The 70,975-nt window shown below is 50.6% G+C and overlaps 1 protein-coding gene across 1 annotated transcript; it reads left to right on the top strand.

The window, feature by feature from the left end:
• Positions 1–28,309: 28,309 nt before the first annotated feature.
• On the top strand, positions 28,310–69,818 carry LOC130477106 (C-C motif chemokine 19-like). The gene is made up of 6 exons (XM_056849098.1): positions 28,310–28,370; positions 31,666–31,789; positions 34,559–34,649; positions 68,656–68,727; positions 68,811–68,873; positions 69,732–69,818. Exons 1-6 carry the CDS (start codon positions 28,310–28,312, stop codon positions 69,816–69,818), a joined length of 498 nt encoding a protein of 165 aa, XP_056705076.1.
• The last annotated feature ends 1,157 nt before the right edge of the window (positions 69,819–70,975 follow it).

Here is a 70,975-nt window from a genome sequence, read left to right as displayed (position 1 = left end):
TTCGGCCTTGTTCCCGCATAAAAATGTCTACTTGGACCATAAAAAAGGTCAACTGGTCTCCCGACCCGTCATACGTGACTTTCAGGTCCCGACGGGCCGGGGGGGCAGGGGTTGCGGGCGGAACTACCGGCGCCCCGTCTGGGGGAGCACCGGCTGGAGGTTGCAACTTCAGCGCATCTAGGGTCGTGGCCATCTCACCCATTACGCGTTGCATGATCTCCATCTGCTCCTGCATAGTCCGGCGGTCTTCCTGCCACTGCTTTCGTTCTTCCTCCATGAGGGCCTCTTTGCGGGCCGGGTCCCCTTCGAGTCCCGTGCTGGGGAAGGCCAACCGGCGATCCTTCGCCGCAGTCCGCGAGAGCGACCAGCCCTTGGGAGAGTCCAGCCAATAAGTAAGCCCCCGGGGACGTCCGTCCCGATCTTGGTCGGGTGCGCGACCCTTCGGTTCCTTTGGCTTGGCTCCCTCCTCCTTCGGGTCCGGCTTCTCCGGCTCGTCCGGTTCCTTGGGGGCATCGGGGTTAGGGGTGGTGTCCTCGTCGGCTGACATTCTGTCCAAAGCGGTACAGCTGTAGTCCGAGAGGCAAGGACTTGCAACTTAATGTGAGAGATCCCCCTCTCTGAGTTTGCTTCTCCAAATCAGTTGCTCAGACGTTGATACAGAAACAATAGATTTATTGAAGCCTTCAGGAGATGAGACAGGCACAGGTAGAAAGTTGCAAGTGAGGGGCTATACGGGTTTACAGAATATATTGACTCCAGGGCACTGGGGCACTGGGGTTCACACTTATTGTTATGGGAAGTTACAAGCTTGGCATAATACAAAACATCAGACGGATCCCAGGAAGTCTGGTGTGGCTATCACACTTCCAAGGCCGCACCGGCCTGAGGGAGTACCGGCAGGAAGAACAGCGGGGGGGAAGATACATGGGCCATCAGGCCTGGCGCCTGAGACCAGAAGGTGTGAACTGCTTTTACGAGTTCACTGATAACACCGCAGGTGATGGAAAGCAGAGACACAAAGACAGAGACCCTCACACTCTGATCTGTGGGTCAGGATGCCACCCCAGTCAGTCTCTTGCTCCAAAAGGGCTCCTGAGACGGTTTGGGGGAGGGGGCATCCTCGTCTCCATCTTGGCACACAGCGGTCTGCCAGCCAGGCAGGGTGGAAGGCACTACCAGAACTTGAGAACCACACCTGCTTCCTTCTGCTAAGGTGCCCACAGGCAAGGATCTTTGCCCTTGGAGCATGGGTGCCCCACCCACAATCTTGACCCCTGCAAGACAGTGGGCTTGGCTCTTGCCAGGAAGCTCCAGGGATCTCAACGTGATGGGCTGGCAGGTGGCCCACAGGCCCTGGATCTTGGCTGAGATGTGGAGCACTTCTCAAAGCCCCGCTGCTGGCAGCTGTCGTGTGAACTGCAAATTGTTTGGATCTTGGCCACCAATTCCCGATTGCAGTAAAGACTGTCTTGAGTTTGGAAATTCCCACTTCTTGGCTTTCAACACCCGCAAACATTTCTTCCCCCCTTTTCTGGAACTCCCAAGTACGGACTGAGTTCACTGGATCAGAGAGTGGATCTGCTTTCTATTCTATTCAGCAGTTTCGTTTTAGCAACCTTACAAGACTCACAAAGAGGAGAAACAAAACTGAAGGTTAGTGTGGGTAAATTAGGGTTAGGATCTCCAGGCTGCAGAGATCAGTGTCAGGCACCAGCCTGAGAACGAAATGCTGTGGCTGAGCCAGATGCCAGCCAAGGCCAACGTATTGTCCCTCTTCCTGGTGTTTAGACTTTCCTCTGTGGGAACCTCTGAGAACCACTGACCGCTCCTGGGAGGGGGGTTGCCATGGTACCCCGAGCTATCTGTCTTTTGATTATCTATATATGCCTTGCAATGTACAATAGAACCCCACTAATATCCTCTTGCTTCCTGGCTTCTGTTACCTGTTGAATTTTCTTAATAAATCAGCTTTCGTAGGACTCCCTGCCTGCTGAGTCTGTTTATGGGATTATCACGGGACTAAAGCTCACAATCAGTTCCCCCAGAGGAAACAGAGACTCCTGGGAGAGCTCCCTCCCTCTCCAAACTCTGCCCTCCCCAAGCACGGTCCCCAAATCTCCAGAAATGTCCCAAACTGGAACTGGCAACCCTAGAAGGGACCCCCCCACACATAGAGAGATGTTGGGCTTACCTACACCTGAAACCAGAGGGGAGGGAGTCTTTAATTTCCTCCTTGCCCCTCCCTGATGATGAAATAGTCCTTGTTGAGATGGTTATACCAGCGCAAATACGCCAGTAATTCTAGTTTTTAGATACATGTTCCTAAAAATGTCAAGTGCAGGTGGGGTTGCCAAGCTCCAGGTGGTGGCTGGAGATCTCCCACTATTGCAGTTGTTCTCCCACTATTACAACTGATCTCCCCTGGAGAAAATGGCCACTTTGGCAATTGTACTCTCTGGCATTATACCTAGGGCTTCACCACTAGCAGGAGGTTTTTGGGGTGGAGCCTGAGGAGGGCGGGGTTAGGGGAGGGACTTCATTGTCATAGAGTCTAATTGCCAAGCGGCCGTTTTCTCCAGGTGAACTGATCTCTATTGATGGAGATCAGTTGTAATAGCAGGAGATCTCCAGCTGGTACCTGGAGGTTGGCAACCCTAATTATACCCCATTGAAGTCCCTCCCCTCCCCAAATCCCACCCTCCTCAGGCTCCACCCCCAAAAGCTCCAGGTATTTCCCAACCTGGAGCTGGCAACCCTACGTGTAGGGCTCCATCTTAGCTAGGACAGCCCTACAGCTCAGCGGGAGAGTTTACTGTATGCTTCACTTGCAGTTCCTGGTGTTCCTGGTGTGTCTCTGGGTGGCAGGGTGGAGACTCTGCACCAAGGCAGAGCAGGCAGCTGGGGGTGAGGTGGAGCAACAGCCTGATATGAAATGTATGTTCAGGCGGGACGAGCCCCTGGCCTGTCTGAGGCAGAGCAACTGCCTGGATGGCTCAATGGCCCATTCCGGGCTCAGTGGATCAATGGCCTGACCCCCTCTAAGGCATGCCAAGGAGACCAAGGAAATGCTTGTGATAGCAACACCCTTCGGGTCCCTGGGAACAGGGTTGCCAGCTCCAGGCTGGGAAATACCTAAAGATTTGGGGGGGGGGTGGAGCCCAGGGGGAGCAGGGTTTGGGGAGGGGAGGAACTGCCATAGAGTCCACCTTCCAAAGTGGCCATATTCTCCAGGTGAACTGATCTCTGTCTTCTGGAGATCAGTTGTAATAGCGGTAGATCTCCAGCCACCCCCTGGAGGTTGGCAACCCTACCTGGGAAGTAACAAGTGGTTTGTGAGGCACCCACCCTGTTACTTCTGCAGCTTTTGCGGGGAGTGGGGTGAGAGGGGGCAAAGAAGGAGGACGGGAGCCACAAGCACCGTGACATCCCAAAATAAGAAAAGCCAGTATGTTCTCAAAAGCTTCAAGTCAGAGGCAGCGAATTTGTACTGAAAGAGGGAACGGTTGTCTGCACTCACCGCAAACTCACAGGTCCCGAGAACAGCTAAGTCTTCTGAGAAGAATTCATCCCTGGAAGAAGAGCTTTGCATCAAAGGCCATCAGCCTCATTTCAGGTTGTGTGATGTGACAGGGGGAGCAGGAGAACTAAATTTGATGTAACACAAATGAACAATCTGGCGAAGTTCTGAAATTCAATATTAAATGCCAGTTATGAAATTTTGCTTTGAGGATGCTTTAGAAAACTGCCACCTAAGTCCCATAGATGGGGCTTTCGGTATGAATGTATTTATGCATTAACTTGCAAATTCAGTTGTCTACTTTTTCCTCTAAATCTCCTTAATCCAGCTGCGTTCATGACTGGGAATGCTAGGGAAAAAACCATTTGAATGAGAACTGGTTTTGGGAATTGTATTTCCCCAAACGTGCTCTGTTATTCATTTACTCACTGTGTGCATTACTGGCTTTCCAGACAGAAGCTCTCCCCGAAGCCTTACATCATTATTTTTTGATGGGGGAAAACCTTGGTCTCATCCTGACCGGCGGTAACATTTTGTTTCTTTGAACTGAGTTGTGTTGTACTTTTTGATATGGGCTAAGTAAATTCATTTCAATTGAACAGAACTGATCTGACATCCCTCCAGGATGATCTGCCCTCTTGCTCTAGCAAGCAAATGGCCTCCTCAGATAGCTGACAAATTTCAGTTCTGCAGTTTATTTCAGAGGAAGTTGGAGGCCTTTTTGGTAAAAGACAGAGATGGATTGGCACGCCTTCCAGGCTGTGTCAAGTCTGGCCTGCAAGCACTGAGAGAGTTGGTCTGCTAAGCAAAGTTGTCCTGGATTGATTTGAGCTCTCAGTGGCTCAGTGGTTTTGGATCTGCCTCCAATTGCAACTTCTACCCCTGCTATCAAATTTCCCTCTGAACTGCAGCGATTGTTGGTTAGGCTGTTGCAGACTGGAAGCTAAACTAAGACTGCACCAGCACACCCAAGAGTGCAGTTAAAGACTTTTGGGGGAGTTATACCTGGACATATTAGAAGAAACATTATTCTGTTTACAAATTCGTGCAGGAGAATTAGTGGAAGATGACACTATCCCTGCAAATATAAGATGGAGGTAAATTATAGACAGTTATCTTCTGCCTGCGTTGCATGTAGCTTGAGGAGCAGGTAGAATAGCTACTGCAGAAGAGTGACTTGCGACACTAGAAATTGCATATAGCAATATTGTCCCTGTTTCTGAATTGACAGTAAAGTTTTATGAGACTTAGCTGAACCACCAGCACCCCAATAGTAGAAAAAGGCAGCCAGAGGCACTTTCCCCCCAACACTTCCTTTTAGACCGAGGGAACAGATGCCTAAAAGCCGGGGAAGACGTATCAAGGATAGGGTTACCAATTCCAAGTTGAAAATTACTGGGAATTTTGGAGGTGGAGTCTGGGGAGGGCAGGGTTTGGTCAGGGGAGGGACCTCAGCAGAGCAAAATGCCATAGAGTCAACCCTCCGAAGCAGCCATTTTCTACAGGGAAACCGATCAATGTCCTCTGGAGACCAGTTCTAGTTCTGGGAGATGTTCAGGTCCCATCCTTATGTTAGCAACCCTCAACACTGATCAAACTCTGAGTCTCACAAAGAAATATTTGGTTGGGTAAATTTCATTTAAATGTAAAGCAAAGCACACTTTTGCAACAACGTTCATTGTAAAAACAAGCATCTTGATTAGCTGAGATCATTTCAGATTCCAGCCACAAGAAATGGTCCGTGTTTGTGACAGCAAAGTACAAATGTTGCAGAAGACATCAAGGGGTTTTCTTAAGGCAAGTGCCAAAAGAGCAATTTAGTCTCTTTCCTGCGTGAATCATCAGGACAAAACCTCATCTCCGGAGCAGCAACCCATCTGGAAGCAAATGTCCATCCTTTGTGTTATCATGTCATGGCCCGTTGTTGACACAAACAAACACCAAGCAAGGAAATAATTTATGTGAAGCAGGAAACTAGCAGATAAAGTTAATTCAGTTCAAAATTGTAATGGGAATCCCCTAAAAAAGGAGGAATTTTAGGTATATAGGGTATATGAAATGGGTTCAGTTTTGCCTCCAAACTGACCCCCACTGCCAGTTCAGCATCACAACAACGAGTGTGATTTAATACCTCTCTTTCTCTTTTCTTGACTCTCTCTCTCTGCCACTGCATTCAATGCACAAGGTTTCTGCCATCTTTCTGCAAATACTCGGTCTAGGTCAGATTCAGTTTCAGCTTGTTCTGTCTTAGCCATTAGCCACAACCTCAGAACACTGGTTCGGCGCCAAGATAGACAACTGGAGCCTTCAGTAATGAAATGCAGAGCTGAGTATCCTCTGTATACTGATGGCATCTAACCCCCAAGCTTCAGACAGCCTCAGCAGTTGAAGTTCTGAACCCTAGCTTGATCCCTGCAGCTGCCCTGACAACACATGCTCCATCACTTCACATTCATCCCTCTTGAGATTTATTTTATTAATACTGGCCGGGTGTCCCAGCCAGTTGAGATGATTTTTGAATCCTGGCTCGGTCTTCCTCAACGTTGATTATCCCTCCCAGCTTCGTGTGGTCTGCAAATTTGAGACGCAATCCCTCTGCGACCTCATTCAGGTCATTAACAAAAATGCTGAAGAACACGGGACCTAGGAGAGAGGCCAGAAGCACCCCACGCAAGACCTAACTCCGGGCTGACACCTGACCACTCATGAACAATGGCGTACTTATTTCTTTTCTTTTAATTTTTTTTTATATATTAGGGATTAAAAAAGGTAAAGGTCCCCTGTGCAAGTACCGGGTCATTCCTGACCCATGGGGTGACTTCACATCCCGACGTTTTCTAGGCAGACTTTGTTTATGGGCTGGTTTGCCAGTGCCTTTCCCAGTCATCTTCCCTTTACCCCCAGCAAGCTGGGTACTCATTTTACTGACCTCGGAAGGATGGAAGGCTGAGTCAACCTTGAGCCGACTACCTGAAACCAACTTCCATTGGGATCGAACTCAGGTTGTGAGCAGAGCTTGGACTGCAGAACTGCAGTTTTACCACTCTGCGCCATTACATAGTTTGTGTTTAAAAGGAAAAATGAGAATATTATCAGAAATTCTATCCTTGATCCTTAACCCTAGAACATCTCAGAACTCTATCAAACATCTAGACATACCTACACTTTATATATCACTGCAGATTCTCTACTAAATTGCTTTCTAATATAATAGATAATTTATTTGGCATTTAAGTAATAATTGTAAAAAGGCTTACTTATTTCTTTATTTAGGACCTTTCATGTCACCTCTCCAGAATCCTGCTGGAGGCATTAAAAGACATTATGGTGGGCACCAGGTCAGCCTCAAGGGGAAGGGCATTCCACAGATGAGGTGCCACAACTGAGGTGCCCATTCTGTTGTTGCCACCCACCTCACCTCTGAAGCTGGGGGCACAGGATCAAGCTGCGGTCAAGTAAGAGGAGAACCACTAAAGCACAGAACGCCCCCCCCCCCACTCCCAAACAAGCCAGCCTATTGATAAGGGCACCATGGGTGATAGTATCAAAAGCTGCCAAGAGGTCTAGGACAATCAACAGGGATGCACTAACCCTGTAGTTTTCCTGGCAAAGGTCGTCAGTCACAGCAACCAAGGCCATTTCCATTCCAAACCCGGGCCTGAATCTGGATTGAAATGGGTCCAGATAAGCCATCTCATCCAAGGCTGCTCGAAGCTGTGTAGACGGAGGACCTTGACCAAGAATGGAACGTTAGCCACCAAGTGGTAGCTATTTAGGTCATCAGAGTATGATAGTTTAACCTATTATGATTCCACCTAAGGGTAGTATATACAGCCCACATTTAACCATCTTTTCCATGGGAGAGGTTGTCAGATGCTTTGCTGAACTCAAGATACGCTATGTCCACCACGTCCCCTGGTCTACCAAACTAGTTGCCTTATAAGAAAAGGAGAGAAGGTTGGTCTGGCATGACTTATTCTGGATAAAGTTATGCTATAGTAATTGACACATTCTTTTCTAGATGCCCACAGGCTAACTGCATAATTATCTACTCTCAAATTTTGCCAAATATTGATGCTAAGCTGTAGTTTCCTGGATCCACCTTTTTGACAATTTTCCCATTCTCCTTTTGTGTTCTCCATATTCCAGAGCTTCCCATGTTTAGAAGTGCTGTTTTAGACAAATTGAGACAAAACACTGTATAATTTGGAAGTAATCAAAAGAGAAAATAACAAACAGCTCCTCTCCTTGCCAAATATCAAAAACAGCTGTAGTTTTACTAGGCATTTGAGCAAGGAGAACTTTCCCATCATCCCTTGTTTGCTATTCTTGTTTAGATAACGGAAATTCAAGCAAGCATATATTTCTGGGAATCATTCTGGCAAAACTCACCCACTCCCTATCATTTTGCATCTTGTTTTGGGCCACGAGAGTGCGACGGTGGTGCCAACTGGAGAGCTGATGTTTGGCAAAAAGCCACGACCTGCCAAGTTCTGCACCCCTGGATTTGAGGGTCTAGGGAGCCGGTTCAGAGACCCCCTGACCACCCAACATGCCTTTTGATGTGGCTATGTTGATTTCCAATATTCGGGAGGAAATGATGTAGGATAGGGATAAAAAGGCAAGGTTTTCTGACCAGCTTTTGGAGTGAAAAAATAGACTGGGAAGTGTCTGCATGAGTAAGCTCTGATAACCGATGGGGCGTAGTGGTTAAGAGTGCCAGACTAGTATCTGGAAGACCCAGGTTCAAATCCCCACTTGTGCTATGGAAGCTCTCTGGGTGACCTTGGGCCAGTCACGCTCTCTCAGCCTAACCCACCTCACAGGGTTGTTGTGAGAATAAAATGGAGGAAAGGAGGAGGATGTAAGCCACGTTGGGACCCCATTGGGAGAAAGTTGAGATATCAGTGAATTAAATGAAAAAATAAGTAGGTGAAACAAGATAAGGGGCTAATAAGCATGGGCAAATGTTAGTACCCTGGGCTTGTTTTATTAAATAGAATTATACTTGCAAAAACCTGGAGAGGGAGATTACAGAGAAGTGCAAGTCCTGTTCATAGACGAGCATGGGACTGCCCATGTTCCCCACCCCCATAAATTGGCTCTGCGCACACAGCACACGCTGGGAGTTTGATGGTTTCTGGATTTTGCTGAGACAGCCTGTCAATCTGCACTTTGTATGTGTGTAGGCTGTGCACAAAGATAGAACTGATGAACATGCAGAGGTCAGGGTGAACATAGCAGGTACAATTCAGCTCCAACTCCACACATATATTATACAGGGTTTCTGACCACGCAAACAGGACTATGGACCTAGGAGATGGTGACTCCTCAGCACAGTCAGTGAAGGATACAGTTTGGCCACAGCATCATCTTTGGCCACAGATCAGTTCCCCTGGAGAAAATGTCTGCTTTGGAGGGTGGCCTCTATGGTATTATGCCCGGTTGAGGCCCCTCCCCTCCCCAAACCCTGCCCTCCCCAGGCTCCACCACCAAAATCTCCAGGTATTTCCCAACCCAGACCTGGCAACCCTAGGCGGGAGGGCAAAATTCAGTGGGATTTGGCTGCCCTGGACATAAGAGCCATTGTAGTTTAGGGATTAAATTCTCAGACTAAGATCTAGGACACCCAGGTTCAAATCCCCACTCTACCATGAGGCTTGCTGGGTAATCTTGAGCCAGTCACACACTCTCAGCCCAACCTATGTGAGCAAAACATGGGGAAATGCAGGGGGAGAGTGAGGCCATCTCTGACGGCCGGAAACAGCGTGCACAATCCCAACAAAGACCTGAAGTTGCCAGCAGGGAGACTGTGAGGGAAACAGCCATGCATAAAAAGGCAGAGGGTCCAAGAAACTAGGATGCTTACGAAGGACAGACTCCAGCACAGAATCACAAATGCCAGGCCAAAAGGATATCTGAATACTGGACACACACGATCCCCTGTTTGACTAAACCTCTGAGGCTGATCTTGCACAAGGCAACGGGTTTTGGAACAACAGGGGACTTCAGTTACCACGATCAGACTGACTGGGTTGATGGGTGTGCAGGTCATGAACGAGAGCCAGCCTACTTGAGTTTTCCACCAAGCCCCACTGCCGGGTGTGCTGGGCTCTCCCCTCCTGGGCTGGCTCCTCCTCTGGCCCCTATCCCTTCCTCTGGTTACAGGTACACCCCACAGAAGGGACTGGCTTTCTCTGAGGGCTCCTCCTGTACATCTCCCCCTGCAACCTGGGTGGATGGGCATGTAGGAATGGGTGCGTGCGTATGGACACTAGAGGGGCCCACTCTCCCGCCATAGTGGGACTCCTCCTGTCCTCTGCTCCTCATTCCAAGTCACCACTTCAAAGGCCAGCAGGGGGGAAATGCAACCATCTACTCTGCATTGTGCCTATGCACAACATCACTTCCTGCACAAAACCATAAGTGAAGGCATCAAGTTGGGGTGGTGTTATAGGGTTCACCCCAAAGCCTATGCTTTCCCCACAGAGGTTTGGGTGAATCCTAGAGCAGAGCCCTTAACGCACCGATGCCACTTCTGGCTTTGTGCCAGAAGTGACATCCCATGACATCGAGGTCACCCCAGCCCCCAACTTCCCCTGCTGAGGTGTCAGCAATAGCTGGCAAGCCTAAGAGTCACAGAGGTCGCTGCTCTTCTACCGCCTGCTGCCTGGCTGACTCCGCCGACTCTGATCCCCCCTCCCCCATTGTGTGTCTCACCATGGGTCCTTCTCATGCAAACATCTACATGAGAAGGAGGGTCAGTAAGGGCCAGTGAAGGGATGCCAGGAAAACCTTCCTTTCCCCCATGGGCAGAAGGCCATGACAGAGGGGGCCATCATGATCCCAGGCCTGAGTAGTTGAGGAGTGGCCTGGCTGCCCATTGCCACGCAGGTCTACACCGCCTGCTCTGGGGCTGAAGGGGGCAGGAGGGAAGGGGTGGTGTGTGGGGCCCCATACTCCATAGGAGTTTGACCTTTCCCATGATAGAGTGAGACAAACAAATCTCCTTGGGGAGGGAATACCATAATTTTGGAGTCACAACCAAGGAGGCCCTTTCTCCAGTTGCCAGATGACAGGGGAGCCTAAAGCAGGAGTGGCGCAGTTGGCCAGAGCCATATGGGAACAGGTGGCCCTAAAAGCATGCTGGTCCCAAGCTTCAAAGGACAGTATTGGCATTTTATGCAGGGACGTTTCCCCACGGTCACCCCTGCCAGCTGCTTTGGGGCTTCCTTTGGATTCTGCATGCTTTTCTCCATGGTAGCCTCGCTCTCTTTGGATGTTTTGCCCACATTTTCCAGATTCTGGCTCAAACAGCTAGCCCAAACTCATCAGATCTTGGAGCTAAGCAGGGCCGGCCCTGGATAGTCCTTGGATGGGAGACCTCCAAGGAGTACCAGGGTCGTGACCAGGAGGCAGGTTGTGGCGGCAAACCACCTCTGAGCGTCTCTTGCTTTGAAAACCCCACACATTTATGCACAGGAGGTTTTGCCTTGGATTTGCCCCTCTCTAGAGGCACATTTCCCCCATCCGAATTCTCAACACTCAAAAATAAGCCCCCCATCCGAATGGGGAAAAGGTGCGCCTAGAGAGCGGCAAATCCAAGGCCAAACCTCTACAGCAAGGCCTGGGGGCTGGGCCCCCGGAGCAGAGGGGCCCGGCGGAGCGGGGCCCTGCAGACTCGGGGCGAACTCGGTGCCGGCCCTGCCTGCAGGGAGGACCGGGGAGGGGCGTCCCAGCAAAGGCAGGTGCGCGGGGGGAGGGGGCAGGGGGATCTGCTGGGCGCCAGCCAGGGCGCTTGCAGGAATCTGCCGCTGGAAGGCCGGGAAGGGAACCGCCCGGCTCGGGGTCCCGGGCCGCGCCGGAGGAGGAGGAGGAGGAGGAGGAGGCGAGTGCCTGGAAGCGGCGGGGCGGGCGGGCTGCCAGCCGGGGGCGGCGCCCCGAAAGCGAAAGCCCGCCCGGGGGGCTATAAAGGGGCCCGGGGCGCAGGGACCCTCCAGCCAGCCGCTCCCAGCCGCCGCCCGCTCGTCCGCCCCGATGGCTCTTGTGCGCCCCAGGCTCGCCCTCGCCCTCCTGGCCGTGGCGCTCTGCCTCCTGGCCGCCCAAGGTAGGGGGTGCGGGGTGCGGGGTGCGGGGTGCGGGCGCAGCTCCCTCTCCCCCCCCCCGGAGCCTCCCCAGCAGGAGGAGGCGGCAGCGCTGTGCTGCTGCGCCGATCCTCCACGCGACCCGGGCCAACGCGCTCTCCGCCCGGCGTCTCCTTGCGAGCGCGCCTTGGCAGGGGCGGCGGGCGGCGCAGGCTGCCGGAGAGGCCGAGCCCCAGGGGAGCGCGCCTTCGCCTCGCCTGGCCGGCCAACAGTGCGCTCCGAAGGAGACTTACTCCAGCCTAAGCCCACTCATTTCAATGGGCTCAGACTGGAGTAACTCTCCTTAGGACCTGCCCTAGAGCAGCCGGATCCTGCAGGATTCAAACTGAGCAAGTGGGCATCGTTTCCTTTCCTTTGTAAACTTTCCTTTATTTTTGTTTTTTTTTGGAGGAGGGACATGTGGAACTCACTGCCACAAGATGCAGTGATGGCCACCGGTTTAGATGGGTTGGGAGAGAGGGCAGGGGCACGGGGTGGTGGGAGGCTGCTGTCCATGGTAGCCATGTGGGACCAACAGGGTCAGAGGCAGGAGAGCCCTGATCACCAGGGGTTGGGGCACAGTGGGGAAGGGCTGTTGTCCGTGGCCCCCTGCCCTTGGGGCATCCCTTGGGGCATCTGACAGGTCCCCACAGGAAGCGGGGCGCTGGACCAAATGAGCTGACCTTTGGTCTGATCCAGCAGGGCTGCCCCGAGGTCCTTCAGGCAACCCACCAGGCTTCAGCAGGTCTTGTCCCTGCAATCGCAAGCATCTTTTCACAGCCTTAAAGTGAGGGGGGCAGGGGGGGATTGGTCCTGACTTCGACCTTAAAGGGGACTCAAATTGACTTCGACCTTAAAGGGGGACTCAAACACCTGATTGGTGTTTTTTGCAGGGTGGGGGAGACAGACCTTTTGTTAAGTTTTGTGACTTGTCTCACATTTTGGATGCCTTATTTTGTTTTTGTGTGTTATTTTCATTTTTATTGCGGCTCAAGTCAGGCCTCTCGGGTCTTGGATCGAAATTGGGGTGGGGGGCAGAGATTAAATGAGAGCTGACATTCTCAGGAAGCCGGATTTTGTGCCCAGCGCTACACTCTGGGTTCATTCCGTCCTCCTGCAGAATTCCAATACATACATATACAAAGTCCCAAATTATACCCATTTTGCAGATGAGGAAACTAAGGCCGAAACGGAACATTCCCAAGGCCACCCATTGTGTTCAAAGCTAAGTAGCAATTTGAATGACCTGAATATCAATTTGAACTCAGGTCTCCAGGACCACTGAATAGCAGCTTACGGGCCAGTTCTATACCTGGAAAAAACAGGAGTCTAGATGAAGTTTTTACAGACTAGGGGCCACTTTGTATTTAAGGGGCCACAAGATTCCAGTCAATACTCGTAGCAACAGGCCAACATGGCTTCCCCTCTGCAATGATCGTGTAGCTGGAGCAATCTACCTGCCCGACCTCTGCACCAAGGGACTGGCAGCTGAGCACGAAGACCCTTCAAGTCACCTGAAGACCCCTCTCTTTTCCGTTTCAGGGAACGCAAACTCCACCCCAGACTGCTGCCTCCGGGTTCCTCCCCAGCCCCAGCCTTTTTCTCGGAAAATGCAGAAGCAGCTGGACTCCTACCGCAACCAGGGGCCCTGGATGGGATGCCAACGCGAGGCTATTGTGTGAGTAGATGTCATCAGGGAGAGGGGAGGGGCTGTCTGAGCATGGGGGCCCACATGCTTGCAGTGCCGTGGGGTGGGGCCTGATTCATGCGATCCTCTTGGTGCCTGCAGTGTTGGGGGCATGGTGAACCTTCTGAATGAATTCAGATTACACGTCTCATTTGCAAGAACCTCTCAAGATTGTTCACCCCGACCCAGTGGAGCTGAATCATAGAATCATAGAGTTGGAAGGGACCACCAGGGTCATCTAGTCCAACCCCCTGCACAATGCAGGACATTTACAACTACCTCCCACACACACACACCCAGTTACCCCTACTCTATGCCCAGAAGGTGGCCAAGATGCCCTCCCTCTCACAATCTGCCTAAGGTCATAGAATCTGCATTGCTGACAGGTGGCCATCTAGCCTCTGCTTAAAAACCTCCACGGAAGGAGAGCCCACCACCTCCCGAGGAAGCCTGTTCCACTGAGGAACTGCTCTGTTAGAAAATTCTTCCTAATGTCTAGACAGAAACTCTTTTGATTTAATTGCAACCCTTTGGTATTGGTCCAACCTTCTGGGGCAACAGAAAACAACTCGGCACCCTCCTGCTCTTCTTCCCTCCCTCCTTTGTCAGAGTCCCCCTTCCCCAGGTGCTCTGTATGTCACCTGTCATCCTTCTTACCTTGGAGAAAGGCAAAGCCCTTCCTTACAACTCCAAGTCACAGACATAACCCAAACATCATATGAATAGCAATTGCAGGCATTATCGGGCTCCCAAGCTGACCTGCCCTCCCCAATGTTGCCCCCTTGGCCCCTCCCAGATCTACTTGATTCAAACATCTGCTCTGTTGAATGACTGGAATGACTGCAGGACCGACCCCAAAGGGCAGGATCCTTACCTGTCAGCAAGTCAAAAGCCAACATTCTGCATTGCAGGCTGTCAAATCATCCAAGTATGCTATTTGACTCATTAACATTTGCTATTTAGAATATTTCATTCAATAAAATGTGCCATAGACCTTATCACCCCACCAAGAACCCTGTGGAGCAGGCTATTATCCTCCCCATGAGGCAGCACAGACAGTGAGCTGCCCAGGACTCCACGGTGTGTCAGTGGCAGAGGAGGGGCCTCATGCTGAGTCACCCAGTCCCATATCGCAGTCTCAATCCGCAAGACCACATTGGCTCAATCAAGAACTATTGCTTTACCCACAAACTCTACTCAGCATTGGCAGAAACAGTTTGCTGACTTGGTTGTGGCTACAAACTACTGCAAAAGTGAAATATCGGAAGAGAAAGAAGGGGGACACTCATGGGAACCCAGAAGATGACAGGTTGAAGGCCAGGAGATGTGGGGCTGGTTTTAATGGGGCAGAGAGCAAACAGCTGGGAAACACGGAGGATTCTCCAGACACCCCAAAGCCCTCTGCAGGCTCAGCACGTGACCCCCTTGCAGCTTAGGTTACGTCGGTTGGGCTAGGCAGGATGCAGTGCTGAAAACGTCTGTGTTCTGTGCCCACGGCCATGCTTTCGACCGCTGTGTCGGGCATCGTGATGGTCATGGTTTCCTTATCCTGGTTCAGGTTCATCACCAAGAAGGGGCGTGAGCTGTGTATCTCTCCAGATGCGGACTGGGCTGAAGAACTCATGAGGAAAATAGACGCGAGGATCCGGAAGGCAGCAGCAAGCCGCCGGGGTGTCTGAGGTGGGCCTGGGGAAGACGGCCTTTGTTTATTCCTGCAGGGTCCATGGAGGAGGAGGGCTCCCAATACAGCCCAGCTTGCGGGGGGGGGGGGGGGAGAACCCGATATAGCCTCACCACCACCACATCCCCTCAACATGTGAAAACAACCCAGCGCTTGAGCAGCAGCTGTCTGGGTCCTAAAACAGAGCAGGAGAATCCAAAAACCAGCATCCCGTTAAAAGGTGATAAGACCAGGAGCCCCCAAAATAATAAATACCAAAGCAGCAATCTGGGTCGGAGGAGAAAAAATACGGATGAGCAGAAAGCCGTGGTTTTATGTATTCTGTTTTATGTGTTTTATTTATATTGTAAGCCTCCTTGAGTTCCATAAGTAAGAAAGACAGCTAATAAATGTTTTAAATAAGCCAATACATAAAATAAAAATAATGGGGGTTTGCCTGACTAGGCCAGCTTGGCCTGAGCTCGCCAGAACTCGGGAGTTAAGCAGGGGCAGCTATGATCAGTATGTGGATGGGAGACCACCAAGCAAGACTGGGGTTGCAATGCACAGGAAGGCCATGGCAAACCACCGCTGCTCCTCTCTTGCCTGGAACGCCCCCTGGAAGGGGTGATCATTTTTATTTATTCCTTTATTTACTTCATTTATACCTCACCTTTTCCCCCAGTGGGGACTGAAGGTAGCTTACATAAGTCTCCTCCCCTCCATTTTATCCTTACAACAACCCTGTGAGGTAAGTTAGGATGAGAGTGTGTGACTGGCCCAAGATCACCCTTGACGCTTCCATAGCAGAGTGGGGATTCGAACCTTGGTCTCCCAGATCCCAGTCCAACACTCTAACCACTACGCCATGCTGGCTCTCTCATGAGTTGGTTGCGACTCAACGACACGTTCTACTTCTCTTTCTCTGTGTAAAGCTTAGCAAGCTTGGGATCAAGGGAACTGCCTTTGGGTGGGTGGGGGTCCAAAGGTAAGGTGCTGCTAAGACAGGGAGGGCCCTGCCTCCGTTCACCACCCGTTCACCACCGCAGCACCTCTGCCGAGGGCCCTATGGACAGTCCGGCTCCTGTGTGGGTGGCTGCCCTTCAGATTCCTGGTCCTTGGCGGTTTCATTGCGATGTCAGGGTTGGGTGGAGGGAGGTTAGCTTCCTGGAGGGCCATAATAAATATTCAGCCCTAACAACTGGTCTTTCTGGCACCACATGAGACTGGTCTTCTCTTCACCCAGAGGTGGGCGCAGTGCCCACTACCAGAGCCACCCCTCTACAACTGGTCAGGCCTCTCATGCCTCTACTGCCCTTGGTCATCTGCACAGAACTAAGTGAGGCTGCGAATAGATATGATCAACAACATCGCCACAAACACGGCAGGAAACCCTTATCATTCGGAATGTAACCACCAGATACCCCATCAGTTTTCTTGGGTGTTTACTAATATAATTACATCAATTGAACCTGGGGCCTTCTGTATGCCAAGCAGATGCTCTACCACTGAGCCACAGCCCCTCCCCTCACATGGTCAAATAAGGTCAGTGCTTCAAATATGGTCAGTGCTTCCAAAAATGTCCATTTTTCTCTTCCAGGACTGCTGTCAGATCCCAGCTACAGTGATTGACCAACCGGATGTCCAAATAAATCCCACTGCCATGAATGAGACGAAAGACCCTGGCCTCCTCATTTATCATCTTCTCGGCTTTCACCAGCCTGCTTGGGGCAGGAGAGACCTCTTCAATCTTTTCTCCAGATCACCATTGCATATATTGTCCCACTGAGAGCTTCAAACCTTCTTTTTGGCGACAAAGACTTGAAATGTCAGTGCGTCCATCCCCTGATTAGAACCCTTAGGTAGACAGGACCCTACCTTGCAACACCCCCACCCCTAGTCTATAGAGGGAACCTCTCAGTCTCTGGGGTCTTGGACCCATAAAAAGTCTTAACTAAGGTCCAAGAAGCAGGGCTCATCCTCAGATGATGAGGCCATTGGAAACTAGAGGCCCCAGAGCATGTTCAAAGCTCATTTCTTGGGGAGGGGGTGATTTCTGGGCAGGTTTGGGCCTCCGCACCAGATATGCCCTTCAAGGTGGCAGCTTTCCTTTTGCAGTTATGGCAGCGTCCATCGGCAAGGGGAGTTTTTATTAATTTTTTATAAAAACTGTGAAAAACATCTTGTGTGAATTTGTGATTGTCTGAAATTTAGTTGATTGTGCAAAGAGAGGGAGAGGGGGGGTTCATTTTCACTGTGATGGGGGGGGCGGTTACCATCTCCACTTAACCCTGGACATGCTGTCCTGGGGAATAGATTAATGGTTTTATATGTTTTAAAGGTTGTTACCCACCCTGAGCTTGGCCTCTGTCAACATAAGCAATTTTAGCTGTGGGAATTTGAAATGGGGAAAGTGGTACCGTCTTCTTGTTCTGTGTGTTGATCTTTGACATGCCAACTATAAACCGCACTGCTTGGGTCTGCTATGAAAACACCAGTTATTTTATACTGCAGTTTGCTTAATAAAATCACTTATTTCTTACAATATACCTGTAGTTGATTCATCATTTCTCCCTCAAGTCCCAAAGTTTGGAGTATGGTTGATGTTTGGAACGGGAGGGAACAAATCCTATCTTCTTCAGGCCTTTTCCTAAATCTGGTTGGTCAGGAGGGAAAATCATTTAATGAACCTCCTTTTCATAAGTGGTATAGACCGGGGGTCCCCAAAGTGGTACCTGTGGGCTCTATGGCACCTACTTTCTTTCCGGGAGCCTGCCAAGTGTTTTTACAAAGTGGGTGGGGCCAGGTAAGGGTTCTGCTCAGCAGGGCTTCTGATTGGCCACTGGAGAGTTGATTGGCTGTGCAGATTTTTTAAAATGTTGCTTTGGTAGCAGCTGCCACCCCAGCACTAAGGCTGCCAGATCCAGGTTAGGAAATACCTGGAGATGGGGGTGGAGCCTGAGGAAGGCGTGTTTTAGAGAGGGGAGGGACTTCAATGCCACAGAGTCCAATTGCCAAAGTGTGCCATTTTCTTCAGGGGAACTGATCCCTGTCGCCTGGAGATTAGTTGTCATAGCGGGAGATCTCCAGCCACCACCTGGAGGCTGGCAACCCTACACAAGGTTCTTCACTGCGTGACTGAAGGTTAGCAGCGGCCGCCGTTTTGTGGCTGGCTCCGCCTCCTGTGGCAGCCATTTTTGTGACTGCGCCCATCATGCTGTGTTAGAACTCTGAAGGTGATTTATGAAGTCCAGAACAGAGGAAAACAAAATATCCACTTGTAAGGTGAAGGATACCATGTGAATAAGAAGCAACTGGTTATGAAGCATGTGAGCTGATGGGCTGGTGTCTAAATGTTACTCACAGCAACAAAAACTATCTAAGCAATATAACAGAAGTATTGTTAGCCACTCTGAGCCCGACTTGCTTAGGAAGAGCGGGATAAAAACAGAACAAAAATTAAAAATTAAAAAATACTTGTACTACTGAGTGACCAATCACATATTTAGCCCACCATTTCCCCAAGGAGTACCGGGCAGTGTACGTGATTCTCACAGCAACCTTGTGTGGTAGGCTAGGCCAAAAGAAAGTGACTGGCCCACGGCCACCCAAGCTGCTTCTATGGCTGAGAGACACTTGAAGCATGGGGTCCCTCCCCAGCCCTGGCCTGGATCTCTCATCACTGGCCTAGACTGGCCACACAGAATGGCCACTAAGAAAAACAGTCCCGAGTCCCTCCATCTCCTCCTCCAGCACCAAAGGGAGGGGAAGCATTATCAAATATTCAGGCCGCAAGATGTATTTTGTGTTCCAGGTTGGTGTCACGAAGAGCAGCTGCCATAAGGACGCTGCTTCCATTTGGAAGACATTTTAAAACACAGTGCAGGCAGCGTGGCGCACACTCCCCTCCCCCCCCCAAGCTTTTACAAATGTCCACACAGCCCCCTCTTTGCCCCGTGAAAACAGTCCTAGCAATTGTGACATTCTGGTGTGCAAATGGCTTGGAATAGACACTGCCCCACTGGGGACATGTTTTGTGCAAGCCCTTATGGATCAAAGGAGGTGCATTCATCTCAGTGAGTTTTGCGCAGGCAAGAGTCTTAAAGGGTTGTATCCTCATGGTGTCTTATTCGCTGGGATTCACAAGTCAACTGCAAGCTTCCCCCCCCCCTTCTTTCTCTTGCCAACCTGTAAAGGGAGTGCAGTCCTTCTTTTTGGTTTCTCTGCCCTATAATTCTCTGCCCGGTGCATCTCTTTGAAGCCTGTGACCTCCACCCCATCCCATTTGAAGACTGCCAAACTCAGCCTTTTCCATCCTGCCCAGAAACAGTTTTTTCTCCCTCCCTTTCCATCTTTTTTGCTTTTTGTTCTGAACACCTCGTTTGCACAATCCAAAAGCTCCTTACTTAGTGACATGGCAGTTGGTCCTAGTAAAAGATTAAAAACAAAAGGAGCCTTTGGATCTCAATAAATCTGTCTTTCAGGTGCCACAATCTTTCTTTTGGGTTCTGCTGCCTCAAACAAGAACTATGATCTCTCTGGAAGAAACTCCTGGTGGTTTGAGATATTTTTCCTGAGGACCGGCTTGGCTTCCTGACATCTCTCGAAGGGCATGCTGAGTGTTTGCCTGTGTGGGCATGTGTGGGCGTGGGCTACCGTGACTATTAACCTGCCTGATTTTAGTGATACAAAACAATAAAAAGAGGAAGGACTTGAACCTTATTTGAGAAGGACCCTCCCAGCCCTTTGAAGTAGAGATCGTGATTATGAAGTCTATAGGTGTGGGTGTTTCTGGGGGAATTCCTCTTTTCTGTCTCAACCCCCCCCCCCTTTCCAGAAAAGTGGTTTTTACAATGCTGTAGCACCTACAGGAGAATTATACAACTTTAAGGTTGACAATGAGGAAACTGAAATTGTTCAAGACTTTCTATTCCTTGGCTCCATCATCAACCAAAAGGGAGGCTGCAGCCAGGAAATCAGAAGGAGATTGAGACTGGGAAGGGCAGCCATGAAGGAGCTCGAAGTGTCACTGGCCACCAAGATCAAGTTAATTCATGCCATCATATTCCCTATTACTATGTATGGGTGTGAGAGCTGGACAATGAAGAAAGCTGATAGGAAGAAAGTAGATTCCTTTGAAATGTGGTGTTGGAAGAGAGTGTTACGGATACCGTGGACTGCCCCCCCCCCAAAAAAAAACAAATCAGTGGGTTATAGATCAAATCAGGCCTGATCTGACCCTAGACGCTAAAATGACTAAACTGAGGCTATCGTATTTTGGTCACATTATGAGAAGACAAGAGTCATTGGAAAAGACAATAATGCTAGGAAAAGTTGAAGGCAGTGGGAAAAGAGGAAAAACCAACAAGAGAGGGATTGACTCTGTAAAGGAAGCCACTCTATAAAGGGAAGGCAATTGTAAGCCGATTTGATAGGATGTTTTGAAGGACGTTTTGAAGGACATTGATTCATAGGGGCGCCATGAGTCAGAAGGGACTTGATGGCACTTAGCACACACACACACACACACACACACACACACAGCACCTATCAGGTCATCAGCCTGTAGTTTCACAGCTTCTGTAAGGTTGGGGACCCCCGGTAGAAGCTTTTGAGAGAGAGAGAGCTCCCTTTGTCAGATACCTAGAGCTCTGTCTCTCAATAGCTTCTACCCTGGAAATCTTGTGGGTCTCTGAGGTTGTTGCTGGACTCCAACCTTGCTGTTCTACTGCAGACCAACACAGCTGCCCCACCTGAAAACTGCTTCTATAAAGGAAGCCAAATTGTTCCCAGGTTGGAGGACTTCCCTACAAGCAATGTCACAATGTGAATTAGAAGTACGGATCACCCAGCACTCATAACGGCTGGGTTTCAGTTTAAAGATAAAGCTTACCAGAACCAAGGGACAGCTAGATTGGAGTCCAGGAGCGTCTTACAGACCAACAAGATTTTCAGGATATAAACTTTAGAGAGCCAAAGCTCCCATCATCAGATACCACAACGGAGAGTCAGAACAAAGCTACCTTGGGAATAATTGGACAGCGCATGTCACAAGCCCTTGTGGAAGCTGTTCATTTGGCTCACTTGCTGCTATGCTTAATACTCACATAGGAAAAACGGAGGGAGGCATCCAGATGTGCCATATTATGCTAATGAGCATCATGCAAATGCTTGCTCGCTCTTCTGAATAGTTACACACACACACAAACACACGTTCTCTGCAATGACGCAACCTTCCAAGGGGACCAGATTTTCATAGTCTTTCCCCGGAAGTGAGTCAGCCACCGTTTCACCACGCATGGGCATTCCCCAGCCAGCCACCCTGGCGATGCCTCATAAGAACATCAGAAGACCCCAGCTGGATCAGACCAGTGGTCCATCTCGACAAGCATCCTGTCTCACCCAGTGGCCAACCATTTCCTCTGGAGGTCCAACAACAGGGCATACAGGCTGAGGCCTTCCTCTGATGTTGCCTCCTGCCACTGGGATTCAGAGGATGACTGTGTCTGAATGTGGAGGTTCAGTAGGTGAAGCTTATCCTAGCACAGTAATAACTGTAAATAAACAAACACTAGCTTTTTGTAGCTTGGCGTTTCTGGATTGTATCCTGAGGACTAATCTAATCCGCTAGCTCCTCGCGACAGATCCAACAGCAGGGCATAGAGGCCGAGGCCTTCCCCTAATGTTGCCTCCTGGCACTGGGATTCAGAGGTTGACTGCCTCTGAACATGAAGGTTCCCTTTAGTCATCATGGCTAGTAGCCACTGATGGGCCTCTCCTCCGTGAATCTATCCAATCCCCTTTTAAAGCTGCCTATGCCTGTGGCCATCACTACATCTTCAGTTTAATCACTCTCGGTGTAAAGAAGTATTTCCTTTTGCCCATCTTGAATCGACTGCCCATCAGCCTCATTGGCTGATGCCCTGGCAATGCCCCCGGGCTCTTTTCCAGCCCTGCCTCCTCCACCTCCCAGTCCTCCTTCACTGCCTCTAGAGCATAGGTGCCATTTCATAGAATCATAGAATCATAGCATTGGAAGAGACCACCAGGGTCATCTAGTCCAATCCCCTGCACAATGCAGGAAATTCTCACTCCATACCCTACTCCATGCCCAGAAGATGGCCAAGGTGCCCTGCCTCTCATCATCTGCCTAAGGTCATAGCATCAGCATTGCTGACAGATGGCCATCTAGCCTCTGCTTAAGAACCTCCAGGGAAGGAGAGCCCACCACCTCTAGAGGAAGCCTGCTCCACTGAGGAACCGCTCTGACTGTTATAAAGTTCTTCCTAATGTCTAGACGGAAAGACTTCTTTTCAAAGACTTCTTCCTTGGAGTTCTCACCCAGGGCTGAAGTGGACTGCTCACATTTCCCTTCCAGCTGTGCCCTCTTGACTTTTTAAAAATGGCCATCGGTGGGGCTGGAGCCACATGGGATCCCGAGGGGATCCTGGCTCTCAGGGCATGCGTTGTGTCCTAGGCAGGGCAGGTCTGCAGCCGGCTGTTTAGTCTGGGTGAAAAACATTCCACCTCTGTCCTTCACATCTATCTGCAAGGAGGTCCTCGTGTGCATTCGCACCTGAAACCAAAAGGAAGCCGCCTTGAAGACCAATTGGGTAGAAAAACAGCATATAAGCCAGGGATTCCCCAACCTTTTTGAGAAGGTGGGCACTTTTGGAATTCTGCCGCAGGATGGCGGCCACAGCCACAAAATGGCTGCTGCAGGAGGCGGAGCCGGCCACAAAATGGCTGCTGCAGGAGGCGGAGCCAGCCACAAAACGGCTGATTCATCGTACCGTTAGTCACACAGTGAAGATTCTTGCGCTGTGGCGGCAGCTGCTGCCAAAACAACATTTTTAAAGATCTGCCCAGACAATCAAATCTCCAATGGGCAAACAAAAGCCCTGCTGAGCAAAAGCCCCAGCGTGGTGTGTTGGTTAAGAGCGGTAGTTTGAATGGTGGACTCTAATCTGGAGAACCGGGTTGGATTCCCCTCTCCTCCACATGAGAGGCAAACATTAATCTGGTGAACTGGATTTGTTTCCCCACTCCTCCACATGAAGCCAGCTGGGTGACCTTGGGCTAGTCACAGCTCTCTCAGCCCCACCTACCTCACAGGGTGTCTGTCGTGGGGAGGGGAAGGTGATTTTAAGCCGGTTTGAGTCTCCCTTAAGTGGTAGAGAAAGTTGGCATATAAAAACCATCTCTTCTTCTTCTTCTGGCCCTTCCCACTTTCTAAAAACACTTGGTGGGTGCCAGGATAGGTGTTGGTGGGTGCCACAGGAATCACATTGGGGACCTCTGCTATAATACAGAAAACCCCTACAGAAAACAGCAAATGGGGAGGGGCCATGGCTCAGTGGTAGAGCATCTGCTTGGCATGCAGAAGGTCCCAGGTTCAGTCCCTGGCATCTCCAGTTAAAGGGACTAGGGGGAGTGAAAGACCTCTGCCTGAGACCCTGGAGAGCTGCCGCCGGTCTGAGTAGACAATAGAATAGAGGGACCAAGGGTCTGATTCAGTAGAAGGCAGCTTCATGTGTGTTTATGTGTGTCCCTGCCTGTACGCATGGCCTGACCCCTCTTGACTTCCACGCCTCTTCCTTCAGATGTCATCTATGTCTGAGGAAAGGAAGGGGGCGTGGCTCAGTGGTCAGCATGCAGAAGATCCCAGGGTCAGTCCTCAGCATCTCCAGTTAAAACAGGGATGGGGAACCTCAGGCCCGGGGGCCGTATGCGGCCCCTGAGGACCTTTTTTGTGGCCCTCGGGAGCTCCAGGGCCCTGCCGTGGAGGCGCAGCATAGGGCGGCCCTCCCTGAGGGTGTTCCTGGGGCCACGGCTTGCAGGGTTGCTGTGGCGCCCTTTGGACCTCCTCTCGCCTCATCCTCTTCCCCTATAACCACAGCGGGCAGGAACGCCGGGGCACACTGTAAACCCCTCTTGCTGCCTGTCGGCTGTTGAGCAGCAAGGGGGGGAAGAGGCCCGTGGCTCCCGGCAGCAGAGCGTGTGCTCAGGAGCCAACCGGGTTTCAGGGGGCCTTTTGTGGACTCTGGGTCAGGGAGGGCATGGAGCCTGGGGCCAGGTCACGTGGGGCCGGCGGGTGTGTGTGTGTGGGAAGGCTTTTCTCTCTCCCTCTCTTTCTGTCTCTTTCTTTGTCTGTCTCCCTCTGTCCTTTTCTTTCTCCCCCTCTTTCCATTTCTTTCACCCTCTCTCCCTTTTCCTCTGTCTCTGTTTTCCTTCCTTCCTCCCTTGCCGATCGACTGCGGGCTGTGCCTCCCTGGCGCCTCGTTTGCTCGGGCCCATCACTGGCTGCCCTCCCTCCGGGGAGGGGGAGGAGGACCGGGGGGAGCCCTCCAGGCCTTCTCTGCGTGGCCTCCCCTGGGGTTGCCAACCTCCAGGTGGTGGCCGGAGACCTGGCAATCCTAGCCTCCCCCCCCCCACTGGGAGATCTACACCTGGTATGGCCCCCGAATGATGTTATAAATGTGCAAATGGCCCTTGGCAGGAAAAAGGTTCCCCACCCCTGAGTTAAAAGGATCAACTAGTGGGTGTTGTGAAGGTTGCTGACCTGCCAGAGATGTGAGCATGACCTGGCTAGACCAAGGAATTCATCCAAGCAGCTGCATGTGTTCATGTGTCCAAAAAGTCAGAGAGAGAGAGAGAGGCAGCCTTCAGTTGGGAAAGTGCCATCACGTGTATCCCAGCCGGCAGGCTTCTTTTGGTGGAATCTTTGCTTGGGGGAATTGCTGTGGGTTTGGGGCCATTTTTTGGGTTCATTGTTTATGTGCAAATGGTTGTTAAAGGAATAACCGAGGACTGTGTGGAGGCAAATGCAGGGAAACCGAAACGATCAATGAATCTGTGGGTAATTAATATCCTGCAACATTTGAAAAGAAAGACCCTCCACTGGGGAGACGGGAAGGCGGGGCAGGAGCATCCCCCACCATCACTCATAAACTCTGAGGGCGTCAGTATTGGCAACACATGCCTCTGATCACGTCCACCATCTGCATTGGCCAGGGCAGGAGTATGCTACGCCAGTGTTAGATGAAGGGGAAGGAACGTGAGTTTCCGTTTGGGGAGAGGCAGATAGCTGGAACACAAAAGCAACATACTTGGAAGAAGAGGAGGGTCCCCTGCGGGGGTCCCCAACCGTTTTGGGCCTGTGGGCATCTTTGGAATTCGGACACAGCAGTGGACGTAGCCACAAAATGGCTGCAGCAGGAGGTGGAGCCAACCACAAAATGGCTGCAGCAGGAGGTGGAGCCAGCCACAAAATGGCTGCCATAGGAGGTGGAGCCAGCCACAAAATGGCTGCAGCAGGAGGTGGAGCCAGCCACAAAATGTCTCGCAAGCTCATACACGGAAAATCTTGTTGGTCTCTAAGGTGCTGGTGGACTCAAATCTAGCTGTTCTACTGCAGACCAACACAGCTGCCCCCTGAAAGTCCATCATCAAAATCTGAACCTCAACAGATCAGTGGTGAGGGGAAGTCAGATCATCTCTCTGTGTGAGAAATAACAGTTGATTCAGGATCTGAGATTTCTTAAGATCTGTGTGTGTGTGTGCGCACGCATGCAAACTGCAGTAAAGTCGCAGCTGACTTATGGTGAACCTGTAGGGTTTTCAAGGCAAGCAATGAACAGAGGTGGTTTGCCCTTGCCGGCCTCTGCACAGTCACCCTGGTCTTCCTTGGTGGCCTCCCATTCAAACATTAACCAGGGCCAACCCTGACGAGATCAGGCAAGCCTGCGCTAACCAGGTCAGAGCTCAGCATCTTCACTTTGATGTAAAAACGCTATGAACATAAGAACACAAGAACATAAGAAAGGCCACACTGGATCAGACCCAGGTCCATAAAGTCCAGCAGTCTGTTCACACAGTGGCCAACCAGGTGCCTCCAGGAAGCCCCCAAGCAAGACGACTGCAGCAGCACCATCCTGCCCTGTGTTACACCGCACCCAAAATAATAGGCATGCTCCTCTGATACTAGAGAGAATAGGTATGCAGCATGACTAGTATCCATTCTAACTAACAGCCATGAATACCCCTCTCCTCCATGAATATGTCCACTCCCCTCTTAAAGCCCTCCAAGCTGGCAGCCATCACCACATCCTGGGGCAGGGAGTTCCACCATTTAACTATGCGTTGTGTGAAAAAATACTTCCTTTTATCTGTTTTGAATCTCTCGCTCTCCAGCTTTAACAGATGACCCCGTGTTCTAGTATTATGGGAGAGGGAGAAAAACGTCTCCATGTCCACTCTCTCCAAACCATGCATAATTTTATAGACCTCTATCATGTCTCCCTTTGGCCGCCTTCTTTCCAAGCTAAACAGCCCTAAGCATCCTAACTGCTCCCCATAGGACAGTTGCTCTAGTCCCTTAATCATTTTGGTTGCTCTTTTCTGCACCTTCTCAAGCTCTGTAATATCATTTTTTAGGTGTTGCCATCAGCCGGGAGACCTTTGGGAATTATAAGTGGTCTCCAGAAAACAGTAACCAGCATCTCTGGAGAAAATGGGTGCTTTGGGGGCATTATATCCCACTGAGGTCCCTCCCCAAACCTCACCTCCCCAGGCTCTACCCTAAATCTCCAGGAACGCAGCCCACCCTCGAAAGCATCCACTTTCTCCATTCAAGGGGTGAGCTCTAATTAGAGTTGCCAACCTCCAGGTAATAGCTGGAGGTCTCCTGCTATTACAACTGATCTCCAGCTGATAGAGATCAGTCCACCTGGAGAAAATGGCCACTTTGGCCATTGGACTCTATGGCATTGAAGTCCCTCCTTTCCCCAAACTCTGCCCTCCTCAGGCTCTGCCCCCAAAACCTCCCTCTGGTGGTGAAGAGGGACCTGGAAACCCTAACTGATCTCTGCAGCCTGGAGGTTGGCAGCCCTGCTCACCTTCTGTGGCCTTTTCTGGAAGCTCCCACTTGACTCCTGTGTGCACAGGGGGTTTCTATTCTTGTGCATGACCTTTTGAGTTCTCCACGCCTGAGCTGGTTTTCCCCACCAGTTGCAAAAGGCGGAGCCAGTTATGGGAAAAGCTGCCTGCTGAGTCAGAGCATGTGGCCCTGTGAAGCTGCTCTCCAGCGGCTCTGCAGTGGCTCTGGCACAGAAAGGGGTCTGCCCTACTTACTGCCATTTATGATCCCTCTGACTGGGGGGTGCTGACAAGATTGAAGATGCCCCCTTTGGCAAGCAAAACAGGTGCTCAGCTAGGGGTGACAGCAGCCTTCAGGTGGGACCTGGGGATCCCTCTGAATTACCTCTCATCTCCAGACTACAGAGATCAGTTCCCCTGGAGGAAAGGGATGCTTTGGAGAGTGGGCCCCATGACATTGTACACCACTGAGACCCCTGTCCCCACCAGGCTCCAACCCCAAATCTGCAGGAGTTTCCCAACCCGGATCTGTCCACCCTACCCCCCCATCCCCCACTGGTAGCCAGGCAACCCTATGCTCAGCCTCTGAGCTACAATCCCTTTTCTTTGTGGAGAGTGCAGGTTCTTGCGAGGGATCTCACTCTTCGTAGCCTTGGGGTTTACAGTCGGACCTGTGAGGCCCAAAGAGTCTTTAAATGACCAGAAATCACACTCTGCTTATGCTCGGTGGCACTGTGCTCCCCTCTTGACTGCACAGTGTGATGTGCCGTTCCAGGGCTGCCTTTAGAGAGGAAGAGGAGAGTAAAAGCCCAAGCAGAACTAGACCTATGTACAAATGTATTGGGGGGGGGAAGGGGGAAGAGAAGACCCACTGCAGCAGGTTCCTCTTTATCTCCAAGGCACAGTTTGTCCCTTTTGTCCTGGTCAGATTACTAACAGCAGAAGTCTTTCTTAACACAGTGATCGTAGACAGAATTAGACTAGCATATATCAGTTGGAAATCAATGTGCTTAGATTGGACTAACTCTGCATAGGATTGCAAGGTTCCCGCCCCCGTCTCCCCCATCTCCCCCGATTTCCATTCCTAGCTGCAGCCTCAGTGACTGAGCACCGCTGTCCGCTAGCCAGCAGCATCCAGCCACGCCAAAGCCCAACAAGACCTTGATCGTGGTTTCCCTTGACCCAGCACGCCAGCATTCCCACATGACCCCTGAGAAGAGTTTCTGCAGAGAAGTCTGGGGTCAGATGCGTTCTTGGCTCGGTGCCCAGAAGCAGCGACAAAAGAGGCGTTTTCCCACCTTGAGAAAGTGAAAACGAGAGTGAGCCAGCCGCCACCTGGGGGATAAATAGGAGAGGAAGGAGCCGGCTGGCTGCCAGAGGCTGCCGGGACTTCCACTGAAGCATCCAGGACACGGGCCGCTTCCTCTCACCTCTTGGCATCCAGGATGACACGCCTCGGATGGCTGCTCTGCCTGCTGGCGCTCTCCTGCTGCAGCACCCTGCAGGGTAAGATGCCAGGCCCTCCTCTTGGCCACAGGGATGCAGCCACCCCACCGGCCTCCCAGCCCTTCGGGCTTCCCCGCTGGACCACCTCATGCAGGGCTGCAGCTCAGCAGGGTCGGCTGGCCTGGAACCCAGGAGGAGTGGCCCTGCTGTGGGCACCCGGGGCAGAGGGGACAGTCGCCCTTCCCTAGTCTGGCTATTCCAGACCAGGGCATCCCCCTGTCTTTTTCCCTCTGAAGCTTGAGGTTGGTTGGCCAGTGTGGTGTAGTGGTTAAGAGCGGTGGTTTGGAGCGGTGGACTCTGATCTGGAGAACCGGGTTCGATTCCCCACTCCTCCACATGAGTGGCGGAGGCTAATCTGGTGAACTGGATTTGTTTTCCCACTCCTACACATGAAGCCTGCTGGATGACTTTGGGCTAGTCACACTCTCTCAGCCCACCTACTTCACAGGGTGTCTGTTGTGGGGAGGAGAAGGGAAGGTGATTGTAAGCCAGTTTGATTCTTCCTTAAGTGGTAGAGAAAGTCGGCATGTAAAAACCAATTCTTCTTCTTCTTGGCTATGCATATTGGGGAAGATTTTGAATCTGGGTAGTATTTCCTAGCGGTTAAGCCTCCCACTCCTTGATAAACATTGGCTCTTCATTACCCAGACCTGCCTTTTTGGTAATGCAAATAAGGGAGATTCGGGTTCTGTTGCAGAAGCCCCCCTTCCCAGTCCCCCTCCCTGGATTTCAGTGAAAGCAAAACGCAAAGTGACACCCCTTCAGGATTTAATAATTACCAGATTAATTCAAACCCACTTCCCGGATGCATGCAAAAGTCAATGACATCTGGATACTCTGTATGTCTTTGAAGTTTGAATGAGCTGTGGGTTTAAGCCTTAATTGTTCTGTGTCAGTGGTCGGCAAACTCATTAGTCAACAGAGCCAAATATCAACAGTACAACAATTGAGATTTCTTTTGAGAGCCAATAGATAAAGATGCTCCACCACCACCTAAAAAAAAGGCCTTCATACTGAGAGAATGGGGCTTGCTGATCGCATGGAAATTTCGTCAAACAGCTCCAGGCCTGAATGCCCCGTCTGCACGAAGGAGGGGGGGACGGAGGCGACGGCCGGGGCCTCCGGCCGTTACGCTGCCCCATGAGCCCCTCCCTCTGCCGCGGACCGGGAGCAGCAGGGCGCACGAGTTGGCGGCGCCTGGGGAAGCGCCCTGAGTCCCCGAGCACGTGGAGGGCGCTTCCTGCCGGGCAAACGCGCCCAGTGGCTTCACGGGAGGGAGGGGGCAGGGGGCCGCAGCCTGGACAGCGCGCGCACAAAGGAAGCCACGCCGCTTGGCTCTGTCATGCGGCGCTGCAGACCAGGTGTGGCTCGGGACGAAGCCGAGTCGATGGGCGACCGCCGCGGCCTTCCTGCGGCCCCACACTCCGCTGGAACGCCTGGGGAGCCGGTGAGAGGGCTCCGGAGCCTCCCACCACGTGCAGCCCGGGGGCGGGTGGGTCCTGGCAGTGGGAGGAGCCCAGGCGCGGCGAGAGGCGCCCAGCCAGGCGGAGAGGCGAGAAGCTGCTCTGCGCTGGGGCAGGAGCGGAGTGGCTCGGGAGCCCGCACTCAAGAGCCGCACTCAAGGGGCCAAAGAGCCGCATGCGGCCTGCAAGCAGCAGTTTGCCGACCACTGTTCTGTGTGATCTAGAAATCTTTTGGGCGGCAGAAAAGCTGATGCCTTCCCAGGTGTCCCTCAAACCTGAGAGCTCCTCTAGGTCAGCAAAGTTCCTCTTAGCTACCTTGCAAATGAGGTCTTGCAAGGTTCTGCGTGACCCCGTAAATCCAGGCTCAGCAAGAGGTCCTCGCTGGCTTTTCCATGAGCTCTCTTGGGACAGAGCAGTTTGCTTTGAGTTGGCAAATGCAGCTCTTGGAAAGTCTGCCTGAACTGCACGCCACAACACCTGCATCGGTCGGAAGTAGAGCAGGCCAAAGTGTGGGAGGAGAGGGGCTGGCCTCGACTTCGGAGCCTCCAGAAAGGTGATTGCAGCTCCATGCCCAGATGCCGATCCTTATCCTGTCCCTCCTTGCTCAATTGTGTCACTCCCAACACCCTGGGAGAGAAAAGTGTGTCTTTTGAATGACAGAGATTCACGCTGGAGACAGACACTAGCTCTGGACAGCCCTTCCGTTCAAAGGGCTCCTTCCCAGTCTCCGCCTACCTCACCCCCTCGGGCAGTCCCTGTGGCATGGCAGTTGCTTCTCCCCCACAGTAGCTCTGGAGGGTGGTCATATCCTGTAGCCAAGGTTGGGAGCTGCCTGAGCCACCTCTCGCCCACACCTGCTGCTGCAGCTGGGTTTCTGCTTTGGGACGGTGGGCAAAAGCCACAACCGGTATCCCTGTGGCTGGTTTCCTTCCAGAAGGGTCTGTCTGGGCCAGGCCGGCCAGGGCCCTATAGGATCTAGCCCCTCCTCCTTGACTCTTCCTTTCTCTGCACATAGCTTGGGGGCACATAGCAATTGCCCCCCCCCCAGACCCACTGGTGGTGCCTGAGATCATCTCCCTGCTGTGTTCCCAACATCCTTGTTCTCTCCTCCCAGCTGACCAGGCAAGGGGAGGCCTTTGCCAGCTCAGACGGCTTTGCCAGATAAATTGAGCCTGCCCACAGAGAAGTCATTAGGGCATAAGGGAAGCCCTGCTGGATCAGGCCAAGGCCCATCAAGTCCACACAGTGTTCACACAGTGGCCAACCAGGGGCCTCTAGGAAGCCCACAAGCAAGACGGCTGCAGCACCTAATATAAAAGGCATGCTCCCCTGATACTGTAGAACAGTAGTTCCCAAACTGTGCTCTACAGAGCACTTGGTGCTCCGCGAAACATCCGTGAAGAGATTGGAAAGAAAAACACTACTGTCATTCAGTTTAGTATATAGGTGCAAGGTGAAAATTATTGCTCCGTGACGAATTTCTCTCCTGAAAAGTGTTTCATGACTCAAAAAGTGTGGGAACCGCTGCTGTAGAGAATAGGTATGCATCATGACTAGTATCCATTTTGACTAGTGGCCATGGATAGCCCTCTCCTCCTTGAACAAGTCCACTCTCCTCTTAAAGCCTTCCAAGTTGGCAGCCATCACCACATCCTGGGGCAGGGAGTTCCACAACTGAACTGTTTGTTGTGTGAAGAAATACTTCCTTTTGTCTGTTTTGAATCTCTCACCCTCCAGCTTCAGCAGATGAGCCCATTGCCAAGCAGAGGTGCAGGGGTGGGAGGCGCCCTGTCCCTTCCTCCCCTCAGGATCCTTTCCCTCTTTTTTTGCAGTGACCGGCTATTACCAGGTCATGGACTGCTGCCTGCGGACCAGCCCATATCCCATCCCCATCAAAGTTCTCCGTGGTTACCGAGATCAGCAGATCCAGCAGGGCTGCCCTATCCGGGCTGTGGTGTAAGTCATGAACAGGGCACGGGGTTTGGGGAGGGCCCCACGTGGCTTCCTAAACTGAGACAGACTGCTGCACATCGCTCCAGGGAAATCGCTGGGTTCTGCAAACAGCAGGGGGGAGACAATGCAGGGCTGAAAGCAAGGCCAGCCTCCCATGGGGTTGCCTTTGCCAGGGGTTGGGCAGCAATGCGGGCAGAGGCGGAAGAGAGGAAATGAGATTCTGGGGAGGGTTGACCAGGCAGAGGAGTGCAGCAACAGCAGCCCCTCCAGGGTTTGTGGGCGCTACGGATCACCCTGCCAGCAGCCCGGAGGTCCCCTACCTGGAACTGGGCACTGTATTGGGAAATCCCAGTCCCTGTGTAACTGCAGCCCTGGCAGAGGAGGTGGTGCCGCAGGCCTGAGTAGAGTAACCCACGCTGCATCTTTCCCTTGGAGAAGGAGCGGACCGTATCCTCTCGCTATAAAATGGGCGCCTCCTTAGACTTTCCTCTCCACAGGGGCTGGTGGGGCCCCTAAAGACATTGTTGGCCTCCATCCAGCTTCACTCCATTTGTAGGGTTGCCAGGTCCCTCTTTGCCATTGGCAGGAGGTTTTTGGGATAGAGCCTGAGGAGGGCAGAGTTTGGAGAGGGGAGGGACTTCAGTGCCATAGAGTCCAATTGCCAAAGCAGCCATTTTCTCCAGGAGAACTGATCTCTATCGGCTGGAGATCAGTTGAAAAAGCAGGAGATCTTCAGCTAGTACCTGGAGGTTGGAAGCTCCAGTGACTCTCCTGGGTGGTCAGAGCAGCATTTCCTGCCAGGGCAGCAGGGCGTGAGGGGGCCTTTGGCAGGTTCTTTTGTGAATGAGGCACTTGGCAGCACAAACAGCCAGGACCCCCCCCCCAGGCCTCCCCTGGAGTCTGACACATCTGTCCCGTCTGGGTAGGGTTGCCAACCTCCAGGTGATGGCTGGAGATGTCCTGCTATTACAACTGATCTCCAGCTGATAGAGATCAGTTCACCTGGAGAAAATGGTTGCTTTGGAGTCGATGGCATTGAAGTCCCTCCCCTCCCCAAACCCCGCCCTCCTTAGGCTCTGCCCAAAAAAACTCCTGCCGGGGGCAAAGAGGGACCTGTCAACCCTACATCTGGGGGCTGCTAGACTGGGCTTGCCACCAGCAGAAGAGATGGAGCCACTCCTGAACTCCAGCTGGCTTAGGCCACACTGCACAGGGGAGTTTTCAGGGGCCAGACATGTACCGCTGATTCCCGTGAGTCCAGGGCCAGTTCTGCAGCCAAGAGACGGCTTGGGATGGCACAGAGAGGAAGTCACCAAAGCCATGCAGGCTCATTCCCTCCCCCCCAGCGGCATGGCAGGAGGTGGGCATCACTCTTTTCTTGGGCCCCTCCTGCTACCTGCCTGTGTTGCTGCAGGAGCTTGCCTTGGACCCAGACAGGGATGGCACAGGGCGAGGGTTCAGAGACCCACTTGCTCGTATGTGTGTGTGTGTAAAGTGCTGTCAAGAGGCAGCTGACTTATGGTGACCCCGTGGGGTTTTCGAGACAAGAGACGTTCAGCAGTGCCTGCCTCTGCATACCGACCCTTGGTGGTCTGCCATTCAAGTACGAACCAGGGCCGACCCTGCTTAGCTTCTGAGATGAGATGAAATTGCGTTAGGCTGAGGCATCCAGGTCAGGGCAAAAAGTGTGGTGGTAATGGAAAGTGCCGTCAAGTCACAGATGACTTACAACGATGACACCGTAGAGTTTTCAAGAGACATTCAGAGATGGTTTGCTGTTGCCCTGCCTCCTGGACTTTCTCGATGGTCTCCCATCTAGGTACTAACATGGGCCGACGTGGCTTAGCTTCTGAGATCTGACAAGATTGGACTACCCTGGGCCATACAAGCCAAGTCATATAATTCCTTAAGCAGGACTCTTACAATTTGGTGAAAAGAAATGAAGTGTGTAGTGCAGAGGGAACTAATATTCCTGGGTTTGTGAGTCTGGAAAAAATGGGGGGGGGGGACGTTGATGCCGTGCATAACTCTCTTGCGGTGCTTGATGTTTGGAAGTCACCTGTGGGTGGTGATTGTGGTTCCCTGACCCCTGGTAGAACCGGTGGAGTGGAAAGGGCCCTCAAATTGCAGCTGACTTAGGATAATCCTCCAGGGCTTTCAAGGCAGGAGGAGAACTGAGAGGGTTTCTTGGCCTGAGAAGCAGAGCCTGTCTGCACGCCACATCTTGCTGCCCCAGGCTAAGATGCCTTTGGCAGAACGGAGGGACTTCTGCCATCCACCCTGCAGAGAAGAAGTTTTTGCTCGTTTGTCTGTGTGTTTGTCCTCTGATGTAATCTTGTTTTAAACGTGATTTTAACGAACCACAAATGAAATGGAGCCCTGCCCTGCCTTTCAAGAGAGTAGCCGGGTTGGCCTGCAGTTGAACACCTGCATTTGAGTCTAGCGGCACCTTTTAGAGACCAACAAGATATTTGGGGTAGACGCTTGTGGGAGTCAAAGCCATGTATCTGATGAAGGGACAGGAGACTTGACTCTTGAAAGCTCATACCCAGAACATTTTGTCGGCCTCTTAAGATGCTCCAGGACTCAAATCCAGCTCCCCATGCTGTGTTTTTCATTCAGCATTGTGGATGCCTGTCACATGCCGTGTGACAGAAGAGGGGGGGTGACATTTCCCTCCCGGTGCCTCGTGAAGGCCTGGTTAGAAGGTCCCTGTGGCAGAGACAGTGCCTGACTCCTGACCACCCCCCATTCCGCTTCTGCTTTCCCCAGTTTCATCACTGTGAGAGGGAAACAGCTGTGTGCGCCCCCCCATGCTTCGTGGGTGAAGGAGCTGAAAAAGCGGCTGGATCGCCGTCACAAGGTGAGTGAGGGCGACAACCTTTCCCATCTGAGCGCTTGGGCCCCTCGCTTGCCCAGAGTCTTCAGAAACCCAAAGTGGGGTGGGGGGAGGTTCCAAAAGCTCAAAGACCCCACCTAGAGTTACCCACCACCAGGTGGTACCTGGAGTTCTCCTGGAATTCCAACTGATCTCTAGAATGGATATTAGTCATGATCCATACCTACCCTCTCCAGGATCAGAGGAGCGTGCCTATTATCTTAGGTACTGTGGAACACAGGCAGGATGGTGCTGCTGCAGCGGTCTTGTTTGTGGGCTTCCTAGAGGCACCTGGTTGGCCACTGTGTGAACAGACTGCTGGACTTGAGGGGCCTGGGTCTGATCCAGCAGGGCCTTTCTGGTGTTCTTCTGTTCTAAAGTAGAGGTCAGCTTTGGAGGGCGGGCTCCGTGGCATCACACCCCTGCAGAGCTCCTTCTCTGAACTCTACTTTCCTCAGGCACCGCTCCAACATCTCCAGGAATTTCCCAAGCTGGAGCAACCCTAGCAACCCTAGCACCCCTGAAGATGTGGACCTAAGGTTGCCAAGCTCCATGTGGTAGCTGGAGATCTCCTGGGATTATAAGTGATCTCCAGCCGAAAGAGATCGGTTCCCCTGGAGGAAATGGCTGCTTTGGAAGGCGGACTCTATGGCATTGTATCCCACTGAAGTCCCTTCCCTCCTTAATAGGGTTGCCAACCTCCAGGTGGTGGCTGGAGATCTCCCACTATTACAACTGATCTCCAGGCAACATAGATCAGTTTCCCTGGAGAAAAGGGTCACTGTGGAAGGTGGACTCCATGGCAGTATATCCCATTGAAGTCCCTCCCCTCCCCACACCCTGCCCTCCCCAGGCTCCACCCCCCCACTCTCCAGGTATTTCCCAACCCAGAGCTGGCAACCCTAGCCTTTGTTCTCCAGGTCCACCTGATCTTTGGCAGGGCCTGCTGGTCTCCCTGGCTCTCATTCCTCTCAGGTGTAGGGTCACCAACTGTGGGATGGGAAATGTCTAGAGATTTGTGGGGTGAAGCCTGTGAGGGAAAGGCTTTGGGAAGGGCAGGGATCTCGGAAAGGTATAATGCCATATAGTCTGCCCACCAAAGCAGTCCTTTTATCTGGGAAACGGATCAGTTGTAGTTCCTGGAGATCTCTATGCCCCATGTGGAGTTTGGCAGCCCTACTCTGGAACCTTTGGTAGGACATAGGGTTGCCATGTCCCTGTTCACCCACCAGCGGAAGGATTTTGGGGTGGAGCCTGAGGAGGGTGGGGTTTGGGGAGGGGCTTCAATGCCATAGAGTCAAACTGCCAAAGCAGCCATTTTCTCCAGGTGAACAGATCTCTATCAGTTGGAGATCAGTTGTAATAGCAGGAGAACTCCAGCTAGTACCTGGAGGTTGGCAACCCAAGTAGGACAGCATCCAAATGAGTTAGTAGCCTGCTTTCAGTATGAGATGATGCACTAGTAACAGGTTGCTTTTTGTAATCTTGTAGAAACCACCTCTGACTTCTTCCTAAACTGCCTGGAGGAGAAACCTCAGATACCCGTTCCGTACAACATCTGTGTTCCTTGGCCAGTTTGCCCTCGCAGGAGGACAGGACCTAAACTGTTGCTGCTTGAAACCTGGGAGCGCTGTCCTCTGCTATCTGCACCTTGCAGATGTACGTCCGGTTGGCTGGGCAAGACTCATCGGCTGCAAAAGCCACCCTGTGTGCTGTATTTTAGCAGAAAGGCGTGATTCAACATTCCTTAATAAATTGCAGAAATAAAAGCTCCTGGGCATTTGATCTGCTTAAAAAGGTTCCAGATTGCCGGAGATGCCACCTTTCTGTAGCTTCTGCCCTCCCAGCTGGGCTTGACTACTGTTGGGCATCGTCCCGGAAGGTTCCTTTTCTTCTTCTACCTTTTAATGGGAGATGTGTGGGACTGACCCTGGGTCCTTTCGCAAGCTCAGCACATTCTTTTCCACTGAGCCACAGGATTCCCTGTAATGTCATGGAAATCGCAAATGCTGAGCATAATTTATCACTTTGGACATAAGTTATCCAAAAAAAGTGGGAACTTTTTTTTCTTTTCTTCTTTTTTTAAAAAGAGGAAAATTCCCCATTAGTCACTTCTTCCTGTTTTTTTAAATCAGGTTCTCCAGGAAGAATTTACATTTCCTGTTGTGAAAACTTTATCACTGAGGAGTATTTGGGAAAAGAGGCTAAAAGGCCAGAGGAGGAAAAAGAAGTTGAGTTGGTGCATCTGGCCCGAACTCCTGGCCCCTGTCTGGCAGAGGCTCTCCATGGCTCTCTTCCCAGCTCCGGCTGCTGGGCATCCTTGCTCTAGAGGTGCCAGATTGCCCCTGAGTCAGGGTCCCCCTTCAGCAATGCTGCCCTTGTTCAGCAACAGGGGTGCTGTCAAGGGGTACCGGTTTTGTAAGGGTCTTGAGCTCTCTGTCTTTTACATCTAGAGAATATAATCTGAGCCTGCCTGAAGAAAGTCTGATTGACTAATGACTAGGGTTGCCAGGTCCCTCTCTTTTGTTGTTGTTTATAATAAAAGGGATACAGAATGGGGAAAAAGGGAAAGGGAAAGAGTAAAAGTATCCAACATACAATTGAAAGAGCAAAAATTCAAAAGCAAATCAAGCAGACTACATTACCCTACTTTTCAGCAACATTTTGCAGTCGGATAATTCCTTTATGTCTATCAAACATATTTAGTGTCGCAACAAGCAAAATAATTATCTAGATCTAAAGTTAAAATTTCATTACCAGCCAGGTCCCTCTTTGCCACCGGTGGGAGGTTTTTGGGGCAGAGCCTGAGGAGGGCGGGGCTTGGGGAGGGGAGGGACTTCAATGCCATAGAGTCCAATGGCCAAAGCGGCCATATTCTCCAGGTGAACTAATCTCTGTCGGCTGGAGATCAGTTGTAGTGAGAGATCTACAGCTACTACCTGGAGGTTGGCAACCCTACTAATGACACAAAACCTTCATACGCACACACATTCGCTGCTCTTTTGTCAGCCAGCTGGCCAAAGCAAAGAAGCGGCTAATACCACCAGCCAAGGCCTGTTGCGTCCAAGAAAACAGTGTGACTGTGCGTCGGGTGGGGGGGGGGGGAGAAGAAGAAGAAGAAGAAGAAGAAGAGTTGGCTTTTATATGCCAACTTTCTCTACCACTTAAGGGAGACTCAGACCGGCTTACAATCACCTTCCCTTCCCCTTCCCACAACAGATGCCCTGTGAGGTAGGTGGGGCTGAGAGATTTCGGAGAGAGCTGTGCCTTGCCCAAGGTTACCCAGCGGGCTTCATGTGGAGGAGTGGGGAAACCAACCCGGTTCACCAGATTTGCCTCCGCCGCTCATGTGGAGGAGTGGGGAATCAAACCTGGTTCTCAAGATCAGAGTCCACTGCTCCAGATCACTGCTCTTAATCACTACACCATGCTGTACCACTGCAATCAATCAAAACCCTCCTGTGGGGCCATGGGGTTGGCTAGCACAAACACATTCTGCAAGAACTGGCATGAATCCAATGGCAACAGAGTGGGGGGGGGGAGAAAAAGCAAAGATGCCCCCCCCTCAAATGGCATAGGATTCATCTCCATACAATGCAAGCATTAACATGGAGCCAAAAACGAGTTTGGTTTTCCAAGGTTCCCCTCAGATGTGTCCTTGGTATATCTTGATAGTAAATATTTTCCCAATATTCTCTGAATGTTCAAATTCTTGCTGAATTTCAGCATTTGATATTTGACCGGTAATACTTGAAAGCATCTGATCACTTGGCAGTGTGAAGTGCTGCTGTGACCTTCCTGGAACATTTTTTGCTGCAAGATTCCTTGAGCCATCACTGTAGAACATGTGTTCATTGAAGAGGGTTTTGGGAAATGTTCCAGTGTGAGGAATTATTTTATTTACGCCCATTTTGGGAGTGTACTGAATCCAGCTCTTGGACAGTTAAAGCCTCCTTAGCTGGATACAGCACAAAATACTCCAGTTAGGTCCATTTAAGATAAACTTCCTGAGAGAGGGACTTAACTCTTGCAGCACAACAAAATATTATTGGTCAGACATCAGCTCCTTGGGCAGCAGGACAGAGAACTTCCGGTTAATGAGTTTATTAAAAAATAAAGCATAAGTCTTTGCATTAGGCAAAAACGTAACACATATAAACAGGTGCAAATTAAATCCCAGAGAAAATAACTGTGAAAGAAAGAACATTTTCTGTTTTTATAAACTTGAGCTAAATAATACGAACATCAGAAGAACCCTGATGGATCAGAAAAGTGGTCCATCTAGTCCAGCTTCCTGTCTCACACAGTGGCCAAACATTTCCTCTGGAGGTTCAACAAGAGAGCATAGAGGCTGAGGCCTTCCCCTGATGCTGCCTCCCGGCACTGGGATTCAGAGGTTGACTGCCTCTGGATGTGGAGGTTCTGTTTAGTCATCATAGACCAAGTCCCATGAAGAAAGGTTGAAGGAGCTGGGTATGTTTAGTCTGAAAAGGAGAAGACTGGGAGGGGATATGATCACCATCTTCAAGTACCTGAAGGGCTGTCACATAGAGGATGGTGTTTTCTGTTGCCCCAGAAGGTCGGACCAGAACCAACGGGTTGAAATTGAAACAGAAGAGTTTCCATCTTGACATTAGGAAGAATTTTCTAACAGTTAGAGTGATTCCTCAGTGGAACAGGCTTCCTTGGGAGGTGGTGGGCTCTCCTTCCCTGGAGGTTTTTAAGCAGAGGCTAGATGGCCACCTGTCAGCAATGCTGATTCTATGACCTTAGGCAGTTCATGAGTGGGAGGGCATGTTGTCCATCTTCTGGGCATGGAGTAGGGGTCACTGGGGGGGTTGTGTGGGGGAGGTAGTTGTGAATGTCCTGCATTGGGCAGGGGGTTGGACTAAGTGACCCTTCCAACTCTATGATTCTATGATCATGGCTGGTAGCCACTGACAGACCTCTCTTCCTTCATGAATCTGTCCTACCCCCTTTTAAAGATGTCTATGCCTGTGGCCATCACGACGTCCTCTGGGAGCGAATGTCACATTTTAATCACTTGCTGTGTAAAGTAGTATTTCCTTCTGACCACGCTGCATCTACTGCCCATCAGCTTCACTGGATGCCCTCGAGTTCTAGTATTTTGGGTGAGGGATAAAAAGTTCTTTGTCAACTCTCTTTAACCTGTGCATAATTTTTTAAACCTCTACCATGCCCCTCCTTTTACCTTTTCTAAACTGAATAGTCCCAGACTCTCCACCCTTTCCTCCTAGGGAAGGGGCTCCAACACCCTAATCTTCTGGGTTTCCCTTGTCTGCACTTTTTCCAGATAAGATGACCATAACTGCACCAAGTATTCTAAACGAGGCTGCATCATCAGGGTTGCCAGCTCCAGGCTGGGAAATACCTGGAGATTTTGGGACGGAGTCTGAGGAGAACGGAGTTTGAGGAGGGGAGGGACTTCACTGCCAAAGAGTCTAATTGCCAAAGCAGTTATTTTCTCCAGGGGAACTGATATCTATCGGCTAGAGATCAGTTATAATAGTGGGAGATCTCCAGCTACCACCTGGAGTTTGGCAACCCTATGCACCATTGATCTATATGGGGACATTATAATGTTGGTCATTATATTTTCAATCCCTTTCCTAATAAGCCCTAACACAGAGTTTGCCTTTTGCACTGCTGCAGCACGCTGGGTTGATACTTGCATTGAGCTGTGTACTTATGACCCCAAGTCCTTTTTACCTCTCAGACTCAGCAAATTCAGACTCCCCGCAGGTTGCAGCAAAGCTGGGCCTTGCCCACTTGATGCGGGCACTGCCAAAGCCTTTGCAATGGGCTTGTCCACCTCTTGGGTACCTACCTGCCGGCTGTGTCCTGCTTCACAGGTGAATAGAGGCTGCAGTTGTCAGCCAGAAGGGAATTTCCACCTGGGGGGTGGGGGAGGTCCTGTCTTGTGGTCCTTCACTGCCCCACAGATGGAAGCCCATCACACACTCTTCATGGGAAGGTGAATTTTTTGAAACGTGAGAACATGAGACGCTCCCCTGCAAATGTCTCCCCTGATGCCAAAGCAAACAGGTCAGGCCTCTTGTCTGCTGCCTGTGGGGGCTTGTTCCCCTGTCACACGAAGCCTTTCATGCCTTTCCTCTGGCAAAGGTCCCAGGTTGATGGAGCTGGGGGCGGAGGGCAACGGAAAGACCAGAGGCCTTCCCGACAACCAGGCTGCAGCACACCTGTTTCTCAGCCTGTCTCAAAGCGGGTTCAAAATAGAGCTTCGGCACCAGTTAGGGGAGCTCTGCCCCCCTCCCCCCATCGGTGCCACCGGGCTACGTGGGGAATGTTTCAGTTTCCTTTCTCAAGAAGTTAGGCACAAGCTGTCTGGAGAATAAATTTCACTTCCCTCCTCTTGCAAGCAGCCTAGTCTGCTTTCTGTAGGAATCAATTGGGCTATGAGTATTAGGAATTATTCCCAATATCCAGGACTATGAAATTCTGTTCAGAGTTATTTGTGACTAAATATTGTCGAAGGCTTTCACGGTCAGAGTTCATTGGTTCTCGTAGGTTATCCGGGCTGTGTGACCGTGGTCTTGGTATTTTCTTTCCTGACGTTTCGCCAGCAGCTGTGGCAGGCATCTTCAGAGGAGTAACACTGAAGGACAGTGTCTCTCAGTGTCAAGTGTGTAGGAAGAGTAATATATAGTCAGAAAGGGGTTGGGTTTGAGCTGAATAAGACCCTGTGTCCTGCTCCAAGACACTGAAAGACTGGACAATTCTACCAACTATTTTGTCAGATTGCACAGAGAAGCCAATGAATTCATAAACATCAGCACAACTTTAACAGAAAAGAAGAGAGTTTAAGAATGAATAAGGCTTGGCTTCCTGTCCTCCTGAAAACCTCCAGACTAACAAAGACTACAGTCCACAATAGCCATGCGGATTAGCTTTGGATTTCACATGGTAACAGATCACTTCAGGATACAATGGTTCCATATTAACATACCACACCCTCATTAGCACATTATCTTGATACTTACAGGACAATGATCAGCACATTACCTTTGATACTTTTTGCAGGACAATGATTCAGCTCAAACCCAACCCCTTTCTGACTATATATTACTCTTCCTACACACTTGACACTGAGAGACACTGTCCTTCAGTGTTACTCCTCTGAAGATGCCGGCCACAGCTGCTGGCGAAACGTCAGGAAAGAAAATACCAAGACCACAGTCACACAGCCCGGATAACCCACAAGAACCAATTAACACACAAAGCCTCTCAGAGCTAAGAAAGCTCATACCCTATCAGAAAATATTTTTGTTAGTCTTTAAGGTGCTACTGGACTCTTGCCCTTTTCTACTAGTGCTAAGATCCAATTATTTTGAAGTTTGTTCTGAGCACACAGGTAAATGAAGGAAATGGGAAAAAGAAATGCAGGACTGAGAAAACAAACTAAAAATACCATGACTAGCTAATTCGAAATGTACAAGGATTCTCTAGTCTTTATGCCTTCCTTGTAGAGTTGCAGAAAAGATCTGGCATGCCCTGGTAACATCTAGATTAGATTATTGAAATGCGCTCTGTGTGCGGCTGCCCTTGAAGATTGTCTGGAAGCTACAATTGGTACAAAATTCTGCAGCCAGAGTGTTGACTGGAGTCAGTCGTAGGGACTATATCACTCCAGTTTTATTCTACCTATACTGGCTTCCAGTTTGCTTCCAGGCTCAATTCAAGGTGCTGGTATTGACCTTTAAAGCTCCATATGGCCTGGGACCAACATTCCTTAAGTACTGCCTCCTGCCATATGAACCATCTTCAAGTATTGGAAGGGCTGTCATACAGAGGATGGTGCAGAGTTGTTGTCTTTTGCCCCAGAAGGTCGGACCAGAACCAACAGGTTGAAATTAAATCAAAAGAGTTTCCGGCTAAACATTAGGAAGAACTCCTGACAGTTGTAGCGGATCCTCAGTGGAACAGGCTTCCTCGGGAGGCGTTGGGCTCTTCTTTGGAGGTTTTGAAGCAGAGGCTAGATGGCCATCTGACAGCAATGCTGGTTCTGTGAACTTAGGCAGATCATGAGTATTGTGTCTAGATCAAGGGAAGTAATACTACCACTGTATTCTGCATTGGTCAGACCTCACTTGGAATACTGTGTCCAGTTATGGGCTCCACAATTTAAGAAGGGTGTTGACAAGTTGGAGCGTGTCCAGAGGAGGGCGACCAGAATGGTCAAAGGTCTGGAATCCATGTCCTATGAGGAGAGACTAGAGAGTTGGGTTTGTTTAGTTTGGAGAAGAGAAGGTTGAGGGGAGACATGATAGCCGTGTTTAAATATTTGAAGGGATGCCATGTTGATGAGGGAACTAGCTTGTTCTCTGTTGCTCCAGAGACTAGGACACCGAGTAATGGATTTAAACTAATAGAAAAGCGATTCCACCCAAACATTAGGAAGAACTTTCTGACGGTGAGGGCTATTCGTCGGTGGAGTGTGCTGCCTCGGAGGGTGGTGGAGTCCCCGTCTTTGGAGGTCTTTAAGCAGAGGCTAGATGGCCATCTGTCGGGAGTGCTTTGATTGTGGGATCCTGCATGGTGGGGGGAGGGTTGGGGTCACTGGGGATGTGGGGGGGGAGGTAGTTGTTAATTTCCTGCATTGTGCAGGGGGTTGGACTAGATGACCCTGGTGGTCCCTGACAACTCTATGATTCTATGAGAGGGATGGCAGGAAGGGTTGGGTCAGTGTTTGGCTCTTGTGGCCCCTTCTTACATGCCCAGGGTAATGCTGATCACCACTTTGGGGTCAGGAAGCAATCTTCTTCCAGGCCAGATTGTCCAGGGATCCTGGAGGGGTTTTCCCCACCTTCTGGGCATGGAGTTGGGGTCACAGGTGGTGTAGGGGGGAGGTAGTTGTGAATTTCCTGCATTGTGCAGGGGGTTGGACTAGATGACCCTGGTGGTACCTTCCAGCTCTATGATTCTATGAACCTACTTGTACACTCCGGTCATCTTTGGAGGCCCTGCTTGAGCCACTTCTGCCATTGGAAGCTAGATAAGTGGCAACTTGGAAAAAGACCTTCTCAATTGAGGCACCAAAACATGGATCTCCCTCCCCAGGAAGACTTGTCTTGCTCCCTCTATCGTTGTCTTCTGCCAGGAGATCCCCCAGTAAAACTTACAGGGCCTCCTTCTAGTGTTGTTTGTTTATGTGCTTTTAATTGAATCACTTGATAATTTTAACTGCATTTTTAATTGCTCTAATGGTTTAATATTTTTTATGTAGGCTGCCTTCTAGACCCTGATCAGACAGAAAGGCAGCATAAAATTTTTGTCAATAAAGAAATAATAATAAACTCCGAGTTGGGAAATTCCTGGAGATTTGGGGTAGAGCTTGGAGAAGGCGGGGTTTGGGGAGGAAAGGGACCTCAGTGGGGTACAATGCCATAGAGTCCAACCCTCTCGAAGAACTGATCTCTGTTGTCCGGAGATCAGTGGTAATTCTAGGAGATCTCCAGGTGCCACCCTGAGGTTGGCAAACATACTTCCTTGTGGGGCAGGTCAGCCAGCCAAGGGCTCCATGGTTCATAGCGGAAAGCTAACCATAGCTCCCATCTAGCTAGTCATTTCAGGGGATTCATTTTTGGCCAATCAGTAGGGTTGTCAAGTCACCCCCGGCCACCAGCAGGGGTTGGGGGGGATAGGGTTGCCAGATCCAGGCTGGGAAACTCCTGGAGATTTGGGGATGGAGCCTAGGGAGGACAGGAACCTCAGTGGGGAACGATGCCAAAGAGTCCACCCTCCAAGTCATCTATTTTCTCCAGGGCACCTAATCTCTGTAGTGTGGAGATGAGCTGTAATTCCAGGGGATCCTCAGATTTCACCTGGAGGCTGGCATCCCTACCGATCAGAAAGCGGGAGCTTATTCCAATGTTCCTGCCCCCAAAGCCCATGCTAATGAACCAGAATCATGCAGGTTTTGTGTTCAGCACTTTAGGCTGGTGAGCAGAGCTTGGTCAGTGGTCCTTCTGGTAGACCTCCAGTAGAGCTCCAGATGGCAACCCAAGGGCGAGATCATTGGGGCGGGGAGCAGATCGATGCCCCTCTCCATCACTGTCTCAGTGCTGCACCTCCTGACCAGCTCCCACAGGAGAAGCAAAGCCCTGTGCCTGAGGACAACGTTCTTGCAAGGATGGCTTCACCTCCCCTTCAGTGTTGATCAGCCCAGGCCTCTCTGGCACAGATGCCCTGTTGATGCCACCTTTGTGTGTGTGCGCTAGTCACAGCATCTCATCACACACGCCCTGCCCGTCACCACCACAAGCACTGGGCGAGCTCCACATAAACCAGCAAGGCAAGGGGAGGGAGGGGCGGGACGGGACGGGACCCTGCTGGGCCAGGCAAGCGGGAGGCCGAGGGGAAGGGTGCAAACACGCCGCTCTGCCTATGACCCCGGGGCCAGGTCTGCCACACCTGCTGGAGCTGATAAGCAGCTCTTGGAGTGTGTGGTTCTGCTGAGTCAAGCCATTCCCAGAGAAGGTGTGCAACGGGGCTTTCCGAAGGTAAAGGGCCTAGTCCTCAATTCAGTGCTGACAAGGAGCGCCTCCCGCCCTGGCAGGTACATTCCCAGGGCTCCTTCTGCATATTCAGGACAAAGGCAATCAAGATTAGTGTTAAGTCCGCGTGGGAAGGATTCACGAGATCAGAGACGGAGTTCAACAACACAGCTTTGATTTCAGCACAGAACTTACACACTGAATGTGCCCTGCTTATATGCCCCCCTGGCCACCTGCGGCCACTCCCCCCCGATCCGTGATGGGGGGGGGAATACCCTCTTGGTGACCAATGGGACATGCTGGCTTAGGGCCAATAGGATCCGTTTGCTTAGCCAATAGGGCGAGCAGGGTTTAGGATCCTTCGTGCGGAACTCAAGCTCCTAAGTCTCCCCTTGCTTACTACCCTACTAGATACATACACAACAATTAGCACGGCCAAACCCCTCACGTCAGTAAATGTCAGGCCAGGAAGCCGGAGAAAAAAGGCCCACCTGGCTGGCAAGCCTCAGCACGGAGAGCAGCACCTTCTTCTCCCCGGGACCCACAACCTCCGCCTTTCCTCCGCTCTTGAGGGCACCAAGGAGGCTGCGTGGAAGGGGCAGATGGCCCTGCTCCAGCCAAGTGCACCAGGAGTGCCAGTCCCACAGAGGCATGTGCTCCACCCCTGCAGGCATTCCCATTCTCAGGCCCTGAAACATCACTCTGGGGGCTTGGAAGCCATTTTTGGGGGAGGAAGGGGGAGAATAAACCATCCCACCGCAAAGGGGAGGTCTGATCCCTTGGAACCAGCCTTCAGCTAAGAGAGGAGCGCCAACTGTAAAGGACCGATGAGTCATCCAAATGTTACCCCCCGCCTCAGTCGTGGGAGAGTGGACCCCGAGCTCCTGGGTGCCGCTTCTGGGAAACAAAGGCAGTTCCAAGCCTTCAAGGCCTGTGAGGGGCAGCTGGGGTGGAGCAGTTAGAGTGGCAGATGAGGACCCGGGAAGAAGAAGAAGAGTTGGCTTTCATATGCTGACTTTCTCTACCTCTTAAGGAAGAATCAAACCGGCTTACAATCACCTTCCCTTCCCCTCCCTGCAACAGACACCCTGTAAGGTAGGTGGGGCTGAGAGAGCTGCAACTAGTCCATAGTCACCCAGTTGGCTTCGTGTGTAGGAGTGGGGAAACAAATCCAGTTCACCAGATTAGCCTCCGCCGCTCCTGTGGAGGAGTGGGGAATCAAACCTGGTTCTCCAGATCAGAGTGCACTCCTCCAAACCACTGCTCTTAACCACTGTACCACACTGGAAGGAGGGGCTTGTAAGCTGCCTTCACCCATGGGAAGAGGAGGGGAAAAGACATTTTAACAATATATATCTACTATTATAACCATACTGATTTATTATAAATTTAATGTGCAATATATTTATTATATTAAATTTATAATAATAAATAATAACAGAAAGTCAGCATGGTGAAGTGTCAGACTAGGATCTTCAAGACTCAGGTTCGAATCCCCACTCTGCCATGGAAACTCACTGGGTGACCTCGGGCCAGTCACAGCCCCTCAGCCTAACCTACGTCACTGTGTCAGGGTCTTCACTGAACGCAAGATCCTGACGGGCTCTTGACACGAGTTCAGGCGAAGTTCTGGCCTCAAGTCAAGTCTTTGGTTCCCAGGGCTTGGAAGCTCCTGTGCATACTTTGTTAGTGCCTGTTATCACAGCTGTGGTGTGTTGTGTCTTCATTCATGGGAAATGCCTATCTCGCTGTTGCCTAGCAATGTTTATCTTACTCTCTTGTCCTAATGTTTTTAAGCAGGTACCCTGTACTTGCTCTCCATTGCTAACCTCACCTGCCTGCGAGCAGTTACTGTAGTTCTTTTAATTTGCTTTTTAGTTCCTAATAAAGTTTTACTGCTTCAGATCTACCTGTCTGGATGAGTATGCTTGAGGGATGCTAGAGGCAAACGGCTGAGACTGACACACTGGGCTGTTGTTGTGAGGATCAAACGGAGGAGGGGAGAATAAACAGACAACCAAATAAAAAAATACAAGTCCCCCCCCCTGAAATGCATATGGAAGTGGGCTCAGTGCCAAGGAGGTCATGCCCCACACCTCTCGAGTGACCTCTGCAGATGGAGGCTGGCCAGATTCCCAGTTCTTGTCTTGATGAGCATTTCCAGGGCCCTCTCAACCAGCTCTCCTCCTGGCGCTCCATTTGCCCTTTCTGAATGCGGCTATTTAATTCTCTCCACCTCTTGGCCCTTTCCAGCTGCCTTCCCTTTCTATTTCAGAAAGCATCTGTGTTGTTTCAGTGGGGCTTGTGCGAGAGAACTTCCCAGAGGACTACCCTGCAGGGCTCGGTGTTCTGTCCTCAACCCTCCAGATAGGGTTGCCAGGTCCCTCTTCATCACCAGTGGGAGGGTTTGGGGCAGATCCTGAGGAGGGCGGGGTTTGGGGAGGGGCTTCAATGCCATAGAGTCCAATTCCCAAAGTGGCCATTTTCTCCAGGTGAACTGATCTCTATCTGCTGGAGATCTGTTGTAATAGTGGGAAACCTCCAGCCACCACCTGGAGGTTGGCAACCCTACTTCCAGAGCAACTCACAGCTGCTGCCTGACGCGGCCTCCTTCCCCTCCCTTCTCCACTCATCCTCCCCTCTTTCCATCCTTGCTGGGGGAGGGGGCTTCACCTACCTTTGCTCTCATGTAGCATGTTATGCGCTTAGACATGTTTCTGCTTGTGTGTTCTCTGCTTTAGAAAGTGGCTTTCTCGGCTCCCTGGAGGTACGGCTGAGATTGGCACTTTGTTTCTTAGCCATAACTGTGGTGGCAGAATACCAAACAGTGTCATGGCTCTGCCAAACATGAGGACGACATAAAGAGCATCCTGAGAACCACTCCGTTGCCAGCTGGTTGGCTTCATTGAATGCTGGTTACACAAGAGTGGCTTTTGTCTCCTACGTTTTACTGAACTCTTTCCTAAAACTCTGCCCTAGAGTGTTTTGTTACAGTCTCTTCTAGGCTTCTTGGCTTTTTTTATCACTCCAGTGCTTCTGCCAATTTCTGAAGGCTTTAAAATAGTTGTGGGCAAGGATGAGATAATTATTGTTAGGTTAGAATAACAACACCTGTGGCTAAAAGGGATCATTATATTGCTGTTAAAGCCTACTGTTTGACACATGTGCTGTACTATCCAGGCGCTCCGTCTCCTTTGTAACAAAGGACATGGTGATTCTGGATTGATTATCCTGATGCAGAGTGAACGGGCGCGGAATCTCCCAGCACCATCTGACTTGGTGTATTTCAGAGTAAAGTGCCTGTTCCCCGGCCCGCTCATGTGAGCAGGAAAACCAGTCCACCCTGGCAAGGCAGGAGTCTGCAGAAGGTATCTGAATTGACCCAAAAGGGAAAAAAGAAGGCCCGAAGAGGCCTGGGGCTGCTTCGATAGAACGAGAATTCTCTGGGTTGCTATGATTACTATTGCAAATGCATTTTGGAGATGAACCTCCCATACGGGGGAGTTTTCTGAGCACTTCCCTCTGTCTTTATAGAATCATAGAATAGAATCCTACAGTCATAGAGTTGGAAGGTACCACCAGGGTCATCTAGTCCAACCCCCTGCACAATGCAGGAATTTCACAACTACCTCCCCCCCACACCTCCAGTGACCCCTACACCATGCCCAGAAGATGGCCAAGGTGCTCTCCCTTTCACGATCTGCCTAAGGTCATAGAATCAGCATTGCTGACAGATGGCCATCTAGTCTCTGTTTATTTCCTACTGTTCCCTTTCATACATCTTTGTGGTGACTCTGCAATTGGCTCTTGGGGTGGTCATCATAGCTGCCTTAACCACTTGCCAGTTTCTTTTTGGGCTTTTCCTCAACCATGTGCTATAACACTACAATGATTAATATGTTAGATAAGTGGCAATAGACCATTGCTATGGCACAATATTGGCATACAATAGGGAGATGGTGGAATAGCCAACCTCAAGTCCCTATTTATTGATTATTATTTAGAAAATGTATATGCCGCCTCTCCAGACACCTGCTAGAGGTAGCTTACAGCAATAAAACAAAACCAATAAAACACAGCCATTAAAAAAAGGCTGTTAAACAAGCAATTGAAAAACAAGATGAGTCACGGCATAACAGTTGCATAAAATGCTCTTCATACAACGATCCTTTGGGCCAGAAGCAGACTATAAAAATTTAAGAGATAAAACCCCCGCTGTTAAGAGCCTGGGGAGGTTTTAACCTGGCATGTAGTGCCTAAAGAAAGTCAGGTGGCATTCCAAAGGTGAGGTTCACTCACTGAGACAGCTGAGTCTCTGGTTACCACCTACCTCACCTCTACAGGTAGGGGTAGGGTTGCCAACCTCCAGGTAGTAGCAGGAGATCTCTGACTATTACAACTGATCTCCAGCCGATAGAGATCAGTTCACCTGGAGAAAATGGCTGCTTCGGCAATTGGGCATTATGGCTCTAAGTCCCTCCCCTCCCCAAACCCCACCCTCCTCAGGCTTCACCCCAAAAACCTCCCGCCGGTGGCGAAGAGGGACCTGGCAACCCTAGGTGCGGGGGTGGGCACAAAGGGCAGGGATTGCAAGGCAGATCTTAACTGGTGGGCCGAACAATATGGGAGGAGGTGGTCCTTCAGGTGCCCCTGGCCCCCAAGCCACGAGTAAGAACCAGAACCTTGAACTGTACCTGGGAACATCTGGCAGTCAGCGCCGGTCTTTCAGCACCAGAGTGAATTCAGTCCCTACATCCAGCTCCCAAAAGTTGCCTGGCTGCTGCCACATTGTGAGCCAGCCTCAGTTTCCTGACTCTTCAAAGGCAGCACTACATGGAGCCCATTGCAGTAATCTAATGTGGATGTCATCAGAGTCAGCTTGGTGTAGTGGTTAGAGTGTTGGGCTAGGATCCAGGAGACTCAGGTTTGAATCCCCACTCTACTCTGGAAGGTTGCTGGAAGGTGACCCAGTTGTACACTCTCAGCCTAACCTACCACACAGGGTGGTTGTGAGGATTTTAAAAAATCGCTCGTCCTTTGCTGTTCCTCACAGGTGGACTTCCAGTCCAGCATGGCATAGTGATTAAGAGCAGTGGTTTGGAGCGGTGGACTCTAATCTGGAGAATTGGGTTTGATTCCCGACTCCTCTACATGAGCGGCAAATGCTAATCTGGAGAACTGGGTTGGTTTCCCCACTCCTCCACATGAAGCCAACTAGGTGACCCTGGGCTAGTCACAGCTGTCTTAGAGCATTCTCAGCCCCACCTACCTCACAGGGTGTCTGTTGTGAGGAGGGGAAGGGAAGGTGATTGTAAGCAGGTTTGATTCTTCCTTAAGTGGTAGAGAAAGTTGGCATATAAAAAACTTCTTCTTCTTCTTCTTCTCGCTCCCACCCCCACTGCCTTTTCAAGCGCTGAAACAGCTTGAAAAGCTGTTTCATTGGCTCCAGCAGTTTCCATTCATTTTAACATCTCTATCCTGTCCATAACCTTATACATCTGCACAGCACTGTTTTGTTGTTGTTGTTTAACCGAGTGCTCTGGGCAATTCGTGACTCTTAATCAAGCCTCAGCTATGAGCCCCAGTTTGAGGCATCACCTAACTGCTTCTTGTTGCTTAAAAAAAAATTCTCATAACTGAGCCATATCTAAATGTTTCCCAACACAACTAGATTTTGCTGGGTACATTTTCTGTTTACCACTCAGGTCAATGCAGCAGCCCTATGTATGAAACACACCATCTTTGGATAACAAATGGCTCTCTTCTGTCTGATTTGCTCCTAGGAGTTTATTGAGTCAGAATAACCAAGAGAAACCATCTGCTAGGGCTAGCAGGCCATGAAATACATAATGTGCAGCTTCCTGTATGGATAAACACTTTAACATTCTTGTATCTTCCTTGTAGATGTGCTGGGGGAGGCATTATCTGGAAATGAAATCAGGGAAATGTCTGGCACAAAGCAGGAAGTGTTTAATCATACATATAAACCCCACCATTAGGCTGAGAAAGACTTGAGCTAAACATGTAATGCATACGGAACATGTCTCAACCCCCACCCCCTCCCCGCCATATCCTGTGCTTAATGGTTTTTCTAGCTAAGCCCGCTGGGGCAGCTGTCAGTTCATCAGCAATCAAAGGGGCTTTCATGGGATGCTTTTGCAAGACCTGGCTCAGCTGCTGCCAGAGTTGTCTGCATTTTCCTCTGTGGAGCTGGGCTGCCTGTCATGACTCCTCTGTTGCGTTTTCAGCCAATGGGAAAGAAGGGATCTGGTAGGATTTGACTGTGCAACCGGTTTCCGCAGGTCAGGTCACACTAGGCATGCAGCACACAGACCCCAGAACGGAGCCCTCTGCAGTTATGCTGTACAGTTTCCAGGTTGCTGAAGTGTGTCCCAGACTTTGGCACCAGAAGCCAGCTGGTCAGCAACCAAACCAATGAAGCCCCGCCTATTACACTGAGCACGTGAAGCCACCTGACGCCAAGTCAATTGCCCTCTCTGGCCGGCAGAAACTGTCCAGGGTCTCTGGCAGAGGGTGGCCTTTCCCAGCACATCCGAGGCCCTGCAACAGGAAATGCTCCCAGGGACTGAACCTGGGTCCCTCTCAGGAGTTCTGTTCCTGAGCCATGGCCCCCACTCCCTCCTGCAGGGGAATAATAAAGATTAATAATAAAGACTGGATGAGAATGGTAGCAAATGGACACCTGTGTTTGGGAGGGCTTGAAGAGGGGAGTGGACATGTCATGGAGGAGAGGGCTATCCATGGCTACTAGTCAAAATGGATACTAGTCATGATGCATCCCTATTCTCTCCAGGATCAGAGGAGCATGCCTGTTATATTTGGTGCTGTGGAACCCAGGCAGGATGGCGCTGCCGCCACCGTCTTGTTTGTGGGCTTCCTGGAGGCACCTGGTTGGCCACTGTGTGAACAGACTGCTGGACTTGATGGGCCTTGGTCGGATCCAGCAGGGCTTTTCTTATGTAAGTTTCAGAGGGTAGCTGTGTTGGTCTGCAACAGAAGAGCTGGATTCAAGTCCAACAGCACTTTAGAGACCAACAAGATTGGAAGGGGGGGGGAATGAGATTTTGAGAGTCTAACAGAATCTTGTTGGCCTCTGAGGTGCTACTGGAGGCAAATCGAGCTATGTTTAGGAAGAAATACCAAGCTGCCATATGATCATCTACTGTGGGAAATCATGAGGATCCCACCATCTGCCGTTTATAGCGTGATCTTAAAGTAACGGTAGTGAAATTGGAAAGGCCACCTCATGTGCCTTCCTTTCAGAGGAAAAATAGATATCCAATCAAGAATACAACGTCACTCTTCTGACCACCAAAGGGCCCGATTTTGCCACGCAGGGAATGCCCCTCTCCAGTTCCTCAATCCATGTTCAAAGCAAGTAAATAATAAAAAGAGAATAAAGAGCCCTGATAACAGGAGCAAATGCTCAGCTGTCTTCAGACTTCTCGGGCTTGGGCTGAGGCATGTGGAGGGCTGGAAACTCCCCGCCTGCCTTTGGTCTGTTTACCATTTTATCTGTGACCTCCGCTATGTTTGCTGGTCCCATGCCCTGAGTTTGCCTTCTGGGAAATGGAGAAAAGAGAGACGCACGCGCTTCATCGGCCCGGGGAGTGAGAGAATGGGAAAGGAGAGAGCCCATGGAGGGGGAGCAGAGGCCTGGAGGGTCCCCACCTCTCTGTCATTAAGCCTCATGGAGGTGGTAAAGGGAGCAGGGAAGTTGCAGAGAAGAGCAGGGAGCCGGCAGGAAGGCGGGTCTGTCTGTCTGGCGCCAGGAAGGGAATTCTGCGGCAGCCTGAAGAGATACTGGGAGGAACTAGCCCAGAGGGGGTCAGAGAGGACAGAGGCCACAACAGCAAATGAGAACAAGAGCTGAGGATAAGTCGGAGGGAGACCCCCGCTGCCCATCAGTGATGGGGGTGGTGAGAAAGTCTGGCCAGTTTGCTCAGCAAATATTTCCCCCGTACAAAACCACTGGATCTCGTGACATGTGTACAAAAGAAGGGGAAAAGGGAAGGGCCAGCCAAGCACACCTGGAATCTCCCAAGGAGCAGCTCTCTGCCTCAGCAGCACCTCCCCAGGGAACACTTTTTCTGGGGATTTTCTGCTAGCTTGATATAGCAGCTCTTTTTTAAAAAAAAAAAAGATTGCATGTTTACTCTGCTCTGGTGAGACCTCACCTAGAGTATTGTGTTCAGTTTTGGGCACCACAATTTAAGAAGGATGTAGACAAGCTGGAACGTGTCCCGAGGAGGGCAACCAAGATGGTGAGGGGTCTAATCCCGGAGGGGCCCTGAAGCAACTTTTTTTTTTTAAATGAGTGAATTTTTCAACAAAATCAATGGAGCTTTTAAAGGTGTTATTAAAATAAGGCTATTTTAGTGATAGAAGCCAATGGGTTGAAGTACTTAATACTGACCTTAGGATATGTTCTAATACCCATTTCATATGGGCTCAAAATGTCCCTGTAATTGAGCAAATTTCAAAATTTTCTTGGGGGCTTGCAGCACTCCAACCCCCACCTGTATGGGATTAATGAGCGCACCAAAATCAAATCATAGCCTACATTTTGGCAGCTGGATCCTTGAATCCTTCTTTGGTGCACGGCTTAATAGTTCTATAGCTCAGCCCTTAGGCCAGAGCCCACCGGAGCCATAAAAATACATCTGAATTCTCAATTCAGGCTGCACTAGTCTCGCTTGTGCATTTTAACACCCCAAATCAGATTTTTACCTCTTTATCCTAACGAGCCCCCTCTAATGACCTTCTGCCTCTCCACTAGAGAATGAACCAAGACATCTGCCATAGAACAGCCTCACTGAAGAAGATATCAGCGGTTATCCAGGCCTCGTTGCTGGTGGGAAGGGGCTCACTGTATGGCCCATTTTCAAGGACTCCACCCCACCACCCTGTTCTCGGCTATTTGGGCCTCGAGGTCCTTGCAAGGGCAGCAAGGCCCTTTGGACCTTGTTGGATGCCGCCCTATAGTTGCTGGTTGCAAAGGGGCCCCCATAACAGTTCAAGCTTCAGGGTCCCAAAAATGTAGGTCCGCCACTGGTCCTGCATGGATTGTTCACTAGACTGCCTCGGGTGCTCCGCCGCTCCCTGATCTGGTCCATGTAGCTGCTAGAACACCACCCTGATTTTGCCAAAACTTTCTGAGAGGGCTTTTAAAAATTGTCACAGTGAGCTCCACCGCTAGGCTTCCCCCCTTCTCCTGGCTTATAAGTTTATGCACCTTGATGCTTGCACTCGCATAGGGTCTTGGTCGAACTGGGTTGGCACCTGTACGAAGCAGCCCTGGTGCACTGAGATGCCGTGCATGTGCAAAGTCAAGGGGGGCGGGGGGTTCTTTCTCCCCAGCCAACACTGCATTTAAATGAGGCTTCAGTTAAATCTTGGGGAGGGGGATGCACCTTAACTCCTGACAATGAAGGGCTAAACATCTCCCTACACCAGTAAAACAAGCTCTTCTTTGCTTTTCAGTAAAAGCAACTCAGAGGCAGGCAACGGCAAACCACCTCTGTTAGTCTCTTGCCTTGAAATCCACACTGGGTTGCCATAAATCGGCTGCCACTTGATGGCACTTTACACACAAGAGCAACTCGGGCTGTGGGCCAGTTGTGCAATGTGGAAACCTGGCCAACAGGTGGAGAAGAGCCGGCAGGGATGCGCCAACGGGGCCCTTGGGCCTGGGTGACAGGGTTGCCAACTGTGGGCTGGGAAATTCCTCGAGATTTGGGCATGGATCCTGAGGAGGGACCTTGGCGGGGTATAATGCCATAGATTCCACCCTCTAAAGCAGACCTTTTCTCCAGGGGAACTGATCACTGTAACCTGGCAATCAGTTATAATTCTGGGAGATCTCCAGGCCCTGCCTGGAGGATGGAAACACTACTTAGAGTAATAGAATCATGGAAGGGGCCATATAGGCCATCTAGTCCCACCCCAGCATTTCTCCACCTCCCCTCTGTCTCTGATTTCTGGCAGAGCTGAACGTAGCCACACGTTCAGGAGAAAGGTGGTTTTCCACTCAAGCATGTTGCCAGAGCAAGCTCGCCGCTGAGAGGGGCTGCTTCTGGGCTAAAGGAGAATTCTGGGATTTCCCCCCTCATGGCTTTGGAGAACTTGACACTCCTTATCGGGGGAAAGTGGGAAAGGTTTTCCAGTGAAAGAACAGAGCGCAAAGTTCAAGAACAAGTTCATGGATATGATTGGTTTTAGTAGTTTTGTAATGTCTTTGTGTTATTGTTGGAAGCTGCTTCAATATTTTTTTTTACAAAGAATATTGCTAATAAACATAAAATAAGCAAACACACACATGGCTGAATAATCCTGGCAAGGGGCCCTCTTCACGGGACTGGCTCCTTTCCTTTTGGCCTCCCGCCAAGGGCCGCCTCTCTGCCAGAAAGTCCTGCTCTTGGTTTCTGTTCTGGTTTTCAAGAGTTCAGGATCTGTTGAGAGATTTCTCCTGAAAAGAGAAGTTACCAGTGACCCTGGCTAAGGCCACCAAGGGAAGTTTCCAGATCAGAGACTTCTGCCTGGTTGTAGGAAGCTTTTATGCTGGAGAGGTAGAGTGTCTTTATCCAGGGAGAATGAAACTGTAGTTTATTAGCATTCATGCCAGACTTTGCAGCCCTGGTATAAGGGGTATAACCCCCCCAAAACATTCCTTTAAAAACACACACATGGAAATGAAGGGTCTCTCTGCCAGTTCCAAAGCAACACATTAATAGGGTTGCCAACCTCCAGGTACTAGTTGGAGATCTCAAGAAGAGGGCATCGCAGCTCGGTCACGTCCAGCAGGTGCATTTTCTCAGGTGTGCTGCCTTTGCATGCATGGACCTGCCTGATACCATATCAGACCCTCGATCCATCAAGGTCAGTATTGCCTGCTCAGACTGGCAGCAGCTCTCCAGGGTCTCAGGCAGAGAATCCTCCTTCACGTCACCTCCCACCTGGTCCTTTTAACTGGAGTTACTGGGGATTGAACTTGGGGACTTCTGGCACGTTGCAGAGCTGCACCACAGAGCCGCACCTCTCCACAACACGCCTGTGAAGCTGCCTTATTCTGAATCAGTCCCTGGGTCCGTCAAGGTCCGTACTGTCTACTGGCAGCAGCTCTCCAGGGTCTCAGGCAGAGATGTTTCCCCACCACTTAAGGAAACACTCCCATGTCCAGAAGCAGCCTGCCTGGGCAGAGGGTTAGCAGCACCTTGGTCAGCCTCTGTCTGCTTTGAACCACCAGATGTTCTTGGGGAGGAAGAAGGCAGGAGAAAGGGAGTCCCCCAGCCCATCAGAAGGAGCAGCCTGGCCTCTAGTGGGGAACATGGGAGCTGCCAGGGAGGGAGGGAGGGAGGGAGCAGGCTGGAATCAGGGAATCCTTTTGGTTCCTCCAGGATAGGGTTGCCAGGTCCCTCTTCACCACCGGTGGGAGGGTTTGGGGCCAGATCCTGAGGAGGGCGGGGTTTGGGGAGGGGCGGGACTTCAATGCCATCGAATCCAATGGCCAAAGCAGCTATTTTCTCCAGGGAATTGGATGGAGATCAGTTGTAATAGCAGGAGATCTCCAGCTACCACCTGGAGGCTGACAACCCTACTCCAGGAGCCAATCCTTGTGGCACCTTAAAGACAGCGGATTTATTGTGGCTGACAGCTCTATTGTTAATTGGACAGCAGCTCTATTGTTAATTGAGGACAGCCTTGAGAGAATCTAACATTACTGGCCTCATATTTCCCCCCCCACCCACTCTTGACATCTGTGGGGGGTTGACCTGCTAATATTTGCTACACTGTGGCACCTGGGTAAATTTAAGGCCACCTATGTATTATGAGGTTTTAATGCTGTTTTATGAGGGTTTTTATGTTTTTGAGGTTGGTGACGTTTTAATGATACTGATGATTTTATGTATTTTAGTGGTTGTTACCCACCCTGAGCCTGGCTTGCTGGGGATGAGGGTGGGCTACAAATTTGAAAAATAAATAAATAAATAAAATGTGTGCTGCAATAAATTGGCTAATATCCATTATGGCCCCAGACTCTTTGTTCCACACACACCCCCACCCCACGGATGTGCTCTAAAGCAGCACTCAAGTGCAAATGGACTTTGAGCATTATCTGCTGGTCCCCCTCCAAAGGTAAAATACTAGAAAGCTGGCTGTAATGGGGAAGGGGGGGTTCTTATTTCTTATTTCTGAGGAAGAGTAGCTACTGGAAGCAAAACTTGAAGGAAAAGTACAGTCTTCTGTTTAAGGCCAGACAAGAGGCTATGCAGAAGGGTCCAGACCTTGCCAGGGAACATTCAGTTCTGAGAGCTAGGGTTGTCAACTAGGGTTGTACAGCTAGGGTTGTAGATCTGGAATTACAACTGATCTCCAGATGACAGTGATCACCTCCCCTGGAGAAAATGGCTTCTTTGGAGGGTGGACTCCATGGCATTATACCCTCCTGAGGTCCCTCCCCTCCTCAAACCCCACCCTCCCTAGACTTCATTCCCAGATCTCCAGAAATGTTGTATCCTGGAGTTGGCAACCCTACAAGCTCCCTACAATCTTCTCTAGTTGCTGCCACCCCTCCACCTCACCTAAGCTTCCTAACTTTAGCCCTTACCTGGACTGTGTGCACTCAGGTCAGTGTTTGTTTATTTTATTTAAACATTTCCTGGCCTGCCCTCCCAATAACTCAACATGTTGACTTGCAGCAACCACTGAAATCAAACTGGCACCGCCAATAAGGCAAACAGTCCTGAACAGGCATAAGTAAATAACAAGACCAACCAGCAATAATATAGTCAACATACCTGATTTTCAACAAAAATAAAGCTCTCTCGAATGCTATCAATTTGTACAGGCAACTAAAAGCAGGCAGAGAAGAAAATATTGTCGAAGGCTTTCACGGTCAAAGTTCATTGGTTCTTGTAGGTTATCCGGGCTGTGTAACCGTGGTCTTGGAATTTTCTTTCCTGACGTTTCGCCAGCAACTGTGGCAGGCATCTTCAGAGTAGTAACACTGAAGGACAGTGTCTCTCAGTGTCAAGGGTGTAGGAAGAGTAATATATAGTCAGAAAGGGGTTGGGTTTGAGCTGAGTATTGTCCTGCAAAAGTATTGTCCTGTAAGTATCAAGATAATGTGCTAATGAGGGTATGGTATGTTAATATGGAACCATTGTATCCTGAAGTGATCTGTTAATGTGTGTAATCCAAAGCTAATCTGTATGGCTATTGTTGAATGTTGTCTTTGTCTGGAGGTTTTTCAGGGCAGGAAGCCAAGCCTTATTCATTCTTAAACTCTCCTCTTTTCTGTTAAAGTTGTGCTGATGTTTATGAATTTCAATGGCTTCTCTGTGCAATCTGACAAAATAGTTGGTAGAATTGTCCAGTCTTTCAGTGTCTTGGAATAAGACCCTGTGTCCTGTTTGAGTCAGTCCATGTTCAGCCACTGCTGATTTCTCAGGTTGGCCAAGTCTGCAGTATCTTTCATGTTCTTTTATCCTTGTTTGTATGCTGCGTTTTGTGGTCCCGATGTAAACTTCTCCACAGCTGCAAGGTATACGATATACTCCTGCAGAGGTGAGGGGGTCTCTTTTGTCTTTTGCTGATCGTAGCATTTGTTGTATTTTCTTGGTGGGTTTAAACTACTCTGAAGATGCCTGCCACAGTTGCTGGCGAAACGTCAGGAAAGAAAATTCCAAGACCACGGTTACACAGCCCGGATAACCTACAAGAACCAGAGAAGAAAATGTTCTCCACCCTGTTGCTGGGAGACCCACCACCCAGGGTGGGGCCAGCAGTAGAGAAGCCAAGCGATGGGATGACTTCATTCGAATGGGGATGGACACTGGCAACTAATTTTTTCAGGGTGGGGAACCCTTCTGGATATCACATTAGTAGGCACTGAATGGGTGCTTTTACCAACTTTAACATTTTATCATCATCTCTTAATTGTTCACCTTTTCACTGGCTGTCTCAGAAGCCTTCGCTGGAGAGGTGGGGCAGAAGGGTTTCAAATAAATGAGCTGAATTGGTGGGACCACACAGGTAACTCCAAACATGGACTCACATATGTCAAGACTTTGACTGCTCCCACACCAGCCATGTGGACTGAAAATCCTTGTTGGAGAAAGAATCACAGTCCATGTTGTCCTCCCGCCTTTTATCATACCTGGTTGTTGGTAATTTTTTTTTTACATTGAAGAAGAAGAAGTAGTGTTGGTTTTTTATATGACGACTTTCTCTATCAATTAAGGGAGAATCAAACCAGTTTACAATCCCCGTCCCATCCCCTCCCCACAACAGACACCCTGTGAGGTAGGTGGGGCTGAGAGAGATGTGACTTGCCCAAGGTCATCCAGCTGGTTTCATGAGTAGGAGTGGGGAAACTAACCCAGTTCAACAGATTAGCATCCGCTGCTCATGTGGAGGAGTGGGGAATCAAACCCGGTTCTCCAGATTAGAGTCCACCGCTCCAAACCACCGCTCTTAATCATTATGCTGTCTCTCTGAGCCAAACTGCAGCACAAGCCAATACATTGTGAATACACAAGGTGGGAGGACTGGTTGGATTGGGTTGGCAGAGTGACTGGGCTGGTTGCAGTGGTTTGGAATGCCATGGCCCCCAACCCCTTCCACCATTATTGTTAAACTGCTGGGTTGCAAGGAGGAGATTAAGTCAGGCAATTGGAGGGAGGGGGTGCTGATTACACTAAGGGAAATAAGAAACACAAGCCAAGGAGCCAACATCCAATTGCACTAGGGTTACCAGCTTTGGGTTGGGAAATACTTGGAGATTTTGGGGGTGGAGCCTGGGAAGGGTGGGGTTTGGAGAGGGGAGGGACCTCATTGGAATATCATGCCATAGAGTCCACCCTCCATAGCAGCCATTTTCTCCAGGGGAGCTGAGCTTGGTTGTCTGGAGATCTGTTGTAATAGCAGGAGAGCTCCAGGTGCCACCTGGAGGTTGGCAATCCTAAATTGGACCTAAAATTAGCTGCTATTTATATAAAAAATGGAGAAAATGCTGCAGTTGAGCCATTGGTGGAATTGGCAAAGGGCCTGGAGAAACATGCCCTGCCCTTTTAAATAGAGACTTAATTTGTGGAAATGGGCAGTTGTAGCTTTTCATGGAATGGAAGTTAGTAATACCCCCTTTAAAGGACGGGACTATTTTTTCTCCATGAAGTTGGCAACCCCCAGCCATAGGTTGCCGCAGAACCAACAAAGAAAAATCATCAAGCTTCACTGATCCCTGAAATAAACACAGCAGCTGTGGGAAGGTCACTCCAGTCTCATGTGACACACTCAGAAAGGGCAGAGGCATCAAAGGAAGCCGGGAATTGGGTCAAGGACTGTGTCTGGGTTTGGCTGTGCAGAGGTTCTTGAGGACCGGTCAGGCAGGGAGAGGCAGGCGGAACCACAGTCTGTCTCCCTGGCGTTTTTAAGGGTACCAGAAGCTCCTGTATGGCTCAATTTGGATTGGGGCTATGGCATGGGGCGGGGGATTTTTTAACCCTGTGCCCACTCCATTCTCCAAGTGCAAATAGCCCTTTCTCCTGACACTCCTATTTGTCCCCTGGGGAAAATCATAGAATCATAGAGTTGGATAGGGTTGCCAACCTCCAGGTGGTCTAGAAAAAACACAAGACCTATGCTGACAAGAACTGAGTAGATAAGAACAACAGCACGTGGCTCAATCACAATAAATACAACTAGAAAAATGTATGGTACAAAAACATTTGTTCATGTTCATATAATAACCAAAAAAATAGTAAACATCAAACCCGACAGAAAAGAGGAATAATCAAAACATTAATGGACCGTGCAAGACGGATCTGTGAACCACAGTTTCTCAAGGAAGAAATTAATCATCTAAATCACGCACTGCTAGCCAACGGCTATTCCAGAAATGAAATCAGAAGGGCCATTAAACCAAACAAAAATCAGAAAACTCAGGAAAAGCAGTCTCCCATAGGAAAGGTATTCTTGCCATTTATTAAAGGAGTCACTGATAGGATGGAGAAACTTTTGAAAAAACATAACCTACAAACAGTGTTTAAACCCACCAAGAAAATACAACAGATGGTACGATCAGCAAAAGACAAAAGAGACCCCCTCACTTCTGCAGGAGTATATCGTATACCTTGCAGCTGTGGACAAGTTTACATCGGGACCACAAAATGAAGCATACAAACAAGGATAAAAAAACATGAAAGATACTGCAGACTTGGCCAACCTGAGAAATCAGCAGTGGCTGAACATGGACTGACCCAAACAGGACACAGGGTCTTATTCCAAGACACTGAAAGACTGGACAATTCTACCAACTATTTTGTCAGATTGCACAGAGAAGCCATTGAAATTCATAAACATCAGCACAACTTCAACCGAAGAAGAGAGTTTAAGAATGAATAAGGCTTGGCTTCCTGACCTGAAAACCTCCAGACTAACAAAGACTACAGTCCACAATAGTCATGCAGATTAGCTTTGGATTCCACATGTTAACAGATCACTTCAGGATACAATGGTTCCACATTAACATACCACACCCTCATTAGCACATTATCTTGATACTTACAGGACAATGATTTGCACATTACCTTTGATTCTTTTGCAGGACAATGACTCAGCTCAACCCCCCCCCCACGACTATATATATATTACTCTTCCTACACACTTGACACTGAGAGACACTGTCCTTCAGTGTTACTCCTCTGAAGATGCCTGCCACAGCTGCTGGCAAAACATCAGGAAAGAAAATACCAAGACCACGGTCACACAGCCCGGATAACCTCCAAGAACCAATGAACTCTGACCGTGAAAGCCTTCGACAATGGTTCTCCTGTATATTTTTCCCCATATGGCAAATAACATCAGGTTGTGTGTGTACCTGTGTGTGTGTGTGTGTGAGAGAGAGAGAGAGAGAGAGAGAGAGAATGACCCCTGACCTGAGCCCTGGAGTGGCTTTTATTGGTTTAAAAAATGGCGGGCAGTTGCTTCATCCATCTTGCCTCCTGTGGCCCTGTCAACTGTGTGCATATGGCTGAGAGCTAACTCCCACCAAACATAAGAATCCCCTTCCTCTAGGCGCCACATCTTCTGGACACATTGCCAGAGCGGCGGCCCAAGAAGTGGCAGCAGCCAGTTGCCCACCTGCACTCTCCTTCTCCCTCTCCCCCACACACAAATGTTCAGTGCAAATCCACATCAGGTACACTAGCGGGTCAGGCGAAGAGCCTCCCTTCTTCCTTCTCACCTGTTCATCAAAACAGAGTGGAGGGGTTGCTAGAGGGGCCAGTAGATAAATTTTACATTAATAGCAGTTTGGAATGGGGGAGTGGGGGGACTAGGACTGGGGCTGTGACAAGGGGAAGAGCTTTCTACACTTTCCTCCCATCGCATTTTTGCAATCCCCTTCCCCCGCCCCGGCTATTTGCTTCTCAGGAAGAAAAACTTGCAGGTACATGTATGACGCCAGCCTAGGTTAATTTCCTGTCCTCCCTCATCACAGCCGCAATATGAATCCTTTCCCCAGCAGCTGTTGAGCTTTTAAAAGGCAAACGTGTGTTTTAGCCTTTTAAAAGCTGGCACATCTGAATCTGAAATTTTCCCAGCAACTTTGCTTGCGTCGTTGGGGAGTCTGGTCATTGACACTGACCCAACATGAAGATTTTCCTTCCCTTTACTTTTTACAGACCGGCTCTTACAAGGATTGTTGAATCATATCACGGAAGGTCCCAGGTTCGATCCCCAGCATCTCCAGTTAAAGGGACCGGGCAAGTAGGTGATGTGAAAGACCTCAGTCTGAGACCCTGGAGAGCCGCTGCCAGTCTGAGTAGACAATGCTGACTTCGATGGACCAAGGGTCTGATTCAGTATAAGGCAGCTTCATGTGTTCATGTGTTCAAAGTCTCATGGTCTCATAGGGAATTTTTGACATAGATTTTGTACATAGTTTGGGTATAGGTGTTTGTTTATTGTTCCCGTTCTGATGTCTAAGCTCTTTCACTTGTAGATATTGTTGCATTGTCCTTGTTCTAATTTGTCTCTCCATTGAATATATGTTTTGCAATAGTGCTGAGCGTAGATAATTTTTATTCCAGCTTTACCTGATCGCACAATTATTAATTTTGAACTTCCAGGTGGTAGCTGGAGATCTCCTGCTATTACAACTGATCTCCAGAGGATAGAAATCAGTTCCCCTGGAGGAAATGGCCGCTTTGGCCACTGGACTCTATGGCATTGAAGTCCCTCCCCTCTCAAAACCCTGCCCTCCTCAGGCTCCACCCCCAAAAGCTCCAGGTATTTCCCAACCCGGAGTTGGCAACCCTACCCAGAACTCAGGTAAGTCCTGACAATGCCTGTCAGGCGGTTGGCCTAAAGCCACTCAAGGTGCGCCACAGCTGGCCAGGTACTTCCCAGCCCACCCACCTCCTGAGACATCACGCCCAGGGGCTCCGGACAAGGCCTCTTCTCCTCTGGCTTTGGCCTCCATCCGAGGGCCACGGAAGAACCACGGAGCCCAAGCTCAGCGTTCTGAAGCTGGGGAAACGGACGTCAGGGGCCGTCTTGGCATCTCTCCTTCCCGAGAGGACTGTGCCGAGTCCTCCTCAGCCACCAGCAGTGACTTTTCAGCGCTCTCTCCCACTCAGTGGACCACTTCCCAGGCGTTTTCTTTTGGCCGGCTCTCTTCCCTCCTTCCTCCCAGCTGAAAAAAAAACCCAGCTCAGTAGAGGCCCCCAGGAAAGGGCCGCAGCGGAGTTTTGTTCCTCGGACTAGTGGACTAGGCAGGTAGGCCGCCCTGACAGTTGGGCTGGGGCTGCGCTAGATTCTCTTGGGCAGTTTGGAAAAGAAAACCCTTCACGCGGTGCTGGTCTAGAATAGAGGGATATCCTGGCCAAGCCTGTGCTTGGGGTCTGCAGGTTAGGAAATGGGGACTGAAACTCTGTTGGGGCTGTGTGGTGTCTGGAGCTCAGTTGTAGGGTTGCCAACTTCCAGGTGGAAGCTGGAGAACTTCGGGAATTACAACTGATCTCCAGACTACAAAAATCACTTGTTTATTTTTTATTTATTTAAAACATTCATTCCCGTTCTCCTGGAGAAAATGGCTGCTTTGAAAGGTGGGCTACATGGTATGATACCCTATGGAGATCCCTCCCCTCCCTACACCCCCTCTCTTAGGCTGTACCCTCAAGTCTCCAGGTATTTCTGAACCCAGAGTTGGTGATCCTACTCAGCAGTAAAGCATCGACATGAACACATGAAGCTGCCTTATAGTGACTCAGACCCTTGGTCCATCCAAGACGGTATTGTCTGCTCAGACCAGCAGCGGCTCTCCAGGGTCTCAGGCAGAGGTCTTTCTCATCACCTACTTGCCTGCTCCCTTTAACTGGAGATGCCGGGGATTGAACCTGGGACCTTCTGCATGCTGAGCAGAGGCTCCACCACTGAGCCATGGCCCTTCCCCAACTTTGCATGCAGAAGGCCCCAGGGTGGCTCTCCCGCTAAGGATCAGGCAACAGGTGATGTGGGAGTGCCTGTACCACCTGTGACCCTGGAGAGCTGCTGCCAGTCAGAGGAGGCCAGGCTGACATCGAGAGGCCAAGGCATGAGGCATGAGGCAGAGCTTTAGGTGTTCGATTTCTGTCAGTTGCAGCTACTGAGAGGACAAAGCGACACATTTTTGGGTGTGGGAAGTCAGTAAGCCCTCAATGGCTCTCCTGGGTGAAGTAAGGGTGAAGGTTTCATAGGATCCATCCCGGTCTGTGTCTGTTGCCATGGCTACAGATGGAGCCAAGCCGAAGCAATACCGGGCCTCGGCCTCACCACGGTACTGCAGAAGATGACACCTGCTCTTATCTAACGGTTGAACAAGGTGCTGAGCCAGAGATGGACCGGATGTGCCATTTTACCCAGAAGACTCACAGTCTCTCAGAGATGGAGAAGACAGGAGTGGAAGGGAAGTCCAATAGTTGTCCAACTGGGTAGGAAGGAGGAAAGGAGAAGAGCCAAAATAGAGAAATGGGTGTTTAGGAGTGGGTTGCCAGGGGGAGAAGGAAACCACCCGAGGACAGGGTGGGCTGCTCTGTTCTCTTCATCCCTTCCATCTGTGGCCCCTCATCTTGTATCTGTTTTCTGCACTGCAGCCCCTTCCTCTGTCGCTCCAGCTCCCGATTTCCTGATGCTTCTCCACCCACAACCATCTCATCCCGCGGCCCTCAGCTCCGAGGTCTTTGTGGATCAGGGCTCTCTTGGGGCCAAACTAGAAGTGACAGCGACCTCACGGCCGCCACAAGGATGCAGCCATAATTTTAAAGTGATTTTAAAATGCTGATTTGGCCTGCAGTGTAGTGCTCTTTCCAGCGTGGTGTAGTGGTAAAGAGTGGTGGTTTGGAGCAGTGGACTCTGATCTGGAGAACCAGGTTTGATTCCCAACCCCACCACACAAAGCCAGCTGGGTGACCTTGGGCAAGTTACAGCTCTGTTAGAGCTCTCTCAGCCTCACCTACCTCACAGGGTGTCTGTTGTGGGGAGGGGAAGTGAAGGTGATTGTCAGCCGGTTTGAGTCTCCCTTCAGTGGTAGAGAAAGTCGGCATATAAAAACCAACTCTTCTTCTTCTTCTTCTTCTCGCTCCCACCCCCACTGCCTTTTCAAGCGCTGAAACAGCCCCTGTGTGCACGAGCGTGTGTTTTGGCACTTAAATAGGCACAATGGGGACAAGAGCACCTCAGGATCAGGCCCTCATGGCATTTTTAAATAACTTTCAAATGGCACCTTCATCCCCGTGGCAGCCATAAGGATGCCTCCATGTCTAGCGTGGCTGTTTGACACCAAGCTGTCCGTCAAACACCAACGACATGGGGCTGCTGGTTCTTTTCTTTGCATGCACAATGCCATGTGTGGGGTGCCGCTGACCCAGGTTCTTGTCTCCCCAGAGATTTCCTCTTGGCTCTTGTAACCAGCCTCGGAGCGTCTTTTGACTGAGATGTACAACCTCAAGGGTCGAAAAGGGGCTGCAGAACACTCTGTCTTGGCCAGGAGAGAGGTGATGCCAGAGCTCAGCTGGGAAAGGAAAGGCTGCCACGACGCCCTTTTTGGAGAAGCCTCCTGCCAGGTCTGCTCCTGAATGCCTGGTGGTGGAGAGGGTAGTATCTGTGCTTCATGGGGAGGGGGCATCCTGGGGATGGGGCTGCTGCCTCATGGTGAGTGGGCAACAGGTTCCTTTGCACAAGGCCAGAGGGGCTGGGGGCAGAAGAACGGAGCCCTCTATCGCTAAGCTTACCATGGGGAAGTCCAAAGGTGGCCTCAGCTGGGCCCTTCGCCCTTGGCTGCATGCAACCCCTGTCCCTGTTAGAGGTGAGCTGCTGAAGGACATGAAGAAGAAGACCGTGCTGGCAAGTTGCAACCGACTCTTGGTGACCCCGGCCATGGGGTGTTCGAGGCAAGAGGCGGTTTGGCCTTGCCTTCCACTGCATAGCCGTCCCTGTCTTCTATGGAGGTTTCCCATACAAGTACTGACTGTGGCTGACCCTGCTTAGTTCCTAAGTCCTCATGAGCGCAGGCCACACTGGACTGTTAGACAATTCACCTATTTCTCTCTCACTATTTCATCCTGGGCCATTTGTGCCTGGCTGTTTCCTCGCAGTCACCCCATTGACGACTTCAAGGCTTTGTTTTGATGATGTTTGCATTTTCTGACTGTCAGAGGTCGCCTCGCTCTCCCTCCACATTTCCACCCATTTTGCTCACGTTTTCTGGATTCGTGTTTAGCCAGCGTCCAAAAAAACACAGGGAAAACGTTTTATGTGGAAACGCACGGGGAAAGCGAGGCGACCTCTGACGGTCGGAAAATGCAAACATAATCAAAGCAAAGCCCCGAAGTAGTCAGCGGGGTGACCGTGAGGAAAAAGCCAGGCATAAATGGCCCTGGTCTTCTCAAGACACAGATTAAGGAGGCTGAAGTTGGTTCCCAGTTCCCAGTTCATTTCCAGTTCCCAGTTCCTTATTCACATTTCCTAGTTACAGAATGATATTGAAGACAATTTAAAAGCTCTGCCACCCCAAAATAAAGTTTGGTCCACCACATATCATAAACTCTCACGTTCAGGGGACTGTGCCCTCGGAGGGGCACATGCTGGGTCCTGACCCAAAGTCCAGTTCTTAGAATCATAGAATCATAGAGTTGGAAGGGACCACCAGGGCCATCAAGTCCAACCCCCTGCACAATGCAGGAAACCCACAACTACCTCCCCCCCTCACACCCCCAGTGACCAGAAGATGGCCAAGATGCCCTCCCTCTCATCATCTGCCTAAGGTCACAGAATCAGCATTGCTGACAGATGGCCATCTAACCTCTTAAAAACCTCCAGGGAAGGTGTGCCAGCTGCTCCCAAGTGGGGTGCCTCCAGGACAAATGCACATTTGGACACTGAGGCTCAGCAGGGGACCAACTTCAGCCTCCTCCATTTTCTATTTGTCCAGGGCCATCCAGTGAGTGATGTTTTAAGGTGTCTCGTCATCCTGGTTTATCCACTTCACAACACACCGGCTCTGTCCTCCCAGTATGCTCCACACTGGTATTCCTCCACTCCGTTCCCAAAGCTCCTCTGCTGGTGGTGGAAAGTGCTTTCAAGTTGCGGCTGTCTTATAGTGACCTCATAGGGTTTTCAAGCCAAGAGATGTTCAGAGGTGGTTTGCCACTGGCTGCCTTTGTGTCGCGAACCTGGTATTCCTCAGTGGTTTCCCATCCAAATATAAACCAGGGCTGACCCTGCTTAGCTTCCAAGATCTGATGAGATGGGGCTTGCCTGGGCCATCCAAGTCTGGGCAAAGCCCCTCTAGCTTCACAAATGTCCTTGTGATGGTCTGTTTTGTCATCCAGATGTTCATGTGCACGAACACCCACCTTCATCAGTCCCTCTCTCTCTCTCTCCATGCATCTGTGTCTGGGATCAGAGACGAGCATCCCGGAGAGAGCTCCTTGCACGAGCGTAATAGAATAGAACCATAGAGTTGGAAGGGGCCGTACAGGCCATCTAGTCCAGATAAAGGTAAAGGTAGTCCACTGGGCAAGCACCGGGTCATTACTGACCCATGGGGTGACATCACATCTCTATGTTTACTAGGCAGACTATGTTTATGGGGTGGTTTGCCACTGCCTTCCCCAGTCATCTACACTTTACCAACCTCAGAAGGATGGAAGGTTGAGTCAACCTTGAGCGGCTACCTGAAACCCACTTCTGTCGGGATCGAACTCAGGTCGTGAGCAGAGCTTTTGACTGCAGTACTGCAGCTTACCATTCTGTGCCACGGGGCTCTTTCCCATCTAGTCCAACTCCCTGCTTAATGCAGGATCAGCCTAGTCTGCGCTGATGACCACACCGGGGGCTGGCATGAGTTTGAGATGCCGTAGGTAAGCCTTTGACCTCTTCTGATCTGCTTCCAGAAGCAGCAGCAGCTCCTAGAGGTGGGAGCATGTGAGGACCTGCTCGCTCACGGAGGGCGATGTGCCGAACAGGTAGGGTCAAGCCCAGTGGGCCATTGTGGGACCCTTTCCCCCCAGCCCCAGGCCCCCAGTGACATCCATCCCTTGATCCACAGAGACGCCTGGAGGCGGAAATGGGTCTGTCGCAGGAAGCCAATGGACAGTCATCTCCCCTGCAGGTGAGTGTCCGTCTCAGAGAAGAGGAAGAGCCGGCTGGCAGGGTGGCTCAGTGGCCCATGATCCAGCAGGGGGTGCCCATACGCCAAGGTGCTCTTGCGTGGCATCAAATGCCCGTTGAGAGGCTGGTCCTAGATGGTTTGTGCTAGAACTGAAAGGCAATGGCCTTTTATGCACAGCTGCTTCCTTCATGGCCACACACACAAACACACACACGACTACTTTTGGGGGTTGTTTTGATTATGCATGTATTTTCCGGCCTTCAGAGGTCACCTTGCTCTCACCACACATTTTCCCTGAGTTTTCCGGATGCTGTTTAGCTAGCGAGCATATAAAGAACACTCAGATGTACGCTGTACATGGATTGTAGGTGTGTTCACTGCCACTTGTGAATGGGGCTTCTGTAACAGATGCAGGGAGATGGGGTGGGGATAGGCTTGCCACCCTCCAGGTGGTGGCTGGAGATCTCCTGGGATTACAACTGATCTCCAGGCGATAGAGATCAGTTCCCCTGGAGAAAGTGGGCGCTTTTGAAAGGTTGATTGGCATTATACCCCATTGAAGTCCCTCTTTCCCCCAACCCCGTGGTTCCCAGGCTCCAACCCGGAGCTGGCAACCCCAGGCGGGGATCAAGAAGTGCCACACACCCTTGAGGTCTCAAAACTTTGACGCAGCCAATAGAAGAAAGTCAGTGGGAGGGGCTAAGGGAAGGCCTTTGCCACCCTGGCTCAATATCCCATGGTGGGTTTGTTGAAATGGGCATTGGCCACAGGGACGGGTGGCTGTCTGTTTGGGCACCACAAGGGTTTGCGCCAGCGTCCGGTCGGGGCAGAAACACTGGCCCTTTGCGCTCATTTCAGGGTGGAGAGCTGCTTGTGCAGAGCAAGAGGCTGGATTCAGGCAGCTGGCGGATGGACTTTGACTCAGAGTCAAACTGTGAAGAGTGAGTAGAAACACCCTCCCAAGGACGAACACTGCCAGGACTAAATCCTCTGGTTTCCTAGGCCTGGTATTTGCATGTGTCCAGAGGAGGGCAACAAAGATGGTGGGGGTCTGGAGACCAAATCCTATGAGGAAAGGTTGAAGGAGCTGGGTATGTTTAGCCTGGAGAAGAAAGTCTGAGGGGTGATATGATAACCATCTTCAAGTACTTGAAGGGCTGTCATATAGAGGAGGGTGCCGAGTTGTTTTCTCTTGCCCCAGAAGGTCGGACCAGAACCAACGGGTTGAAATTAAATCAAAAGAGTTTCCGTCTAGACATTAGGAAGAATTTTCTGACAGTTAGAGCGGTTCCTCAGTGGAACAGGCTTCCTCGGGAGGTGGTGAGCTCTCCTTCCCTGGAGGTTTTTAAGCAGAGGCTAGATGGACATCTGTCAGCAGTGCTGATTCTGTGACCTTAGGCAGATGTTGAGAAGGAGGGCATCTTAGCCATCTTCTGGGCATGGAGTAGGGGTCACTGGGGGGTGGGGGGAGAGATAGTTTGGAATTTCCTGCATTTTACAGGGGGTTGGACTAGATGGCCTGGGGTACCTTCCAACTCTATGATTCTATGGTAGCTATCATGTGTGTGAAGGAAGTCCCTTCCACATTGGGGGAGCAGAGACTGCCGGAACACCCCCCCTTTCCCCTGCCTGACTCTCTCCTCCCTCCCTCCCTCTCTTTCCCAGGATTTATTGGGGCTGCTTCTACTTTTTCCCCTGGCTCCGGATGTGGAGGAGAGAGAGAAGAGAACGGCCATAGCTGTATGTGACCCTCAGTGGGCCCACTCTGGGTTTTTAGGGAGCTCATGGGAAATGGGGAGCTCTCTAGCAATGCCAGGGCAGAGATGGGGAGGGACTGAGGGCCAGAGGGTGCCAGGAAGGTATGAATTCCAAGCGGTTCTCCTAGTCCCATGTGTGTGTCCCAGGTAGGGTTGTGCATATCAATAAACCTGAACTGAAAATAAACCCAAAATTAGCTGTTTTGGCAATATTCCAGTTTTGGCTTTACTAAACACCAAAACCTGGGGATCTCCCCAAAGCCGAATAGGCTATTCCCAAAAAAGCCGAATGAATTTAAAATCCTTTCCCCTCCGTTTGGAAGCTAATTTGCATGGACATCATGG

This window comes from Euleptes europaea, chromosome 4, assembly GCF_029931775.1.
Source record: "Euleptes europaea isolate rEulEur1 chromosome 4, rEulEur1.hap1, whole genome shotgun sequence".
Lineage (NCBI taxonomy): Eukaryota > Metazoa > Chordata > Lepidosauria > Squamata > Sphaerodactylidae > Euleptes > Euleptes europaea.
Note: the sequence above shows the minus strand (reverse complement) of the source record. Positions and strands in the feature narration are given on the sequence as shown.

What these genes read in the sequence shown, in the direction of transcription:
- LOC130477106 (XM_056849098.1), top strand. Translation starts at nt 28,310, where the DNA reads ATGACACGCCTCGGATGGCTGCTCTGCCTGCTGGCGCTCTCCTGCTGC. An exon ending in TGCCCTATCCGGGCTGTGGT is followed by an intron (nt 31,790 to 34,558) that starts GTAAGTCATGAA and finishes TGCTTTCCCCAG; the next exon opens with TTTCATCACTGTGAGAGGGA. An exon ending in GAGGGCGATGTGCCGAACAG is followed by an intron (nt 68,728 to 68,810) that starts GTAGGGTCAAGC and finishes CTTGATCCACAG; the next exon opens with AGACGCCTGGAGGCGGAAAT.